This window comes from Sipha flava, unplaced genomic scaffold (genome assembly GCF_003268045.1).
Source record: "Sipha flava isolate LNK unplaced genomic scaffold, YSA_version1 38_pilon_pilon, whole genome shotgun sequence".
Classification (NCBI taxonomy): domain Eukaryota; kingdom Metazoa; phylum Arthropoda; class Insecta; order Hemiptera; family Aphididae; genus Sipha; species Sipha flava.
In genome coordinates, this window is record NW_020273099.1 from 4,897 (window position 1) to 65,855 (window position 60,959).

The window sequence follows — 60,959 nt, forward strand, 5'->3', positions numbered from 1 at the left end:
CCGGATCCACTTAAAATAGACTTTTGTGTAGTTCTTTTTTAATTAACACCTGTCTATGTTTTGAAAGTTACGCTTGTGTTTTATTAGATTTTTTACTAAGTATGGACCCGAAAAAAAACGCAATTCAGTATTCACAGCCAAGCGTCATTTGATTTCGTTATAAAATGATCCATATTAAAACAATTTGTAATGTGTATCTCACATATAATCGATTCCTTAAATATACGGTTGCACTACGTCCCGGAAAACCGTGATTGTCACCGGTTTTGAACTTCGTGTCCCGGTCTCCCAAAAAATGTTTTCTGAACGTCCATATGTCCCGGCTTAGACATTTAGAGGAAATGTAGTATTATTTAATTTTTAATTTCGACCATTTTATCTCAAAGTACACTTTTAATCGTAATCGATTAACAATATATAAAAAAATTAAATTTGTAATTTACAAATATAAATATATATTTTATTTCACAAAAATATTTTTAAATATTAGATTGCGGGCCATTAATGGTCCTCTTCAGTGTCGTATACATAACTTCTTTATGGACAAGGGATCATTTACAAATAAATCATTAGTTATTTTTTCGTTTCTAACGCACTCACATTAAGAACATTATTTTGTAAAATTTAAAAAAAGCCTAGGGGGATCTGAATCCCACACCCCCCTTTATACGCCATTGGTCCTCTCAATATATTAAAAGTTATATAAAAAGTATATTACTTAATAATATGTTTGTTTTGTCCCGGCTTCGCCTTATAAATTTATGGCAACCTTACTCAAATACTGACTCAGGGGGGGGATGATCGCCCTCTTCGCTCCCTAAAATACGTCCCTGATTCAGCGTTGAAAAATACATAAAATAAAAAAAAAAATTCCAATATTTAGGGTACCCTTTAAGTAGAAATATACTCTTATTATTTTCAATAGTTTTTGAATGATAAACAAATATTGAAGAGGTAATTTTTTTAATTAAGCACGAAACTTATTACTTCTATGTTTAAAAACTATTAGTAAGTATATTTTACTGTTTAAATTTTAATAAATAATAATTGGCAATTTTTTTTGATATTAAAATAAAATTAGAATCTAGTGATAGTATGGGGGCCATTGGTGTGTGTATAGGGGTATGTCGAAAATCGAGACGAGTGGTGGTTTAGGGGCTGCATACTATTTGCGTCACCCCAAAAGGTATATTTTTCAGGTAGTAAATTCAACAGGTAACTTGCGTCCCGTATTGGGGACGCAACTCGACCATATTATTCTTTTTGCCTGCTATAATAGTCATGACCGAGATGCGTCCATAAATATTATGTGCTACAATAATCATGTATGTGTAAATTGTGTATATGGTATTTAATATATGTGACTATCGATAAATTATTATCAGCTATTATAGAGTTTAAGTGAGATAAAATTAATTATGTACCATGACAATGTCCGTTTGTCACCAAACACTTTCCGAGTCATATTTATAAAACCGAATGCTTTAAGAAATCAAGAGATCAGAGAGCTCATTTGATAATTTGGTATATCGTATATTATAACCGATCAGAATAACACAAAGTATTTTGCACTGTACATTACTCAGTACATGTTCACGCTTTCCGTTCTTCAGTGTTCGTGGTGTCGAATTAAAATTATTATTAGATTTTAATTTAATCGATTTAAAATGGAGAAAATGTTTAGCTCCAAATTGTGCATGAAAAAAGAATTCTATATAAATGAAGAATATAGGTTGAGTTACTAGAAAATGCTTGAAAATTAAGTACAAAAAAAAATACACAATATTGGACTGGCAAATGAATATAAAAATAAATCAGAATTAGGTTTATTTCTTAGAATTTGTTTTGGTCTGCCATTTTCACCTCCAGAAATGTTGTGACGTATTCGTCTATAAAATCATTCCAATCGTTCCAGAAAAATGTTGAAAATTTACTGACTACATATTAGACAATTATATATCTGAAAATGCTCAATTTCCTCCAAGTATGTGGGCATAATATTCGTTTTGTGTACAATGAACAACAAACGCATGTGAAGCATTTCATTCCAAATTAAATTCATCTTTTTATTTAAGCCATCCAAACATACATAAATTTATGTTTTAAAATCATTTCAAATTAATACTTATGTGTTAATGAACAGCGTAAATACACCCAAAAAAGATTATAGGGGAAAAAAATACCAAAAAATTTACTATTTATATAATGAAATAAAAAAATTCAAAGAAAAAACAAATTCTGCTTTTATATATTTTAAAAACGTCTTACTCAAATTTCAGCCAACATTATTTTAAATAAGTAATTAATAGTTTTATAATTTATCTTATTTTCTATTTTTTGATAGTTGACAATTTGATCTGTTTTAATAATATATATGTTTATACACAATCTGTAAATAGTTTGTATAATTTTATTTATTTAAATGTGATTAATCAAGGCCGTATCTGGTGGAAGGTTCAGGGTGTCTGGACCTCCCCCCCCGAAATTTCTTCAATATTTTACGAATGTTTAAAATAATTCATTTTTAACATCGATATAAATATTTTCAGTCAAAAATGACTTAAGCGCCAATTAATCATTGACTGCTTTTCATTTTATATCATAATATCATATGAAAATATGATATTAATTTTAATAAAAGAAGATTAAATCTTTGTCTGTCTTATTTTGATCAAATATCAAAAGTTAAAATCTAAATTCAATAAAATTATAATATACATGTTTTGGACCTCTCCCGAAAAAAATTTCTAGATACGGCCTTGCTTGTAATAGGAACTTATTTTATGCTATGTTACCTATTCGTGCTGGGACTCAACTTGGCTGTCTCAAAAGGTACTTTTGGGCGCAAATTGGTTATGACCTTTTTTTTGGGGGGATACAAATTACTTACTGATAATAATCTCGGATGAATATAGTATACACCGTTTTTAAGACAAGGGTGGCCGACCCCAAATATTTTGAGGAAGAAGAATATTAGAATCTAGTTCAGACAGGCGCATATACAAGGTGGTGTATGGGTGCAAAAGCCCACTCCCCCCTTAGACATTAGGTAGAAACCTTTCGAATGTAGATACTTAGAATATTTAAAAAATTAGACGTAAGAAAGACGTCGTATAAATCGACATGCGCAACGAATCATGGCAATAACCCACTATACTAGCCCCCCTTTATTAATTTCTAGTTCCGCACCTATGATAAATATTCCTTTCAAACTCTATCATCTGGAAGAATTTGTTCATACTGATTATATCAATTCTATGATCTAGATCAACCTTGGTAAATAAATGCTAAAAGATAAATTAATTAATTTAATGATTTGAAAATTTATTTTAATAATAAATATTTGGACTGAGTCATTGGAGATCTAGAACCATAGCTCATAGGTGTTATCAATACTAAGATTAACTCTATGTCAAGTGGTCACTATAGTTATCATTATTCAATTTGAAAAATAAACACTTTTCTTATCCATGATTGTACCATAGAGTGATATGATCACAGAATATTTTATGATATTCTATGGATAGTACTCACGTTTAAAGATATATATATATATATCATTAATCGTGATTGTATCACAGAACAGATTAAATCTATTCCGTGATTGTACTGTGTTACTTATCTTATCTTTTATTTATATTTACATTTATTGTGATAAGTATTATAACATTAATTGATTAATAATCTTGTAATTATGGTTTTTAAATTTTATACTATTTTTATCTGTCGGTCCGAGTGTTAACTTATTGAAATCTTATACTAAGTGGATCAGCTTTAATTAAAAAAAATAAAAATGCATAAGGTATACGAGAATTTCATATAATTCCAAGAATAATATGAGTACTTTACATAAAAATTGTCTCGCACAACCTGGGCGAAAAAAAGTTCAAGTAATTATTGTTTTACTTATTAAGTATTTTTGGTCTTCCAATGTTTTAAATATATTATCAAGCAGTGTAATGTTTCTATTAAATTTTTTTACCTAATATTAGATATCATTTGTAATTCGTGATGAAGTAGAACGTAGACATCGGGCTGGTGTTAACTCATTACAGTTAGATTCCAAACAAGGAATATTATATTCTGCTGGACGTGATGGCATTATACGACAGTGGGATGTTCGAGATAATATTGAAGCAACATATTTGCGTTCATTAGAACATCATACTGATTGGGTTAATGATATTGTATTATGTTGTGGTGGAAATTATTGTAAGTAAATAAATTTATAATCATGTATTTATTCATTAAATTATAAATTTATATCAATAGAATATTTCTTTTGTATCAAATTTTTTTAATATTTTCTCTTATTACTACATTTTTTTTTGTTTGCATTATACAATTTTTACATTGTTATTTATAGTAATTTCTGCTAGTTCTGATACTACTGTAAAATTATGGGGATTACGGAAAGAAAATACTTGCCTATCAACATTACGAACTCATAAAGATTATGTTAGAGCTCTGGCATACGCTCGTGATAAAGAAGTGGTTGCTTCTGCTGGATTAGACAAAACAATATTCATGTGGGATGTTAATATGTTAACTACTTTAACTACCACTAATAATACTGTAACAAGTATGTCCTTAAGTATTAATTAAGAAAAATATTGTATGTGTGCTTTTTATGTTTAGCGGCTTCCTTACCAGGTAGCAAAAATTCTATTTATAGCTTAGCATTGAACAATAGTGGAACAGTTTTAATCAGTGGAAGTACAGAAAAAGTTTTAAGGGTATGGGATACAAGAACAAGTGATTGTATGATGAAACTAATTGGACATACAGATAATGTTAAAGCTTTAGTTGTGAATCGAGATGGTACACAGTGTTTGTCTGGCAGCTCAGATGGTACTATTAAGTTATGGTCACTAGGACAGCAACAATGCATACAAACATTACGAATACATAAAGAAGGAGTTTGGGCTTTAACTGTAATTATTAAATATTTTAAATAAAAATTATATTCATTGATTTTATTATTTTTATTTTTGTGACCAGGCAACAGACAACTTTTCTCATGTTGTGTCTGGCGGTCGTGATAAAAAAATTTATATGACTGATTTAAAAAATCCTAATAAAGTTCAACTTGTATGTAATGAATCAGCTCCAGTTGTCAAAATGGTTACAACTCCAGATATGAGTGCTATTTGGGTTGCAACATCCGAGTCCTCGATTAATTGTTGGGTAAGTAAGTTAATATTTAAAATTTAATTTTATTTATATATAATAAATTTAAATCTCCCTTAAACAGTCAATTAATAGTGCTATTAAATTTTAGAAGCTTTGTTACTAGTTTAAAAATGCATAGGTATCTTAAAAATAAGTGTTTAATTAATTTGTATTTATATTAATTAATATTTTATATATTTATTTACAAATAAAAATTTCGAACTTCCAGAAATTACGAAAAAGTGATGAATCAGCTGATTTTGAAGATCTATCAACTACACCATATAATCAGGAACCATATCGGACTCTTAAAGGAGCTGCTGCTATTAGAAAATATCATGTACTTAATGATAAACGAACTATACTTACTCAAGATACTGAAAAAAATGTTGCCGTTTATGATGTTCTTAAGGTAAATAATGAGTCAGTAAAATTACTTTCATTTACAAGTTTATTTTTAATAATATTTTTTTTCTATTTTATTTTTTCGTATTAAACAAGTTCAACTATATGAATATTAAACAATTTATTTAATTTATTTTTTTAGGCTTCCAAACTTCAAGATTTAGGTCAAGTTGATTTTGATGAAGAAATAAAAAAACGACATCGTATAATATTTATACCAAATTGGTTTAGTGTTGATTTAAAAACAGGAGTATGTTTTTTTATAATTTCATCAGTATTTTATATTAAATTACATTTTAAGTATTTAATTAAATGATAAAATTTCCAAAATGTGTATTGATTTCCATTAGATGTTAACAATTCACTTGGGTCAAGATGAAAACGATTGTTTTGCAGCTTGGGTTTCTGCTAAGGAAGCTGGAATAAATGTTACAGACGATAACTTAAGAGGTTATTATTAATTATTATATTTCATTAAATGTTATGTTTAGTATAGAAATATAATATTTGTTTTTATTAGTGAATTATGGTAATCGGATGTTGCGTTCACTGTTAGAGAATTGGCTTAATCGCATTCAAACAGATCATGGGTCTACTGAAACCGTCCAATCCACTGAACTCAATGCTCAGACAAAACTCGATTCTCAGTGTTGCAAAATTCCACGACATACACCACTTATGATTAGTGAAGTTGGTGGTCGGTGTCTATATAGAATGTTGGTCAGCCAGGCAGGAGATGAAAATGATGTTTCAATTTTAAATGAAATTATTCCTGCTTGGGTGATGAATGTTATTGTTGAAAAAAGTATACCTAAAGCACTTAAGATATCATTTTATCTTGTACCATTATCAAATACTTGCATTCGACCTGTGAAAAAGTATGTCAACATTAATTATACATAATTTTTTTCTTACTTAATACTTTTTTTTTCATTTTTTCACAGTGGCACTCTTCGTCCAAGTCGAGATCGCTTAGTGGCTAATGATTTTATTCAAGTGCAAAAGATTGCCGAATATATCCATGAAAAATTATCTGAAAACGATGGAAGTGGTCCATATAATAAGACTTCAGACTGTATTAGCAATCACTTACAAGGAAATACACCAGAGAAAAATTTTGAACTAAGTTGCAATGATCAAGTGCTTTCTCCTACAATGGACTTAAGAACTGTGAAACATTTCATTTGGAAATCATCAGCTGATTTAACAATATACTTCAAAGCCAAACATTAAGTTAAAAATTAAGTTTTTATTATATGATTTATTTATTTAAATTATCTTCTTTTCCTTTAATTATTTATTTAATTTTTTTTTTTAATATTATAAAAATTATTAAGATTTGTTTAAGATTAAATTTGTTAATTCATTTGATGCCATTGTCAACAAATAAAAAATTATAATTATAACATATAAGTACTGAAATGTTTTCTCATAAAAAGTATGAATATTAAATATTGTATTTACATGATTGGGAATATTAGTATAGCTTTTTTCTTTTAACTAAAATAATGGCATATTGTACATGTATATAAATCTAAATCATTTAAGTTATAATGTTTAATATCATGATAACATTTAGCAATGAATCAAACATAATTTTGTTATAACTGATTATTAATTCTTAAATTATAAATGAGCTAATTTTAATGTTTTCTAATTAAATTCAGATGCAAGTATTTTTAAACATTACTATAAATTGTCAAGAATAATAGACAAATTGACAAATTTAATAGAAATTGTAATAAAAACCCTCTCTTACACACTTTAATACTTAAACAACAGTGACATATATAATGGTATTTTTAATACTCTTAATACATGTCATAGTTAACATCAGTTAAGATAATTAGATTTTATTAGTTTCTATTGAATATCAAATTATATCCTAACATTTACAAAATTGCTATACTTATTGAGTTATTTAGAAAGATGCCAAATATTAATTGTTAAATTTATTTTAATTATTCACCTGTGAATGGAAAATCCTATGTACATTAATAATATAATAAATATAAATTAAATAATTAATGTTAATTTTAATATAATTATAATGGCATGAATTATTATTTATTTTATTTTATTTTTTTTAATTAAGTATTATTTTCTTTCAATAAATTTTGATTTGTGATATGATTGTTAATTCTTTGTTTCAAAATTATTATATATTTTTATTTGAAAATAATACCTTGTATTCAAATATTAAAAAGAAATATAGTAATTTCCTTAAATTAGTGGTCTCGTATTAATAAAGACATCACAACAGTGAATTCATAAAATGTGGATGTGTTCAAATATTATATTTATTAAAAGATGTAATTTTAGGTACTGGAGAAATAAGAATAGTATTTGTTTTCAATATGTATACACATTTTTAATTATTTATGTATTATAATTATTTTTAAGACGTTTTATGTTTTGGGAATTATGAATGATTTATTTATTTTGTTTCATAATTTTCATATTTTATTTTTATTTTCATATAAATAAATATATTTGAAAATAATTATATTTTTTTTTTTTTTTTTTGTTATAGTAGTGCTTCACAACTTATAATTTGCATTGTTCAGATTATTAATTTATAATATTTAAATTGCTATTAAATGATGTGTACTTAATTACATTTAAAGCATTCTTGATCTTATATAATTTATTTTTCAGTTAAATTTGTTTCACTGTCAAAATCTCAATTACATCTATGGATTTAAGATGTACTTTCATAAATATCTGTAATACAGGTCTAAGAAAAGTTGTAAAATTGCTTATTTGAGTGTCAATAGTTTTATTTTTGAAAACTAAAATGATCTTTTAAAAGTTTTATATAATAGTTGAAGTTTATAAATCTATATAAATAATAAGTAATTACATACTTAATTTATATTATAATTTACTTAATTTATATAAGGCATTCTACATACATGAATATTATTTAGTTATTATGAAAATTAAAAATCCTCATTTAGTATACCTACATTAAATGTTTAAGATGAAAATCTAATTTTAATAAATTCATATTAATAATAAATGTATATGGAATAATTTATGCTTCAATAGGTCACACTAATATACTGTATAACAAAATAATGAATCAGTATATTTTTTTAAGCATTGTTATTTATGAGTACATTTATTCTGTCTTCTAAGATGATTAAAAGTTTAATTATTATAGCTTATCCAAAAATATTGAGATACCCTCCTCCTTTTTGATTTTAAATTGAACATTCAATGTTTTACAGTTAACACATTAAAAAAAAAACGAAGAGAAACGAAGACAGTCTTAATTGAATCAGATCATGTTAGACTTAAGTAAAGAATCCTATAAAGAATTTAAAAAAATTGCTAGGGTTATAGAAGAATAAATTAACATTTCATTAATAAACCAATGTAAAGATTGCGCTAAATTAAATGTAGATACCTACTTGAGAAATTGCTATAAGTATTGATAATTTATTTCAATTCTCTCATTTCAATTCAAATATTTTGTTGACATCCTGTATCTAACAATTTTTATATTTTGAAAGTAATTTAAAACTTACTTTTTTAATATAATCAGTGACGCCCACGTACCAAATGGTTGAATTTGCATTGATTTCTCGTGGGTCCCGGGTCTATATACATTTGAGTGCCCCACTCTGGCCTTTTAAGAAAACACTATAAATACATAACGATTCATCTGGATCTTTAGATCATTGAATAAAATTTAAAGAACACGCAAACAAATAATAATATATAATTACTAATACAGATAACTATAATTAATGGCGTCATGGTGGCTCTACGGAGTGTGCCGGGTGTGCCTTGGCAAAACCTAATGTGAATAAGGTGAATAAAAAAATTGAATAATTACAATTGAGAATATATGTGCATACACATTAATTAAATTTTAGTTTTTTTTAAGTTATGTTGAAAGTGTTCAGAATAAGTCTGCAATAATAATTACGTGTATTTTTTACCAATCGTTATTTTACATCATTAACGAAGCCTTTATTTTTAGAATTTAAATCATAACACGGTCTACACGTACGTTTTTATAGCCTCCCCTTTATATTTTGAAAAAATAACCAAAAAATGACAAGGCACACTCAAATGTAAAACTCTGGGTTCGCCTATGATTGGCGTGACGAACTCAAAAATTTTCAGAGGCAAGTATGTTTTGTCGATACCCACCCACCCCCCAAAAAACCGAGTGGTGAACGCCTTTCGATTACCCATATCGCCACGCCACTTACTTTAATATTAATTGTGTTAGAAGTTTGTGTCAGGGCTCAGGAAGCCGCCCCAAGATTTATATGCTATTATGTTAATATGCTATATAACTACTATATAGAAATAAATTATGATGAAGTAATTGATATATTTTGTTAAACAAGTCAACACATATTCAATGTCTTAAATTAAATCACTGATCAAAATGATTATGTATGTTGTAGAATTATCTTTAAAATCATTTTGAAATAAATAATAAGTTGGTATTGTATTTAAGAAACTACGCTGAGTAATACCAACCAATGAAGATTTTTTTTTTTGTAAAATTTTAAATTCAATCTCCCATTAAAAAAATGTTAGACAGGAATTCGCATTATTTTTAAATTTATTTAAGGTAAATATGCATATGAAAATTCATTTGGAAAAAAATGATTTCAATAAAATAAATATGGTCGTATGAATGTGGACCAAAATACATTTGGAGTCTTATAACTACCAGTGCCGCAAAACCGGGTATGCAGAGTGTGCCGCGCACACGAGCCCCAAGGCTTACATACATTTGGAGGGCCCCCTAGTCCCAGCCTAAAATCAACTACACTTTAAGCAAATCTTTTCAGAGTTCAAATTAGATCGTTCATTAATAATTCTTAATTATTCCAATCAATTTTGGAGGGTTGTAACACGTTTGGCTACAGTAGACCTTAAATGCAATACGTTTAGTTACAAATTAATACACCTTTTGGTTACACTATACACCTAGAAAATTAACACATTAGGGTACATATTAATAACAATTTGGACGCAATTTATTGACAGTTATTGATTTGTGCAATATAAAAATTAAGGTGTATCTTTGTTTTTTCTAAATTAACTAAATTTATTGCTAATCACGATGCACTTTTTCCCACGTCTGGTTTCAAAAACATTGGAAACATTCATTACTATGAATAAAATAATCATATTGTTGATTAGAAATTCAAATTGGAACTGAACTTAATGAATGTCTAAACACTAAAACTTAAAACATTATTAAGTCCGATTCACACTCGCACGACACGACATAACAGACGAAAATCACCACTGTATACTAATTGAGTCCCTATACCTGAACGGGGAAAAAATAATATACTAATTGAGTCCCGGGTACAAACGAGACATATACTAATTGAGTCCGTGGTTAGGAAACTAATTGTATACGAATTGAGTCCGAGGATTATTTTGAGTAAAATATGAAATAACCATCCAGAGTCCAGGCACAGCGAAAATTATGAATAATAATAAAAATTATATATTTATTTTATAAAATATTAAAAAAAAAAACATTTTTAACCATACCTGTAGAATTTTTTGTTACAGACAGTCCTAAGTCTGTAAAAATGGGAAGGAAAATGTTTTTTTTTAATTTTACGGGACTCAGTTAGTATTAAAACATGGACTCAATTAGTATTATACCTATAATGTCACTGGACTCAATTGGTTTATACCCTAAAACAACCCGGGACTCAATTCGTCATAAAAGGTTATACTGGGACTCAGTTCGTAAGCAGCCAAAATCACGTCCAATTCACATACAAAAAGAAACGACAGAAATACATTCAATTGACTCCAATTTTCGTTTCCAACATTCAGAAATTGTTTCCAGAAAACATCCAGAAATATGTTTAAAAATTTTAAGTTTGAAGATTTAACTGTAATGGCATTTTTGCTCGATAATAATATATATACATAATACATTTTATCGTCAAATATAATATAAAGACTGTATCTATGTATTATCTCTAAAATAACAAGGCTTGTTGTAATCAATGAAAACATTTTTGTTTACAAATGTAATTTATAAATTAATTTAAGTACTTGAGTACATAATAATATGTACATTAAAAAAAAAAAAAAAAAAGATTCCGACAGGCACTGACAGACCAACAAAACATTCTTTGCTTGAATGTTTTGTCGTGTCGTGTTGTTACGGAGCTTGCCGGATCGGTATGAATTACCGTATTCAATTATATTGATAGAATATTTTCTCGTATCGTGTCAGTGTGATCGGGCTTAATATATAACTATAGTTTCACGAACCATATCTTATAAAGGTTAATCGTTTCTATATTATGGAAATAGTTGATTAGTAGGGCTCAGAAGTTGATAAATTTTGCCTTTTTTTCGGAACTTTTTAGACGATACTCTCCTGGCAACAAATGTGTTGCATTAGCATATGAATCCGAATAACTAATTATTATTTTGCATTTTTTGGTGTTTATTATTTTTTAAGTAATTTTTTGACATTTTTAGATAATTTTCCCACATTTTTAGCCATTACATTTTTTTATTAATTTCACAATTCATTTCTTATCGTTTATTGAATAATTATAAATAAACTTATTATTTATCTCGATGGTTGTAGTGAATATTATTATACCTACATTTTAAGGATATCTGTTGTCATTTTTTGTCATATTTTAAGTAATTTTTAAGTTGTGATAAATTTATATAGAATGTTACAGTAAAATAGAGTAAAGATTTGTAAAAAATGTATTTTTATTAATTTAAAACAAATATTTTTAATTTTTTATCATTCTTATGTCATATTTGCATATTTTTTTTTAATGTTTTTAAGGTCATAAACTTCCGAGTCCTAGTGATTAGTATATCAAACGTATTCAATCGTGTTCTAAATTTTCAGGTAAAAATAATGGTATGTACCCAAACGTGTGGCGCTCTTTTAGAGTAGGGAACTGTTCTTTGGGACCTTTATTAATAATAAAGGTCCGGATATAATTGCGTTAAAATATCTTAAAACTGCACTAAAAAGAGATGCTTCAATTGCAATATAAATATGTTAAAATCGCAATTAAAATTACATAGTAAAATCATATAAAAAATATAATCATTAATTACTTACTTAAATAATGGACATCAATATAATATTAACAAAATATATTATTTTTCTGAATTAAAATGTATTATTATACACCTACATTAATAAATTGTGTTCTTGAAAATTGTGTGAGTTGCGTTTTGTACACCGAACAAGCAACTCGTATGTTTCGCTTTCGTAGTTTGCGAAATAATGCTGACTAAGTTAATACATTTTTTTTTTTAATGTTTACAATGTAAACCAACAGTGGCGTAATTAGGAGTTTGGTTTTGGGGGGGGGGGATTATAGATTTTAGCAAAATCTGTACATCTCATACAGTAACCCCCCACTCCATCTGAACAAAATTTTTAATAATTTTAATTTTAATAATAATAATAATAATAGTAATCGTAATAATAATAATAATAATAATGATAATAATTATACTATCACAATATAATAAATAAAAAAAAAATACATAAAAAAAGTTTTGGGGGGGTCCATATCCCTAATCCTCCCCCTAATTACGCCCCTGCAAACCAAGGCCTGTCAGACGAACGGTAAGTTTTTATAAACAAATATATTTTAAATGGGTCACACACAAACTGACCGAATTGCACAATGCATGTAAATATGGACGTCGGTTCAAATCCGTCACATAATATAACAGTTTATGCTAGTATTTGGACACAAATACAAAACGACAACGCGATCTTGAAACTAATAGTAATGGAATTGTGATTAAACAATGAGAAATTATAACTTCAGATTTCTGAAATGAACGCTGAGAGCTCCAAAGAAATTTTGAGCTCGCCAAAAAAATTTATCAAAGTGACGAAAGAAGTAGCGAAAACTTCTGTAAAAATCCATAAGCCACCTCCAATAACAGTATATTGTGTAAATTATTTTAAACAATTAATGATTAATTTAAAACTCGAAGAAGCTGAAGGACATGAGCAACAAATGAAAACTTTGGCTAATGGTGAAATTGAGATACTAACAGGCGACGAACACCAATTTCGACGATCTATAAAAGTATAAGAAGAGCAAAAAGTTGAGTATCACAGATACCAACTTAAAACAGAAAAAAATTTTCGGGTGGTAATTCGTGGATTACACCCTAAAACTGACCCCTATTTCATTAAAAGTGAATTAGGTATCCGAGTTAGGACATTTTGTACATAATGTTACGAACATTCAAATTAAAAAAAAAGTATCGTAAGGCTTTCATTATTCTTCGTGGATCTGGAGCCACAAGCAAACAACAAAGACATTTATGATATTAAAAACTTGTGCTATCATATAATAAGAGTGGAACCTCCAAGGAAAAATCAAGAAGTTCCACAATACAAAAATTGTCAAATATTTGGTCACACTTAAAACTACTGTTTCAAAACACCAAAGTGTGTAAAATGTAGTGTAAGACACATTTCATTAAATTGCCCTAAGTCTAAGAAATCAAAGGCGAAATGCACAAACTGTAGTGAAGGACATACTGAAAATTGGAAAGGATGTATCACTTATAAAAATGCAATAGAAAAAACTCACACTAACTACAGCAAAAAATGAATAACTAAGAATGCAACAAAAGCCTGTGAAACCAGTCACTCAAGAAGTTTCTTTTGCACATATGGCTAGTTTTTCAAACGAAAATTAAAAGGGTCTACTGACTCAAACCCATGCACAATAAAAAAAAAAAAATGTACCGTTGCTATCTGACGTTATGGCAGCATTAACAAAATTAAATCAGAGGTTGGACATGCTTGAAAATAGCCAACCGAAAACCAAAACGCAAAAGAAAAAGAAATGAGTAGAACGCTTTGAATCATAAAATGGAACGCTAACGGGCTTGTACAACGAAAACAAGAACTTGAACATCTTACGAATAACGAAAAAATTGACATAGCTTTAATTTCTGAAACCCATTTCACAGCGTGGACCACTCTAAAATTATGTGGTTATCGAATATATACAACAGAACATCCAAGCAATTGCTCTCATGGAGGAACTGCAGTAATAATAAAAGAAACAATTAAACATTATGAACTTGATAAACATCCTCAAGAACATTTACAGGCAACTAGTGTTCATATTAATGACGGGCATAACGATTTATCTCTGCTATTTATTGTCCACCAAGCCATAAAGTAGACGACAAAAAGTTTATTAATTTCTTCCAGACACTCAGTAGCAGATTCATTGCTGAAGGAGATTATAATGCTAAACACACATTTTGGAGATCGAGATTAATTATCACCAAAGGGCGAGAATAGGCTAAATCAGCAAATAAAATTAAAGCACAATTAATTTCAACTAGAAAACCAACATATTGGCCGACTGACCCAAATAAATTACCTAATCTTATTGACTTCTACGTAATGAAAGAAATTTCATCAAATTATACGGAAATTGAAGGACTATTAGAACTTACTTCCGATCACAATCCTGTGTTTCTCTCACTAAGTTTTGATGTGATAATGAAACTGTCTATAACAAACAAAAAATCAAAGTGGGACCTATTCAAAAATACCCTCGGAGAAAACATAATACTTTCAACTCGATTAAGAACAATAGCAGATATTAAAATTGCAGTAAAAAAAATAACCAACGACATTGTTAGTGCGGTGGAAATACCTATCCGATAGCTCCGATAGCTATCAATAGTAATTACGAGTTAACTTACCCACTAGAAATAAGAAAATTAGTCCAACATAAGCGTCGAGTGAGACGAATATGGCATAGTACACGGAACTCAACGGATAAAACGGAATGGAACCGAGTTAACAACATTTTTCATGGCAAAATCAAAGAAATTAAAAATGAAACGTTCAAATTATACTTGAGTGGACTCACTGCGACGGATAATACCGATTATTCGTTATGGAAAGCCACAAGACTTATCGTGTTCAGATACCATCCCTCCGTAAGGAAGACGGCACCTGGGCACGCAGCGAACAAGAAAAAGTCGAAATATACGCTAGGCATCTTGAACATGTATTTATGCCAAACACTATTAACTCTGAGCTCGAAATTTTGCAATGCTAACCACTTAATGTAGCACGTGAAAAAATCAAACATTTTTCGTCGTTAGAAATTGCTAAAAAATAGATAACAAGCCAAAAAAAATCACCAGGCTATGCTAGAATTAGTCTAAAAATACCGAAAAAACTTCCAAAGAAGGCTATCATTCATCTTACACACATATACAACGCTATTTTGTGTACGGAATACATTCCAGAACAACGGAAACGGGCATAAGTTATCATGTTGCTCAAACCAGGAAAACCACCCAAAAATGTCGGATCATTCCGACCGATATCACTCCTTCCAAGTTTATCTAAACTTTTAGAGAAACTTCTGCTTAAGCGCCTAAAACCGATTATAGAAGAAAAAAATCTTATACCAGAACATCAGTTTGGATTTCGCAACAAACATTCAACAATCGATCAAGTACATCGAGTTACTAATGTGATTAATTAAGCTCTTGAAAAAAAAAAGTACTGCTGTGGAGTATTCCTTGACATAGTCCAGTCTTTTGACAAAGTCTGGCACAAAGGATTCCTCATTAAACTACGTGATCAGCTGCCACATTCCTGATGTGCACTTCTTGAATCATACTTGACCGACCGTCAATTTCGAGTCATACATGAAGAAGCGATAAACGAATGGAAAGATATATCAGATGGAGTACCACAAGGTAGTGTTTTAGGACCTATCCTACACTTACTCAATACGGCTGATATACCAAACGATGATAACATAACATTAGCTATGTTTGCCGATAATACGGCAATTTTTTCAACACGTAATAGTCAGCTCACTGCAACTGATAACTTACAGAGGTCAATTAACAATATCTTTCCCTGGACAAGATGTTGGAAAATTAAGATCAATGGCGATAAATCGGTGCACGTTAACTATACGTTCCGTAAAACCGAAAACATCCAAGTAGTACTGAATCAATCACCAATCCCACAAAAACATTCAGCAAAATATCTTGGAATGCACCTTGACTCTCGTCTAAACTGGAAACACCACGTCTGTCAGAAAAAAATTCAGATTAAAGAAAAAATGCGAAAACATTATTGGTTAGTCGGACCTCACTCCGAGTTAACCATCGAAAACAAACGTCTACTGTATATAGCAATTATAAAATCGATTTGGATATATGGCATTCAATTGTGGAGTTGTGTCAGTAAGTCTAACATCGATGTAATACAACGCTGTCAAAACATTGCTCTTCGGATCATCACTACAGCCTACCGGTTCGAAAGAAACAACGCAATTCACCGTGATATGATGCTGCCTGCAATAGCAGACGAAATTCAAAGGTTTGCTCGCAAACATGAGACGAGACTAGATCACCATGTTAATCCATTAGCCATCCAATTATTAGATAACTCCAAGAATATCAGACGCAGGGTCTATTCTAAGAATTTTTGTCAACAACGCATTAAATTCCCTCTACCCCTCAAAAGTCACATTTATAACTCTACTCTTAACTAAGTATACTAAATATGATTCTTTATATGAATAAACACTACGCTACATATTAGGTGCACTCTCAAACTAATACTGTACTTCAAATATGAATACATTTTACCAATACAATAAATAGAAAGCCGACGATTTGTAAAATAATTATTGGTGGAATTATTGGAACTGAATCCAAACAAACCAAGGCTCGCATACCTATTATAATGTTATATTCATAACGCATATAAATAGTGTATTATATACAATATACATAATACTAAATCAAACAAGTATAATTAAGGAAACAATTAAGAAACTACGTTTATGTTCGGCGTAGGCAAGTACTAATAAGGTAATCGACTTCCGAAAAATAATGTACAGTAAAACCTCGATAAGACGAAATCGATCGGGACCATGATATTTTTCCGTGTTAACGGGGTTTTCGTCTTGACGGGGTTAATTAATTGTATGTCATTTGGAACGGGACCAAAATAATGTTCCGTTATACCGTCTTATCGAGGTTTTACTGTATTATTTTAAAGATTATTTTTCGGAAGTCGATTACCTTACAAGTACTTGCCTACGCCAAACATAAACGTAGTTTATTAATTGTTTCCTTAATTATACTTGTTTGATTTAGTATTATTATTATTATTTTTATTATTTTTTTACCAGTTATATCTTTAAAATAATACATATGACTGGTAAAATAATTTAACAGGTAATATTAAAAATTTGAAAATCACTTCACTAAAATACGCGTAATTTCCACAAAATTATGATATCGGTGGTTTTTCAAAAATATAATTTTCAAACCATTTTACCCAGGCTCGTAGCCATGGGTTACAGGTGTAGTAACACCCCCCCTTGACCACGTTAACGTTATACTGAAGTCTAATAAAGGTAAAAATTGATAATAAACCTTAATGAAAACATATTTATCGTAACGAAATATATACATAACAATAATGTAAAGCCGGGGTCCGGCTTCTCATTACATCGTTTTGCCTAATAAATCAAAGCCGTGGTTTTACATCGTATCATGCGCGATTTAAAATAGATCCATGTGCATTTTAATATGATAAAATATTTAAATATTTTCTTATACAATAGTACATTATACATGAATAGATATTCATGTGTAATGTACTAATGTATTTATATTCTTGTACAATAAAGTATACGTCAAGTATTTATTTTGTTGTGTGTAATTTTAAACAACACCCCCCTTTTGAAATAGCTACACGACTGAGTTCACCAACCTTCTCACCCGTAATATTATCATTATAACATTACCAACAACATAAAAATGTACTTCCAAAATAGCAAAAAATGTTCTCGATATCGCAATCAATGCTCAACAGCACCTTACAATATACCCTGATCAGACGTCTTAAATCATACGACTTAGTTTAAGATCTTAGATTAAGGCAGGAGACACTTCATTGGAAGTAACTCCATCAACGTGTAATATATATATAATTTATATCTAGTACGTAAAATATGTATAATTGTCAAACATATGTATAAAGACTTTTGGGTCGTTTCAATAACAAAGCCTCAGGGCATGTAATAAAAAAAAAAAATATAATGAAAAAGTACGTTCAATGTCTACACCAGACGCGGATTCAGAGTAATTATGGTATTTTATATTGTGGACATAATATATATATAAAATTCAATAATTCTAAAATATTATAAGTATTACCGTTTACCATAAATATTTCTTAACATTGTAAAGGAATAAATTTTCAATTAAAAAATTTTAAAAAAAATAAGTAGGTACATCGAAGAAAACTTTTTATTTAAGAACATAAAAAAAAAAAAAAATATTAAATACGAAATTAAATTATAGAGAGAAATCTAATTTTCTCTTGGTGTTTGAAAACATGTCAATATATAGGTAGTTGCTACCAGTGGCGTAGCGAATCATGTTTTTCAGAAGCAATTGCTTCTGGTTTTTTGGGGGGGTGGGGGTGGTGGTACCTGACCCGTGGATAAGTGGTTAATGTACATGTAAGATTTATATTTTTAGAAAAATATTATTTTGAATGTATTAAATTATTGAAATAGTCGACACTTTCACATCGACACTCGACGTCTCGATAGACGGCTTCTGCACTCTGTAGTTTAATATAACGGCCTACGCTTCTAACCTGCGCATTTTTATTATTGTCCGTTCCTGTGACTTTTTGACTTCTAAAATTTTTTTGATATATTTTTTTTTTGAGAGGGGATACAACTTTATTTTGGGTGCTACCCCACCCCCTATTTGAGCATATAACTATACGAGTATCGTATACATCAGTTGGAGAAGGGTGGGTGGGGTAGGTCATAAATAATTTGTTCGCTTCCATATGGTTTAATGTTCGCTACGCCACTGGTTGCTACAGCAAAAATATAATTTTTATCATTGCTTCACATACAGTGCTGGATTTAAGGGGGAACGGAGTACCCTAACTAATTTTCAGAAGTTTGCGTCCCCTTATTATTATTATGTTATAATTATAATGCTTAACAAGTTTTGGGGACGCTCTTTTTTTTTTTTAAGTAAATAAAGACCCCCTTCTTTAATTTTGCAAGTCGAGTACTGTAATTTATTACAATTTATTTTAGTTTGGTTTCGTGATATTTGGGGGGGGGCATCGATCCCATGAACCCCTCTTTTATATCCGCGCCTGGTCTACACTTGTTATCGGTGCATATTTAAAATAATTTGGTATTATATCTAATTACCAACTTTGATTTCTTGACATAACCTTAGAGTAAGTTTTATATTTTTCATTTTTTTCTAAGACATATTTTAATTTATCTATAACTAATTTCCCATTGGACCGAGAATATTTAACAAAATTAATAATGAATATGTTTAAACTTTTAAGTAATTGGCTATTTGATTTTTCTAAACTTGTGTTTTATGGATCTCAGATAAATATAATTTTAAAAATACTAACTAAATTTAAAAAATAACGTTGTTATATTTTTATAGCAAAATCGTTGAAAATTGAGAAATATTGTATTATTAAATTAAATAAGAAAACTGTAACTAATCTGATTTGTATATATTTGATCAACCTAGTATTAATAAAAAGTCGCAATATTTATTAAATCCGGTCTCATAATCTATAAAATTGGCTTAGCGTAGATTCTTGAAATTTTTTACTGAAGGTTCCTTGTCTTCCACATGATAATCAGCCCATCTAGAGAAATTTAAATTTAAATTCAACTAGCCTTACTGACCGAAAAAACATTAAATTAATCTTTCATTACTACATTTTTATTAAACCAAATTGATTGCCATTAATTCTTTCAACTAATAAAACTAAAAGTTCCACTACGTCCCACTTCTTAATTCTGTTTTCTTCGTCTAGTTATGTATCACGCTCTAATATACATATTACTAATGAACCCCACCTTTCATTATCTTTAAACAAATTAATCTGCGTCTTGTTCACTATAGACACTACACTAATACTACCTTCCACATACTCATTCCTTATTCCATCTTCTCTTTACACTCCACTCATTCATTTAAGTATTTTTATTTCTGCAACACTCATACTCTGTTCTATTCTCCTGCCAACTACCCAACAGTCTGAGCCATATAACATAGTCGGTCTCATTACAACCCTGTAAAATTTACCTTTCAGCCTCAATGGAATTCTCTAATCACATAAAACGTCCGACAGAACTTTCCTATATTTTACACCCATGCTAAAATTTCAGCTATAGAATATTATTAATGTTTAATTTCTATTATATCTTGTCAGAGAATAAACGTACAGTACTAACTCTATTAGACTATTATGTTAAACAGAAGTATATAAAATTATTTTTAAAACCTATCACTCCAAAGGACCAGGTTATTAGTCCATTAACAAGAATTATTTAATCAAATAATTAATATAACTAAATTAAATAAAATATTAGATATTTTAAGGACAAAATAAATTCTTTAAATACAGTAAAATACAAATATTGCCTAAATACATATTACATATATTCATTTTTAAGACCATAAATAATTAATCTTAAGTAGGCAATATTTTATAATTAATATATTCACAATACATAGGCTAAGATAGCTTTTGATGAATAAGATACATTAAAATATATTTGTTTTATGATATTAAATATAAATTATTTTGTTTTGTAATAATTGAAGCCAGACCCTTATGTTTTGTCTTCTTACAAACATACAACATAGCAAATCTGCATTCAGTGGAACTAATTTTGTACTATTAGTTTTCATATTAAAGTATACGGACTTATTACAAAATTGTGAGATAAACATTTTCTTTATGAAGATAGTATTTTTCTTACGATATATTTATTTTTAAGCAAATTATTAGTTTTTTTAAAATTGATATATTTTACATAATAGTAACTTGCTCAATAATTAAAATATAGTAAAAACTTATATAATTTCAATGACAATGTTTTTCTCTTTAAGTTGGATAATAGGTCAGTTTACTTTAATATTAAAGCTAATAACAAAAAACCAGTTCCATTGAATGTAAATTTGCTCGTGTGTAAAACGATGATAACAGATGCAGGTGTGCAGGTGTTCTCTCAACAATCATGCTCAAATAAATGAAATTTAATTTTTAAATTAAACAGCCTACATTGTTTATCAATTAAAAGTTTAAGTAAGGTAATTTAAATAAATAGTTTTTATCAATAACACTTACTTGCTATAATGTTAGTATTCTTTTATAAAACAATATTCATTTTACTCATTTCTGTTAATATTCAATTATCTGAAGAGATAAATGAATACATTTTATTGGAAACCAAATGTCTAATTATTATAATGATTTAATAAATAGCAAGAAAAAAAAATCTATAATTATATTGATAATGATTAAATTGAAAAGAACATTCATTAATAGGTATGGAAAAATTATCCTCAAATAGTATTTATCATTTTACAAAATAATAATTGCTTTATGGAATAGTAGAAGACAAAGATATTTCATTTTGAAAAGGAACTGAATAATGTTTATCTTATCCCATCATATAAACACACCTAGAGTTTTTCTTCAATACAAAAATTTATTTGTATGATATTTTTTTGCATGTTGATGTTCTATAATTTCATAAAAACATTAAATAATTGGAAAAATAATTAATAAGAATAAGGCCAATTGATTTTTATATAATTTTTTTTTTTTTTTTAAATCATCTGGCCGCAGCTGGAATTTGCATATATGATTTTCTAAACTCCTCCAATTTGTTTACTAATCTTTTTCTCTTAAACCTAAGCGCTTCAGCAATAATGTCATTAACATAAGTCAATTGGATAGATGCTGGACCTTTTAATGTACCCAAACAATGGAATAGTGCTGTATAATCTGAAAAAATATTTTTTAAAAAAAAAGCAAAAAAACATTGTTTTATTAGTAAAGAATTAAATACATATTTTATTTTTATACATTTTAGGTTACTCACAATTTTTCAGAAGGCGAATGACGCCCCAATGAAATATGAAGTATACTTACTTTGGCCTGGACGTTTAACTTCAATGAATAAAAGTTTCCTAACTTTTGCATTGTGTTGTTTAATGTCTAACAACTCTTGTTTTGACAGTTCATTCATGTCTTGGTCCACATTAGTAGTAATTGTTAATAGGTGTTGACGAACACCATTTCCTTCTTGAATCACTGGGATATGGTTACATATATCATTCGGCATAATTTCATCTTCATCAGTTTCATCATTAAAATGGTTTTCATATGGTTCAAGTATTGGTGGAGGAGGTGATGGGCACATAACCCTAGGGTAACAATCTCCATTTACCGGAAGTGGAGTTTCTTCATCTAATAATAATATAATTATATATAAACAAATTTAATAATAATATTTTTTCTGTATAATCTCATGAAAGAAAGCATTTTTACTGGTTTTTCTTTATAACAAGAAATAGTTCCTACAACAGTAAAATTATCAATAGGTAAAGGAGAGTCTGTGTATCAACACATAGGAGGATTTATAGAGGATGACATATTGATGGAAGATTTTACCAAACACATTCTTACATGAGATAAAAGTTAGTTATCTTATTTCTGGAATAATAATAGTCATTAATATTTGAGTCAAACCTGTTTCCCCTCCATTGGGTAAAAGTATAGGCGGAGTTTCTACTAAAGAATTAATAGGAATGATAGGTGCAGGTGATGGTGATCTAGGTCGAGGAGATGCACATACATGTCGTGGTAAAGGTCCAGGTTTTCTTCTTGTAGGACCACTATCTAAAGCTCTTTTAGATCCAGCTCTAGGACTAGAGGATCCACTTCCTGCTCCAACCAAGTCAACATCTGCTTCATCTACCATCATTCTCTATATAAAATACAAATAAAGGCAATACGTTAAATTATACAAAAATAAAAAACTGAATTACTAACTTTATCAATTTTGAAAGGATTTCCAAACATGTGTTGTCTCACGGGCATTGATTCTACTTCTCGAAGTGGTGATGTCATACGTTTTAAATATTCTTGATAATTACCCATCTGACTTACAGGCATACAATGCACTAAATCTAAAGATAAAATTATTAAATGAATATTAAAATGAACATGTTAATTTTATAAAGTCTTACCATCTTCAAAATATCTGGTTGGAGTAAGATGACAAAAACTAGTTTGCATGTTTTTAACTACTTCTAAAAGTTTACTACGTGATATATCAAAAGGATTATGAAAACCAGAACCGCCAGTTCTATTACATTCAACATTTTTTCTTTTAGCAGTACCTACTACAAAGTTATTGAAATCATTTAATTGTTCTCGTAAATGAATAAATTTATCTGAAATTAATACATATAAATATTTATTAACACATAATAAATAATACTAAATGAAATAAAAATATATTTTATTACTTTGCAACTGAGGATTAGTGGACATATCTTTTTTGAGCGATGATATATGATTGGTACGAATGTAATCAGCTAAATTTAAATTTGTTTTAGCTGTTTGTTTGTTAGTCACTTCAGTACATAACCTAAAACATTATTTTATATTTATAATTCAAGGAATCAAATTTATTTCTTAATTACTCAAATACCTATCATATTCTGTTTTTGCTTGTGTTTTAAGACGTTTTAAATAACTTAGAACAGAGTAGCTTAAAGAAGCATTGTCTGCAGTGTCAGGCACCAAAGAAGTCACTACAGTACTGGGCACACCCATTCTTGTTAAGGCTCTCCTTAGAGGCTAAAAATTGAATTTATTGTAAAAATTATAATAACAAAAAAATAAGCATAAATGTTTACAGCATTATAATATCCTGGTGTGCTTCGTAAATAAGCTTGAAATTGAGCCCGCCATTCAGGAGTTTGTTTTAATCTATGTACTTTTATCAATTCATCGAGAATAGGTAAAAGTAATGGGTAATTATAAGGTAATACAAATAGATTAACACAGGATAATGTTGTACTAGCTTTTAAGTAACCAAATGGATGCATCACTTCTGGAGTTTTAAAACTGTTAGCAACAAAAACCTAGAATATAAAAATATTAATTAATAAATTGAGAATAGTTTTATATTAAATAACTATTGATTACCTGCCAACAAAGAGTTGGCTGTTTTCTTGACAGTATAAATTGTGTAAGTGGACACGGTTCCAATTCATATTTATCAAAAGGTAAACTTTCAATTACCATAGGTTCTTGGTTTACACAAGAAAATTTAACTGTTGGGTGAGCACATCTTGGTGGCTATTTCATAAAAATAATTATATAAAAATAAATACAAAAAAAAAAAAAAAGAATTTTTTAAAAAATACCAAAGAGTTCATTGTATTTTCAGGCCAGTATGATTCAGGTATAGGCCAAAAACCCATAGGAAATCCTTTTTGGGCAGATTTTGGAACATGAATAAGTTTTCGACAATTATGCCAAGCATTAGAAAGTGGCTGAACAATATTTGGAACACCATTAATTTTATTCTAGATAAATATCTTTAGTTAATAAAACATTTTAAATAATAATTTATTGAATCTTACCCCATTTTGATGATTCAAATGATCTGTACCACTAAAACCAATTTTTCCAAATTCTTCATAACCTAAATCAATGTCCATACTATTTTCCTTGTCTGCAATTGGTAAAGGTTCTGGACCAATTTTTTCAAAGTTTATTACCACACCACTTTGAATTTTTTGCACTAAACTATCAATGCATTGCATTAATACTCTTTGTGAAGTTATACAATATGATCTACCTAACACAAAAATTCAATTTAACAAAATATGTATATATAAATTTATAATTAAATTATACTATATAAATGTTTGTAAATCAAAATTGATTATTTAATTATGATAAAAATTTGAATTTAATTTATCATTTAAGGAAAATAAGTACTCATAACAAATTAAAAATGTTAAAGAAAATACAAAAATATTATATCAATATGATAAGTTATAAGTTAATTAAAAATGAAGAATAATTAGTACCTCCAGTAACTTCACACATAGCATCAATAGGTGATGTATCATTGGCAACTAGTCCAGTATCACGATCTACAGTTGGCGTGCCAGACATACGTAATACTAGGGAAAACAACCTCTGGTCCCAACGAAATGGTTCTCTAGTCATCTCCCATCCAGGTATAGGATTTGTCATGGGGAGATTAAATTCATCAACTACTGTGGATGAATTTGATAACCGTCCTCCATCTGTTATTACTACTATGATACATGGTTCCAAAAAAAATGGTGAACGACCCTGGCCATAAGTGTCTATACCACTTTGCATTCGATTTATATTAAGTATATCAAATACATTTTTTAGTGCTAATCCTAAGGTAGTCATTTCAGCACAGCGTAAATTTTTCAATTGATTCATAAATGCACCAATGTTTTCTTTCCAACCAGCCTAAAAAGTAAATAAAGGATTCATTATTCAAAATTAAAAAATTAATTAAATAATAATTATTATTAATATCAATAAAATACAAATGAAGTATAAAATTTAAATGTTAAAAATAATTATACTATTTATATAATCATAATGTATTAAACATGGTACATTTAAAAAAGGATACTTTATTTGTATATTATTTATTATAGTTTAATAACAAATATATTGAATCCAGTAGTCATTAATAAAAAAAAAAATCCAAAATAATTTAATTTAAAAATCAACATTAATTAGAAATTAATTTTTTTACTGATCTTTAGCTACTATATTAATATTTACCTTAATATTGGCTGGTGGCTCTTCAAAAGTCAATAACATATATCTATCACCCCGGCTCTCTGAAGACCGCTGTCTTACCTATTGGGAAAACGCAAAAATAAGTGAACTAATGAAAATAGATGGAAAGCAACAGCAAACCTTGACAAAGGACTCAACAGCCCCTTTAGCAATGTCCAAAAGTGTCGGTCTTCCACCCATGTAAGTCCGTTGGCACATGGACGCCGAGGTATCAATAAGAAATACTATGATAGTCATGCCTTACAAATGTTCGAAAAATATTATGGTGCTAATATCAGTACAAGCATTTGAAATGTGGTGCGCGAGGACAAGATGGATTTTTCGTTGCAATGTGCACTATCGTTTATGCTAACTGCAATGCGACCAACATGTGAAAACGTCTCACAAGCTGATGCTCATACGTGGAAGGTGACGGCCATTTTTCGACGGTCGTCTGAGGGATTTGTGACTAGGCAATGTAAACGATAGAAGCTTGCACATAAATTGACGTCCAGCAGCCAACTTTTACCATTATGTGGTTATCGGAATTGAGCTCGTCGGAACGCACGTCAATTCCGTGAGAGTGCGTTGCACAACCCGTTCCTCCACCACTTTCGATTAACCAACAAATCCGTCACCCCGGACAAAATTGACAGCGATGCTCCAGGGCTTGGTAATTCTGTAATTCGTACGCACAGGTACGCGGTCGACTTTAGCGATTAAAGATGACACCAAATCATATCACGGCCGTTTGGAAATCCACAATATCCCTCGTTGGGCTTTCCTCTTATTTCGATATTATTGCGCGTGTGATCTTACTAATCGTTTTCGGTATTAGGTTGCCGGCACTGTACAAGTCAATGACATAATCGAGATTCTTTAAAAGGGAAAAAAAAAACAAAAAAATATCAAACCGCTGATGGTCGTGTGTGGTGGACGGCGGTGTCAAACTGTCGACGTCGTTGCGATGTGAATAGCGGTTGCGGCTGATCGTGCTGCGGTATAATTGTCGGGTGTCGGGTAGTAATTCAGCAAAGTTGCCATTACGCAGCCCGTGGTCGTGCGTTGTGGGCAGTCGGCGTCGGTTAGTGGTGCTTGCTACTAGTCCCCGGCTGATCTTGTTTCTTCGCTCCGGCCGGTATCCGCTGTCCCTTAACTTTTTTCTTCTGATTTTATTTCCCCAGAGAATTCAAATTGTACCAATTCCAATTAGTTATTTTTTTAATGAATTCACCCATTTCGTTTACTCGCACTGCAACACAACCGCAGTCATGTCCTATTGGTTATTCACTGTTGTAGAGAATAGAGGTGCATTTTCGGATTGAAATTAACATTTATTTCACACTTTTATACCTGGCCGGTTGCCACATTCCTAGGTAATAATTTTATCATAATTTATTATATCTTCGTAACTATTTAATAAACCATGTACTTAATAATTCTTCCTTTTCGTTCAAAAATACTTCAGCGTGTGTTAGTTTGTTACATTGTTTCATTATAACTATAAAACTTAGGTATTTATAGAATAATAGATATAATAGCTACATTGTGTTAATTTTCAAATTTACTATAATAATCGAGTTCAATAATAAGTAAATAATTTTAATTCATTAACATATTAATTATTTAAGCTTATGTTTTTAATAAAAAAAAAACATTTTTAATAAAAAAATAGTTTTATTATAGTTTTTTAACAGATGTCAAATATAAGGATTATTGTTTCATTAAGTATACATTATCAATGTTAAATGTTTATCTAGATATTTAAAATATCACTATGGGCATGTAATGGGATTAAATTAAACAAATTCTTGGACATTTATATAGATGTAGTTATCCTTTTCTAGTTTCTTAAGGAACCACTTGAATTAAAGCCACAGATGAAGAAAAGTTTTTATCATTTTTATAAAAAAAAAAAATAAATTAATGTTCAAAACTTATTTTGTTAAAGTTTATTATTATTAGAAAAATTTATTGAGTTAAAAACTAACTATTCACATATTGAAATTATTATTTATTATTTTTAAAATAATTTTAATTATACTTTTTAAATATTTATTATATTTGTCTGCTTTTAAAATATTAATTATTTGTAAGAAACTAAAGGAGTGGTTAGTAAATACTACTGTATGAATATTGAATAATATCATGATGCCTTGTATACTAATGTTATTTCTTATAAACATTAAAAACAATCAAACATTTTTGTAACTAGTTTTTGTTATACTGTTATAGGTATATAATATTACTATATAGATTTCAATTTTAAAACATGGTTTTCTTTACTTAATCATTAATGAAATTTTAAGTTATCATTTATTGTGTAAAGTATATATAAATATTTATTTCAAGTCAATAATTTAATGGTTTAAGATTACTATTAAAAGTTATTTTATGTATTAATTATTATTTTTTATCATAATTATTTTTAACATTGAATTGTTTGCTTTTATGTTTAATTTCTCCTAAAAATATAAGCAATATAATATTCCTATCATTTTAATTTTAAATATAGATATATTTTTGAGACAGTTAATAATTTTGTAATATTATTTATATTTCATTAATTTTAATACTAAGAAAAAAATTCTGTAATTAACGAGTGAGTCCCAGTATTATTGACTTTGTATGTACCTGGCGATGAATTTTTAATTCAAACTTAGTAATACTTTACAATTATAATAATACTTCAGGCTTAGCATTTATTTATTTTTGTATTTATTTAATTATTTTTTTTTTTATAAACTCTTTGTTTATTTATTTATATAATAATTTATAAGTATTAACTAATTTATAATTTTAATTACATTTTTATCATTTTATTAATGAATTCAAATAAATAAATGTTATGGCTAACACAATTATTTAAATTATGAACAGTTAGTTATAAAATATTTTAAAAATATAAACTAATTTTATATTAAGTATTTTAAAATCTAGACAACAATTAAACTGAAAGTATTTATTAATTTAAGTATTATAATTCTTAGTTTAAAAAGATAAAGATATTATAATTTTATTAATATAAACTAGAGCCATATTAGATTTATTATGAGCCATAATATAGGTACATTAGTTTAAGTAAGAATAATGAGTGTCATTAATAAAATAAATATTCAGAATAGCTTTAATAATTAATATATATTTTTTTAAATACATATATACTTAGAAATATTTATTTATATATATGTTTATATATATTATGGATTATAACTTAACTATTTTTATGATAAAATACTAAATAACATAAACAATTTAGTATGTTGATGCCTTGAACTTGTTTTATCTATTGAGGAATCCAATTTTATAGTTTTCAACCAACATCAATATTTTTCAATAGATGTCGGAGCGCATAATATAAACATTTTTAATCAGCAATCACAATTTATTACTTTCTTAATGTTAGCTTAATGTAATTAATGTAATTACCATGCTTCAACATTAAGTATGGTTTGAGGTCTTATTAATATCTATACATCTTACTTAGGTGTTATTTTAAATAAATGCAAATTTAGCACTAGAATTTAATTCAGATAAGACAAAATAGATTTTTAAAATATTGTGGATTTTATTATTCTTTGGGTATTTGAGTATTTGTTTTGGAGGGAACAAAATTAGCCAAATTCAAGAACCGTTATACCTTATTTATTGTTTATTTTTATATAAATTTGTATGTTTACATTTTGTATATGGTTAGTATTTAAGTACCTAGTTTTGTAGAGATCATATACGCCTGGGTTGGAAGGTAGTAAATACAGCACTATACTGGGCTAAAGAAAAAATATAACTAATATTTAATGTACATTACCAAACACGTTACCATTATATTAGTGTGTTATTATTATTCATATTTTACTTTGTTAGTCTTACTACTTACTTATTTGATATTTATTTAGTTCTGTTGTATAAATTACATGTTTATTATATTTTAAATATATGATGCTTGACGCGAGAAAAAAAAATTTAAATACCTAATTAAACATCAAATAATATGCTTATTTAAAATATTTTACGCTGTATATTAATATTCATTTTTCTTTTAAATCCATTAAAATAGATATCAATGGCTTTTCAAGACTCCAATTATTCAGGATATTGGGGTAAGCCTACTGCTACAATTGATTGGTGTGAAAAAAACTATGAAGTGAACTATTATGTTGCTGAAATGTGTAAGTATAATGCATTAAATCTGTGATAACTTATTTAAATTTTTTATAATTTTTCAATAGGGAATACTATTAGTAATTTAATGATGATATTACTTCCATTATGGGGAATTTGGGATATGAAAAAACAAAAATTTGCTCAGAGATTTTTTTTATGTTACTTATTCATTACAGGTATGTAAAAGATTAAAATAATTTTGAAATTTAGTTCAAATAATAATAACATCTAACTATTATATTAATTATTAATTAATTATCTTATGTAGTGGTTGGTTTTGGCAGTTGGGCATTTCACATGACACTTTTATATGAAATGCAGTTATTTGATGAATTACCAATGGTTTGGGGAACATGTTATTGTATTTACTGCTTGTAAGCTTATTAAAATATATTTTTAATTTAAAATTTATGATTTAATATATATATATTTTCAGATCAATAGTAAAACATGATATGAAATCAAAGTATATTCCAAATAAGTTATTGTTATTAGCATTAATAATAATAAGTATTGGTTTTGCAATTGTTTATCTTACCTGGCCACAACCGTTATTGCAACATTTTTGCTATGGTATACTAGTGGCTATATCTTTAGCACAGGAAATCAAATTAATATTAGAGTTCAAATGTGGTGTTTGTAAACACATGTTTATTGTTGCACTAGGATTATATCTATTTGGGTTTTTTTTGTGGAATATAGATAATATATTTTGCAAGAACCTTACGTGAGTATCTTTTAAGTTATGATATAATTAGGGTGACTATCGATGTTTTACCAAAACATAGTAGGACACCCTATTATACATATATATAAATCATGAACTTTTTGCTTGTAAGTTACTGAATCTTATTTTCTTTTTGATATTGTTTAATGATTTTATTAGATTTTATAATTTTATTACTTAAAATTATTATAGTTTTTATGTAAACATTTAAAATCTAATCTTTATTTTTTATTTGATTATAGAATCTTGAGAGAACAAATCCCAGTGTTCTTTCGACCATTTACTCAAATGCATAGTTGGTGGCATGTATTTGCAGGATATGGGGTATATATTCAAGTTCTATTTTGGTAATAGTTTTAAATTCTTATAAAATTAAACTATTTGTTTAATAAATTTTTATTCAATTTAGTATTCACAGCACATATGATTACCATAAAAAGTATCAACAATCAAATGTACTTTTACCTGAACATATGTATTTTAGTATTCGTTGGCAAAAAAGTAACAAAAAATATTGATTATTCTATGTAGATCAATATTATATGATATGTTAAGTATGATTTTTATTTTATTATTCTTATCTGAATTTTTTTTGGTAAAATTATTGGATTACCAATTCCAAATTTAATTCTTTAATTCTTTTGTACAAATTTTTTTAGGTTGTATTATTTTTGTTATAATTTAAAGTCTGTTTACTATAATTTTTATCTTAGTAATATTTTTTATTACCTTAGTTAAATGAGATTTGTGGGAGAAAATTCATAGAAGTATAGATTGTTTTTATGTACATTCTGTTTGATTTTTTAACAAGTTTAGGTCACGTGAAGATAGAATTGAAAAATTATTTAGAAATTATTTTATTTTTACAATAATTTATTCTTAAAGCAATTTTTGAACTTTTTGTTTTTTTAATATCATAGAAATTCTCGTCCAAATGAAAATTTAATGATTTTTGATAAAAAAAATTAGTCAAAACATTTAAATTATTATTGTAATAGAAATTATAAATATATTAAATCATTTTCCCAATTATTATTTTATATTTTAATACCATTAACAATATACTAAAGCAAAAGTTTGCTTTTAATTGAAAATTTTATAATTCTATTGATTCTTGGTTATAAACTGTAGGATAAAAACATTTTTGTTAAAATGTTATTAATTTCATTTTTGTCAAGATTTTTACAATTTTTGATTATAATATGTGTATTTTTTTTTTTTCATTATAGCTTATTTAACAATTTTGTAAAAGGTTTTTAGCTGTTAATAATACTGAATAAAAGTTTTATGTATACTGTATACTGTATACCTATCTATGTATAAATTCTAATACAAATTTGTTTCTATAGTAATAATTTATATCTTAAAGGTCTCTTAGCTTATAATTTTATCATTGTATTATAATTAATTTAAATATTAACACAATATTTTATTATTTAAAGTAATAGATTTTATGCATGATGTTGAATAATTTAGCAAAAGAAAGTTGGTTGGTATATGTTTTTCTTTTAATTTTCCTAATAGTCTATTTATATCTAGTCTCATTTATGAGTCAAAAATATTTTGATAAATAATTACTTATTTTCATCATAATCATTGTCATAGTTAAAATATTTAGATTAAAATGTAAGTACAAAGTTACTGCACAAAGTATTCAGAATTATTTTTTCATTGTTATCATTTAGCCCTTTTGATGAAAAAATGTTGTTATTTATTGAATTAGCTTATAAATAAATTTCATTTTAAAATCTAAGTTTTTGGAACATATTGACTGATTTGAAAAATAGTGCTGAATTAAATGTATACTTTAATATTAGATAGTTTTTAGTTGTAAATAATTTTTAAAAAATGTAATAAATATATAATTAACTTAATGTCTTGATGACTTATGATTCCATTGTACAGTAGTATATCATATATACTGAGTTGTATCAAAAGTGACTGGTTGCCTACACTTTGGGCGCAATTCATGGAAGGGAGCAAAAACGATAAATGATATTTTAAAAATATATTGATCAATGTTGTATATTTTATTTACAAAAACTTCAACATCGTTTTTATTAATTGTTGAAAATAATATCTAATAATTATAGTATTTTTAAATTAAAAATTCATATAGGTACATTTTGAAATTTCACCCTGGATGCAATATTTGGACATATATATATTTATATATAAATATATGATAAAAACTTATAATTAAATATTTGCATTTGCCATTCAATGTTTAGTAGTTTTATTTTCAAAGCCATTAAAGCATTCTGGTGATTTTACTAATAGGCTGTTATTTAAAATTCAATTTTATTAATTTATTTTTATTGAGCTTTAGTTTGTGAATTCTCTTCATTAAATATTTTTTCAATATTTATGTACATTATTTTGTTTTGTATTAGTAAAATAATAAATAAATATAGATATGAATACTTGTATTTTTACTAATGGACTTGTTTATTAATATGTATTAATTAATATTTATTAATATAATGGTTTAGGAAGTTTTTTAAGTAATAAATATTCTTTTTTATATTGAATTATAAATAAATTAGTAAATAAATAATGAAAGTTACAGTTAATGTATATGATATACAATCTAGTTATTCAATGCAAAAATTATTCTTGCTGATTTTCTAAATAATTAAAAACCGCCAGTTATTTGGGAATCTTTAATATTGGATTATATAACATATTGTTTTATTAATCTAGTGTTAAATTACTTGTTTGTCTATAAATAAATTATAAATATATTTAAAGTGGTCAATAATATTTTTAAAATTTAAGATAAAATTTTCTTTGATTTTATAGTTTAAATTTAAAAACTATAGAAATAGATCTTATATTTATTACCATATTAAATAATGATAGTATACATAGTTTGGACTGTAAATTATTTTGGAATTAGGGCAGAGTAATGTAAAATTAAATTTTAGTACTGTTTAAAATTTATTTACAAAATACAAACAGTTTTAGTTTTATAACAAGATATTTATATATCAAAAAACTTTAATATATAGGTATGTATATAAATTAATTCAGTAAAAATTATACCATAAATATTATATTACAAAATGTGAGGCTCAGAGTAAAAATGGATTAGATGCATCATAAAAATAATATTCTAAATATGGAATAAATTTAATTTAATTTGTGGTCTAAATAGAAATATTTTATAAAATTTAACAGTTTACAAGCCAAGTATATATAAAAATATATTTTTGGTTTAGAAGCGTACAAAATTTATATTTTTAATATATTTATTATAAGTTAATTTCTTTACTTGCATTGTGGTAAATAGATCTCGCTTGGCTCTCGGTTCAAACACGAAAAAAAAAAGTTAATTTAATTTCTTTTTATATCTTTTACTTATTTTTTTAAAAGTGAATCGTTTAAATTATACTAAATTACTGATTATTGATAAATTATGTGACTTAATTTATTTTTAGTCTAATTGTTAAAGAAATTAATAACATTTAAGTTATTACAAGTACAAGTTTAAAAAGTAAATAAAATATTCCATTTTCATTCTGTTCACCCCTCAAATTGTTGAGCAAAATATTTTTGTGTTACACAAAATAAACATAAACAATAAAATATTTACAAAAATTTAACTACTAAGTAAAAATGCCAACGGATATTATAAATCGGATAAAAACAGTTTATATTCTCATAAAATTAGTTATTTGGTTACACGAATGTACATGTTTTGCCTATACAAAACGCCGCGCGAAAGAATATAATTTGAATAAACAGAATTTCATTTTTACGTTGCAAACAATTTTGGTTTAACTAGATTATAAAATTTGCTAAATTTCTAAAAAATAAAACTTCAACCATTACAATGAAGAACTGGCCTATTTCATGACTACATAATAATGATAATTATGATAAAAATTAAATAATAACAAAATTATCTAGTTTTGATTGTTATCATTCAGTATTTAGATATATACACGTAAACTAAAATTGATAAATAAATTAAAATAAAAAATTGTATAATATTTTTTTTTTACAAAATTATAAATAAAGGTAATCTAAATAATTTAACTTTTATAATTCACCAATAAATATATAAATAACGTATAACAAATATGAATACATTTATGAAGTGGAATTGTATTTTTAACTAAACCATAGACGACTTCCATAAAAGTACCCTGTTAATTATTGAGCACCAAGTAAATTATTGTTTATTTAATTTGAACTTAACATAAATACTATATATATAACGATTAAACTTAAAATATGATAATAATACGTATATGTTTTAATATAAAAAAAAACCTACTCTGAATCTCCTGGTTTATTTTAAATGTTTTTATATATATTTTTTTCAATATGTTGTCAATTAAAAAACAGTGACCAAATACAATAGGTTAATTATATAAGTATACTTCGTGTACCTACGAAAAGGTTTAGCGTTTAAGACTTTAAACCGCAATGATGATGATAGCAATAATATATTATAGTAATAACGTTTTATGTGCACCAACGAGAGTAATAATAATAATAATCATAATCGTAATAATACTGTATTAATCACGTAAGTAGGTATGTAGTATATATTATAATACACGTACACGCGAAATCGGCGTGTTGTTGATTAGCTATTTCGTCTGGTCTGAGGAGTGGTTGTTTTGGACGCAAGTAGTTTGTTCAGTGCCATGATGCCGGCCAGTGAGTTATGAATATAACCGCCGTTGGCGGCCGCGTTGTGCTGTTGCATGTGCTGATGCGCCTGGACGGCCATGATCTTCTGCGTCTCCCGCCTTATTTGGTACTTGTGCAATTGGAACCCTGCCACGATGACAGACACGATAGCCGAGCCGGCAAACATGACGAACAGTGCGCCAAACCCGTGGACAGGCATGCATATGCCGTAAACTACGTCCTCGCGGATCCGTCCCTGGAATATGGTCACCGCGTCGCCGTCTGTCTGAGTGTCCGGAGTGAACGCCAAATCTGACTGCGAGATGACGTCGTACAGACCACTCACGCCCACGTCAGCATTGCCAGCGTCCGATACATTCACGGATCGTCGGCGCCGCCGTCTCTGAGAAAATCCGGTCGTCTCGCCCATGGTGCCGTTGAGTTGTGTGGTTGACGTTTTTAGCTTCTCGTCATCGCTATCGTTGTCCGCACCGGTTGTCGCGGTTTCTGTCACCTGTGCAGGTTCGTCCAGGTTACGTGGCCCGTGCGGGAAACCGTCACGGTTCAACGGCGTTTCCTGCAACGTGGAAAATTGATTATATACATAGGCGTGTTTACGGGAGGAGCCGGGTGAATACAGCCCCCCCCCCCCTCGTTGGTCTGCGACTTCAACAAAATCATGTTCAAATAAAAAAAAAAAATGCGTGTGGTCCGTACTCGGTATCGACAGTACCAATAGAATACTGTAAGTAGTAAGTATATGTTTTTATTTTAGTCTTAAATATATTTTTATTGTTTTGAAATGCTAATGGTTGTACATTTTGGTCTTAATTATAAAATATTCCTATCAGTGCGAGTTTTTGAACATAAGAGACGAATAAAAAATAATTCTCATGATGTAAAAATTTGTTGTGCCTCCTTGGTCACCTAAGTTTGAACATAATTATACATATACATATATATATGATTACATAAATTTACTGAATTTTTAAAATACATACTCTTAAAATGGCTTTTTTTAAATACTCAAGAGAGTGTTGTTTTGAATTCATTACAATTTATTTTTAAGCCATCACTAATACGAATAAGAAAACATATCAATAAGAATGTCTTTTTTTGTCGCATCTAATCAATACTATACATTAGATCCAAAATATAAATACCTAAGAGACACTATTTCGTTTTGAATTTCTTCAAAATCACAAAAAATTAAGAAAAAACTAGAAAATATTAATTGCTGCTAAAAAACTATTATAATTATTATTAATCTTTAATAAATTTGTGTTTAATGCATGTTTCATAAAAATTCTACATACAACCTTCTTAATCATTAGAGCTCAGATTTCAATGCATTTGCATATTTTTTTTGGAATGTCTTACACGATTCTTTCCAAGCTACACATGTGTTTCAAGTACTCCATGTAACTACGACATTTTTTTGGGTAATTTTTGCATTTTTGACGTTTTTAATGCACTTTTTTTATTTACGAGTATTAAGATATTTTTGACTTATTTTTTTGTAATACGATAAAAAAAATCTACTTATTGATTGGAATAAACATTGTACTATGTAATATAAATAATTTTCATTTTGAACTAAATAGATAAAAATAGATAAACTAACTCTTCCAGTTTTTGAAAGGGCATTTTTTTTTATATTTTTAGGGCATTTAAATCCGAGCTCTGTTAATCATTATCAAAAAAATTAATTTTTAATATTTGTGTGGTTTTTTAAAAATATTTTTGGTTCTTGCTGCTATTTCAATACAAGCATGATTTGCAATTATTGTTTTTTTAATACTACATAAGAAATTTAAGTTATAATTATATAAAATAAGAGAAATATCACCCCGTCATTTTATACAATTTTACATACATACTTTTATGTATAATCGGTCAAGTCCCGAATCCAATTAAATAAAGTAAATATGAATCTTATCGGCTGAAAATATTAATTTTAGTTAATTTTACCTTTTGGGGGGATTGCGGCTTGCTGTGACTTGTGGTTGCGAATGGAGAATGTAACGCCATCTGCGCTTGAGCGCTCGGTTGGTCCGTGTTGATGACCACGGATTGTATATAGTCCAATTGTTCATTCTGCTGATCCTTTCTATCCACTGGTCCATAATGGAGTTGCTGCTGATGCTGTTGCGGTTGCTGTTGGAGCAAGTGTCCGGTGGATGACCGTTCGTCCGTCTGACAATGATCTAGACACCCGTGACGACATATCTCCACCTTACACCGGATGTGCACACTAAGTGCGTCCGGAAACTTGAAAGCGTGAAAAAATGCATATGTGATGACAGACGCTCTTTCATCCGAAGTCCGAGCTTTTAAGAACCCACTAATCATTTTCGGCCGCAACACGCACCCTTGGTCGTCAGTTAACTGAATAACGTGACCACCTCCGTCGGATGCTGCGCAAGATTTTACTCTCATATCGAATTCACCTGTACAGGTAAAATGGCCATAATTTAATTATTATTATTATTATTATTTCGTATGGCTTAGATATAACATTCACGGTTTGACATAATAAAATTCACATAGTATAAAATAGGTACAAGTATTAAAAAAAAAAAAAAAGATAGCTGATTGATAACAAATTATATAGGTAATACATATATAGGTCTTTATTTAAATCTTTATGTCCAGGGAGTTCAGCCATTGCACTGCATCTGTTGTGGCTTTGTGTAATTCTTTCATTCCTCCTTGGAATCGGCGAATAGTACATTCATCAGTAATGTGTGTAGCAGTTTGCTTTCTGTGTCCGCAATTACATCCTGGCGAGTCCCTTAGTCCCCATTTGTGGAGCATGTGTCCTGTTCTTCCGTGTCCCGTTCGAAGTCTATTTAATGCTACCCAATCTCTTCTCGGGAGGTCAGAGCCCGGAACTCCTTCTGTTGGGTTATTGATTAGGTTGAGTTTGTCAGGATTATTGCTTTTCCATTCATTATTCCATTCTGTGTTTATATTGAATTTTCCTGATATTAATTTTTGGGCAAGCCTCCAAGTAGGTTTTCTTGATTTTAGCCTTATATTAGGTCCAGTGTTTATGTCGTTTTGAATTGGGAGCATTGTATTCGAGAAGCATTTATTCCATTCTCGTATTAGTGAATTGTATCGATGTAGGTGTGGTGGACATAAGTTACTGAGTACAGGCAGCCAATCTATGGGGGTAGATTTAACCGCTCCAGTGATAATTCTCATAGCAGAGTTGAGTTGGGTATCTACTTTATTTGTGTGGGCACTTTGTAACCATACTGGTGAGCAATAATCAGCTACCGATCGTGTAAGTGCTATTGTTGATATTCTGAGGGTATTGCTATCTGCTCCCCATTCTGAGTTTGCTAGTTTTTGGATGATATTGTTCCTTGTTTTCAGTTTTGCAGCAGTCTTTGTCAGGTGTTCATTGTAGGTGAGGGTTCTATCCAAGGTTACCCCAAGATATTTGGGGAAACGGCTATTTTTAATCACCTGTCCATCAAAAATTACGTCGATTTGGTGATTGGCCATTTTATTGCAAAGGTGGAACAAGGTTACCTCTGTTTTCATTGGATTTGGTTTTAATCTCCAGCGTTTGAAATAATGGTTTAAGGATTCTAGGTCTTTATTTAGGGTTGTCTCACACAGGTCAAATGTTTTTGCTTGTGCTACCAATGCTATGTCATCAGCGTATATATATTTACCAGAGTCTGTAGGTGGTATATCATAAGTGTAGAGGTTGAATAACAGCGGTGCTAGCACTGAGCCTTGAGGAAGTCCATTGTTCAAAGTTTTTTGTTTGCTTTCAGCATCATCAATGATCACTTTGAATAGTCTGTTGCTTAGCATGTTGTTTAGTAATTTACCTAGAGTTTGACATGGTATAATTCGTAGAAATTTAGTAATCAGTCCTTCTCGCCATACAGTGTCATAGGCTGCCGTCAGATCGATGAATGCTGTTGCGGTTTTGAGCTGTTTTTCAAATCCATTATCAATTCGGGTGGTTAATGCAAGAACCTGGTCGCAACAATTTCTTCCTGATCTAAAACCCGCCTGTTCTATAGGGATGACCTGATTTATTGTGTCAGAGATACGATTGAAGACAAGACGTTCAAGCAGCTTATAACTGACGCTAAGCAGGGCAATTGGTCGGTAGCTTTGTACTTCATTGCTTGGCTTGCCTGGCTTAAGTATAGCTAAAATTTTAGTTTTCTTGAAATACCTTGAGAGTTTGTTGCTACCTATGATGTCTGAGTAAAATTTTGAGAGCCATATTCTAACTTTAGGACCACTATGTTTTATGAATTCTGGGTATATGTCATCAAAGCCAGCTGCTTTTCCAGATTTCATGCATTTGATTGCAGTTGTAATTTCGGTGTCAGTAAAGTCTCTCGCAAAAGTAGATTTTGGTTAGTTATATTATTTAATTATGTTCTACATATATCAATAAATATATACAGGGTGTTTCTGAAATGGTTGAGAAAACTAGTATAGGCGTATTCTCTGGAGTGGCCAAATGAAGAATGTTTCGAAATTGTTTTTTCTCTATTGATTTATTGTAAAATAATCATAATTTAACAAAATGTAGTTGAAATTCAACGAAAACCGTTTTAATGAATCAGATATGCAAAGTAACAACAAATAATGTCATCTCTGTTTATCTTGCAGTGTTCTCATACAAATCGATAAGTCACACTACATCTTTTGATCCTGGCGACTCAAGCGTGAAAAACGCTAGACAATCCCAAAATCGATATTACATATCGATTCACATGAGAAATTTGTAAGAAATCTCTTGGAAGTATAATTTTTAGATTCGAAATAATGTTCTAAAGATAATTGGATACAACTCATGTTTTGAAAATATAAAAAAAATTTCAAAACATTCTTCATTTGGCCAGTCCAAAAAGCAAGCGTATACTAGTTTTCTCTACCATTTCAGAAAAACTCTGTATATTGTGTGCATTTAAACTGTTATAACGAGATATTTCTATTTCTATATAGCTTATAAATCAGACCTTCATAAATTTATAATTTGAAAACACTAAATACCAGTCACTATTTTAGATTGAAGTATAATATGTTGATCGAAAGCAATCATACATTTTGAGTAGAGAATTCAGTATGGGACCTTAAATAGTAACACAAGACGTACATTTTATTATATGCAAATGATTCTCTTAGTTTCTAGCTTTCCATAAATCTAGTATTTACAAATATCATATTTGAATTAAAGTTTTATTTGTTTTTTTTTAAGTTCAAATTTTGTTTCTAAATATTCGATTAGTAACAAAATAAAATGTTAAAATATAATGCAATTTTTAACCCTCAGTAATAATGTATGGATATAATAGACATTAAAAATAATTATGCAAAGATATGTTAATTTCTTCAATCTTTTTTGAACACTTGGTTTATTTTTTGTATCATACATAATTTGTATGAATTTTTTTTAATATTATTATAAATATTTATTTTCGTGTATGTTATGTTTTTACCTCTATAATCATTGATGGCTACAACTAACGTTAATGTAGATCCCAAAGGCACTATACCGCTGACGGGTGGAGCCCAAGGGCCTTTTCCGTGTTGTATTTCCATCCAACAATCGACATTGTCACCTAGATTTTTAAATACAAAAATATTTGATTAATTTACAATCAGTTACTATACGCAGTATATGTACTATTAATTAATATATAACAATGTAAGGTATCATGACCGTAATTTGAAATTTTATTAGGGGGAAAATACATAATTACAAGTCAACTAGTCTAAATAGTTAATCTTACATTTCTTACTTGTAAATATATATTAACATTACATTTTGTTATAAATTAGTTTAAGGTGATCAATATTACTAAGTAGGGATGGGAAATATGAATCAGCTGAGTGAATTGATTCTCTTGATTCAATTTACTTAAATGAATCGATTCAGTGATTCATCTCGATTCAGTGATTTATCTCGATTCAATGAATTACTCCACTACAAGTATTCAGATAAAACTGAATTAAGACATGAATGATGATAATATAGGAATCATGTAACCATAGATATATAACCCGGTTACTGATCCCATTTATTTGATAACCCACACCATAGGCTATGACTTGGAAATTTATTATGGGGGGGGGGGCAAAAATATAATTATATATCTAACGAAAAGGTTGTTCGAGGCTAAACGCCAATTTACTACCTACTTATTATTATATAAAATTATTCATTTTCTAACATTATGTTGGATAAGCGAAAATTTAAAATTAAGATTTAAAAAAAAATGTGTTATATAGCTATATATTATAGCTATAACCAGCTGTTTTATACTTATTATAAAACAAGGTATGTTAATTATTAGAGGGGGTTACTCTCCCTACTTATTTATTCTAGGGATTTAAACTATGCATTTAAACAAAAGCATATCATGTGATATGAGATTGCAATTTTAAATCAAAATTTAATTTAAAATGTTCTCTGAAAAAAAAAGTATAATTATAGGGGGTTTGAGATTATTTATTTTAATTTGGTTGTCGATTATTTTTTAATATCGTAGGACCGAAATTAATATTTTCAAATCTTTGTGACTAACAATAACAGTGATATACATACTAACCTCTAAAGTCTAACTGTATAACGTCCAGGTCGGCGATGACCATAGGTGGTTTGGATGCGGTCTTTTCGTAGTCGTTGTACCACTCACACCGCAACCGCTTGGCCTCGTCCCACACTTCCAGCAGATCCTTGTCGTACTGGACAACGACCGTGTTCTCGTAGAACTGGCCGTTGAGGTCGGGTTTGGTGCCACACCGCGCGTACGCTATGCGGAACGTGAAGAACGTCTTTCCAGTAGACGGCGGCACGTATACACAACGTGGGTCCGCGTACTGGCCCTTTGACGATACGATGCCCTCGAACGGTTGCGTGAATTGTAGATGCACGTCCATGTGATCCTTTCCGCACATCACTTCCAGCGACTGGATCACCGGCATGCCGTCGGGCCGTTCTAGCGGCCAAATATCGCTGGGACTGCCGCCTACGCTGACCGTGCTCTGCACCAGCTGCGAAACGAAACGATATTATTGAAAATGGCGTACGTTATTATTGTACTCCATAGCAGGACCAAAAATCGTACACGACGACAAACTATTAAAAGTAAAATTAGTACTATGAAATTTGATTGAATTGAATTATTCATTAGGGTAACAAAATTAGTTACTTATATAAACAAATACTGTAGAATCGGTTCGTACCAAAAACGAAAAAATGTATATGATTTCTATGGTGTATTTAAATGGATTTTCAGAATATAATAGGCCCATATTTTGTACCGTAGAAAACGACCCATGTTACAGAAATTTATTTAATATATAATTCGAACAAAAATATTCTAGACCCTACTGTGCTAGGCACATCAGACGGAATCGCATTGTCTCACGTCAGTTGCGTGCAGGTGATAATGTAAGAAATCATTCGAGTAGGGATAACATAAGTAGATTCCCAGTATTATTTATACATAGTAGTATAGCCAACGACGATTGAAAACTATTGAGAGTTCTAAGATAATAAGCTATGATAACAATGTTATGTGAATCAATGATCGCAACAATAAATATTTTTTAAGAAGAACTCCAAATATTGTATTTTATGACCATGTTGGACATACTATAGAACTTTCATTTATCAAATACTTATATTAATTGGTAATTTTTTTTGTAAAATATAGAACTAAAAAAAAATTAATATGTAAGTCAGTGGAAAATTGTTTAGAATAAAATTTGTCACTTGATCTGCTCCAATACGCCACTGTAACTGCACTAATATTAACAACTACGCTACGAGTACGTTCATGAGTAAGTATCATTCGATATTCCTTTGTTTTAATATTAATTATTAATTATCATTTCTTTCCGTAATCTAAATAATTTATAGGTTACAAACTTAATACTTTTTTATTCTTTTTGTATGTAATAAGTCAATTTCGTTTTCATATAACATTATAGCGTTATAAAGCGTAAGAGAGATATATAATATTATTTTGATGGGAAATTTGATACGACGTATAATATCTCCGAATGCTTTTATTATATAATTATTACGTGTAGGAGGTGTGTATATAGTGACAGATTGATTTTCACTTGATATGCAATATGTATGTATATATATATATATATATATATATATATAATTGTATATTATTTTCGTTATTAAAGAAACGTCAGTTTTATAATAGCTTTTCTTAAGTTACGATCATTGTCGGTAATACAGTTACAGTTAACATGCAGTAATACATCCATGATTAGTTTATAATATTTTACCTGACTTTAACGTAAATTATGATTAATATTTTAAATTATATTCTGAATTATTTCAATTTTTTCCGTAATTAAAGTGAACTATTAAATTAAACGTATTTAATTAATGTTCTTGTATATAGTGCGTTTTGAAATTAATCATTAAGATAAGTTGATATTTTTTATTCAATTTGATTTAAAAAATGCTATTTTAGATACTGATAAAAATAAGTGTATTTAATATTGTTGCAAGCATATAAATTATTAGTTATTTAGAAAAACAAATATAATATACCTTATTCATTAATATTTAATACTAATTGGAAATCTCATCTAATTGACAATTTATCTCAAAAATCTCTCTGGTACTGAAAACATTTTTTTTGAAAAAACAAAAGAACATTACGGAATTATAGCACATAATATATATATATATATATATAATATACATAATATATATAATTTCATTATAATATATATTTATATATTATAATGAAATTTATTTTGGTTAATTTAGACACTGGCATTTAACAGGAAATAACAGCAATAAATAACAAGAATTTCATGACCAAAAATATTATTTGTTTCAATAGTAATTTATTTAAATTATTAATCTAATCGGATCTATATTTTAAAGAAGCTTGGAGGAAAATGAAAATTGCTTATAAACATATGCTTGTTAATTTAACGTATTATCATAATAGCATCATATATATTTATTTATTATAGAATATTTAATGATATAATTCAATTTAATTTTTAACATTTAAAATCTTCCTAAACCACAGTTAAAATAATATTATTATTAAAATCTAAATAATATTAAAATTATTGAAATATATTTGTATAATATTTTCTGTAATCTTTTATACGTTCTATAAATTATGCTCTACTATATTATCAAAATCAATATATTTAATTAATTGAACCTATCAACTTTTATGATTATTCCACCTTTCATCAACATTTTATATTATATGTATATTTTGTATTCACTTAATTTATCATGACACTAAATCGTATCATAACTATTGTAATATATTACTTGTTACTGTCGAAGTTTAATATATATAATATATTAGTTTATTATTATTTCGTAAAATATATTAGAGCTAACAATGAGAAAATTATATGTATAATAGGTATAAGACGAATACAAAATTACTTATACATAATATTAGACAAAACAAATTATATTTTTGTTGGTTTTTGTTTATATTTTATTATTTCAGATCATTAAATTTGAACTAAAAATCTAGATTGAGAAAACTAAAAAAAAAAAAAAAAATTGAACGTTTTAAAAATTAAAAAAATACTGACTTTGCTACATAGATGTTAATGAAAAAAATAAGTTGTTATAATTAAATATGCGGCATATGATGATACGCTCTGTTTAATATTTAATTATAATCGTTGAAATCAGTGCGTATAAATTAATCGTGAGTGACAATTACAAAAAATTATTATAAGCAGTTTTATAAGTTAAATAATTTGTCTAAAACTAATAATATAAGGCAATTGTCTAACATGCTTCAATTATTCTATTATTTCACTGTCATAATTGATGAATAAAAATACCATAGCTTTTAAAATTTTAAAATCTTTACAAAATCATTAATAAAGCATAATATAATCATTAATCTTGTATAATACGTTAAAATATATGAAATTGTTTTCAACAGTTTTATAAGTTATGGAAATATTTAATGAAGTCTATTAGGTACGTAACCAGGATTTGGGGGAGGGGTCGAAATAAATTTTAGTACAATTTTTACATATGATTGATATTCAATACATTTTTTTTTTTTTTTTATAAACTGAGAAATTAAAACTTTTGTAATACAAAACAATCTATAGTTATTAAATAATTTCAACTAATATTTACTATATACATTTCCTATTTTTTTTTGTTTTGAACCATTATATCTTTTATTTCATTTGTTGATAGACACTTCCCAATGTACTGATGGGTAATAATACTGATGGAATAAATCTCGATAAACACTAATTTCCAGTTTTATTATGTAGTCATTTTTTTAAACAATTTAGTGTTGAAAATGAACGTTTAACTGCTGTTGTAGAACCTGGTAGTGTTGCCAAAAATGATACACAATAAAAAAGTATGTTCGGGTAAAACTTCTTATTAAAAGAATTTCAGTTGGTGCTTTTTCTACATTTACCCATTTTTCATACCATAATAAAAATTCAGACCCCATCACGTTTTCAAATATAAGATATTCGTAAAATATGTCTAGATTTTTTAATTTTGAAACATTTTCGTTTATAGCAAATTTTGGCAATAGTATTCCAATTGACGACAAAACAACAATATTTTGTTTAAAGTGGTTTTCTAAATTTATAATGAGACTGTCTATCGAAGGTACAAATATCGATGCTTCTTAGCAGGAGTAGCAAACATGAATAAGTTCACAAGCCACACGGATAAATATAATAATTCCAAGAGTCAAATACAAAATACATACAGATAAATTTTAAGTGATTTGATAATATTTTATAAATTTAAACATATAAAATTAAAATCCAAAATAATAATAACATGATAAGTAAATTTTAGTTTTGTAAATAAAATGTGAGCCGCATCTAAAAATAACAAGAGCCACATGTTGCTCGCCAGCTGCAAAATGGTCACCCCTGATCTATAGTATTCTTTAAGTGAGTCACAATCATAATTATCTCGGCTTTATACCAATTGCGCCGAAAATCACAGGTAAAGAAAGAAAAATTATAGGGTGGAAAAAAGGTATACATATTTCGTCGGTATAAAAAGGGTATAATTTATAGTTATACACAGTGGCGTATCCAGGATTCATTTAACGGGGATGTTTTAAAATTTAATAGACTTATAGTAAGTGGGGGTTCTGTCCCCTCCCATACTCCTTACATTTATAAATATCATGTATTTATATAAATTATTATATTAATGAAAATGATTATATTTACATATACCTATATTTAGTTAAATTATACTGTTATTAAGTTTGCAATTTGGTAGAAATACCATAAAATACGGTCGATGGGGGGTGTCCCAACACTCATATCACCTCCCCCCCCTAAATACGCCCCTGGTTATACATATATTGTGCCGATCGATATTTGCGTTAATACATTTTGCGATTACCTCATTGATACATATATTGATGAAAATGCAACTTTTCCCCCGTATCTTTATTCATTGCGTAACATATCAGGCGAAAGAACAACAAATGCCTGTGAGGCATTTCACTCAGCGTTTCGGAAATATTTTTATTCACCCCATCCAAATATTCTAGTTTTTTATGAAGTTTTAAAAATAATTTAATGCAATAATATTAATATGTGTTCTCTTAGATATCAAAAATAGACCAAACTCTAAATTTATGACAAAAAAATAAATAGTAAGATAGACAAAACTAATTTTAATATTAGACCTAAGAACTTTTAAAAATGTGTAGAATTAATGTAAATATATATATATATATATATATATATTATAATATTAGTGTAAATACCAAGTATGTAAAATGATAAGTTTGATTTTAACTTTAATTCTTATTTTTAGCCATTATGATTTTTACTTGTACTGTATAGTTGTTATACTGACGCAATAGATGTACACCTTTTAAATATACCCTTTTTATACCGGTGCAATAGATGTATACCATTTTAATATACCCTTTTTATACCGGCGCACTAGACGTATACCATTTTAATATACCCTTTTTATACCGGCGCAATAGATGTATACTATACAGGTAGTATCTCAAATTCGGCGCAATTGAGGAATACCGATTTTCTCTATGTTTTTGGTTTTTTATAATGGGTGGACATCTTTTGCTGTCGCGCACTCAATACTCATGTGTCATTAAAATTTCATGAAACTATGAAAGGCATTGCTGTCTACTGATATATAATATATACAAATATAATATAATATAATATATAATAATAAAGTAATATATAATATGTACAAAAAATATTTTATTATTTTCGAAAAACAACGAAATCCAATACGAGAAACTCCAATAAGATGTAAAAATGCCATATGGCCGCATAATATTGTTAGATAATAATTTATTGACGTTATACGACGTTGTTTACTTGTGCAGGCCTTCCGCGATTAAATAGTATTTGAAATTCAACTGTTCTACAGTAGTTTATTTTAATAACATAATACAATAAAATATTTTTGAATTGGTAATATATATTTAATAACAAAGTATTTTATTTTTATTTAAATTTTAAAGATAGTAATTTTATATGGAAATACGGAAAAATTTTGGGTGAGGGGTCCAGACCCCATGGACCTCCCCTGGATACGTGCTTTTAGGCTATAGTACATTAAAAAGATACTTTTAATATTTAAAAATAACAATTGGTAAGTATAATATATAATGTATGTATATAAACTATGTGTATATTATCATATTTTTAATTGGTGGTTTAATTATAATAATAATAATAATAATAATTTAAAAATGTCTCTAAGTATTAATTAATTCAAACAAAATTAAATTAATTAATAAGATAAGAATTTATGTATACAACTGTTGTAAAAATAAAAAGATATATATATATCTTTTTAAATGTATATATTTATCACCATTGTTTTAATTAAAGTATATTTAATTTGGTTCTCATGAAGTTTGAAAAAAATATTTAAACAGCTACAGTGAGAATTAGTAATTAATATGTATTTTAATTTATGTTCATACTATACAATACTATGGTCATACATATAAATGTATTTATACGTATCACGTACATATAATAGAAAATAATGAAAATATTTGATTATACGTAAAGTGGAACAGGATTGTTTCGTTAAAGGAAAATTAACTATGCAATCGAACGAATATGTGTGTTTTGAATTTTGAAAAGTATGGTTTTAATAAAATTCTATATTTTTTATATATGTGTGTCTGATAGAAATAGAATTGTGTAAAATAAATGAAAATAAATTATTGATCAAATTAAAAATTAAGTGATAAAATAAAATAAAATAAGAATATAAAGAAAAATATTATAATAAATACAAAAAATTATAGTTTAATTTAAATTTATATCTGGTATTGGTTGTCTTAAAATTAAAGGATTTTATTTGAAAGACGTGTGCACCAGAAAGTTTAAATTAGGTATTACCTTTTATATTTATATCGCTCGGTCTGAACTGATCTTAAGATAGTAAAATTATACAATTTTATATGTGATAAAATATCTTCATTATATTTACTTACATAGTACCTACTAGGTAGAAAAATAAAAATGTTGAAACGTTTTTAAATCTCTATTACTATGATTCTTGTAAAAAAATAAGTCGTTGAATTACCCGTTACACTTGATCGTTAATTAGTCTTCAACTTCATGATCTACGGTATTAAATAATTAGTAGTAAATCTGAATGAATGTAGTTTATAATAAAATGTATATTTTATGATATTTAAGTATAAAATGTGAGAGTAATTTTAATTAATTTTAATGTGTTGTTAATTAGTAATTATATGTATCGAGTATGTATAAAAAGGTTATGATGAATTGATAATTTTACGTATCAGAACGAGTTCATTTTTACTAATGAATGTGAAATTTGAGTTAATTATATAAGATAATATTTAATGTAAAATAAAAATAAAAAGTAGTAAAATTTGTAATTTAGAAGTATATTCATAAGTAAATAGTGTACAGTTATTTTCATTAAACTAGAAAATGACTAAGTAATTATCATTTTTTTATATATAAATGGACTTATTTTCTATAGATTAGTTATATATTAGTCTTATTTATTATGCATTTTAAATTTTTTCTATATATTGAAATTGTTTATTGATATACTAATTAAATGTACTACCTTATAACTACTTTAAAAATTTGATGTGATATTTAACTTAAAGGGCTTTATGAGTTCTTAATTTATATCAATATTTATAAGTAAAGTATTATTATTATTTAGTTTTATCACCTATGATTAAAATAATTATAAAATTAAAATTTATAGAAATAAGATAAAGAAACAAACGAGTAAGTATAGTATAGTAACATGAAAATAGAAGGAGAGGGTAATTCTAAATAAAAGTAGAAAATCAAAAATTCATTAAGTGCAAAATAATATTTGTTATAGTGAAGTATAAGTGTACTGGGAAATAAAAGAAAACAGTTCAAAATCTGGGAATCTTAGAGTCTTAGAATCTTAAAGTAACAAATAAATTATGTTTATAAAAATGATATCAAGTATAAAACTTTTTAAAATTATATATATGTGATAAATGTTTAAGTATTTTTAATGATACAATATATATAATTTAAACAAATTAGATATTTCAGTTTAATTACATAAAAATCTATTTAAGTTGTAATTATTTAATTATAAGACAATTATGAATTAATGAGAATGGAAGTTTAGGGTGAATCAAAATATTTATTAAGCTTAATAATAAAATTATACTTTTTACAATGTACAGGTTGTACGCATCATTGTGTATGCTCAAACATTATATAAACGATTTAAGTATATCGTTATTGGACAATAAGCCCATATAAATCTATTTACTAGTCGGGTGTTTTAGTTTTAACCGTATTAAATAGTTCTTTCGATACAATTGAATGTTTCGTGCAAGATACGTCTAGCATGTGTTGATAAATAGCAAGTATATATAATTGGCAAAAGTTAATTATCAATAAGTGGAAAAGAAAGCTGACAAATATTCTTATTCACTTTGAATACGCGTTGTATGCGTTATAGTGTACTTAAGTATTTAATATACGATTATTTTCTGTTGGATCAACGGAGAAATTGAAAAAAGAGAAGTTAGATAGATGATGGTTATTAAAATATGAACCATCATCGCACCGTTTGTTGAAGCACTTGTGGGAGTATTTGTGCGTAATTATATTAATACAGTTCATATATGATATTAGTTTATAATTTTCCGTCTAAACCGTAAGACACTTAACATTTTTGTCTGTTGTGCGAACGTATAGCGGAAAAAAAATCCACACAGAATACAGTCATTGCTCAATATAGGGAGCACACGAAAACAGGTTGTGTGTGTTTCATTCAAAACCAACGGTACACCAGTTTAGGTAACCAGTAAAGCACGTGACTTGTACCGCCTGCTAACCTGCTTATGACCTCACAAGAAGGAGAACAACCCCATTGATGAGAACCAAAGACAATGGTTATGAATAATTATCGCGAAGAAGGGCAACACATAATATTATATAGATATATACATAAATTATGTTTTATTTCTTGATTATATTGGAAGAGACAATCATGCGCGATGTGGAGTGGAGGGGCAAATTGAATTATTGTCGTCAGTTGCTCATCATTTGCAACGGAACGCTTATTGTCGACTTTCCAAACAAAAACACAGTCATATAGTATTGTAAAACAACATCGTTTGCGAATACTGCGAATAGTTATTTTTAGCTCTCGTTTAAGGAAAGGAGGAAGGAGGAATAATAATAATAATAATAATAATTTAAAAAAATGAGAAGTGACTGGTGGTGATTGGTGGTGGGAGTGTAAAAAGCGTATGGTGCGTAATCGGCCGTTTAAAATAAATATTGTCGAAAAGCGGCTACGGAAGTCCCGAGGGAACAATAACGCCCGAGACCGAATGATAGTAATTATATTAAAATTCGCCGTGTCCTAGAACTTGGAAAAGAAAAAAAAAACCTGCAACATAAAAATGTTTATGTAAATGTAGATATTATGTATTTATGTAAAACGATGTCCAGTTTTTACGCACTGCTATTTTAAAACAATATTATTACGCTATTTTAATAGGACGCTGCTGCTATGTGTGTAGGTATACAGCGCGTGTTTCACGGGCATACCACTTTCAAAATGTATAATATTAAGTGTATCATGTTCAGACAAACTCGCATATAATATTTCGTACGGTTCCTCCTGTAACACGCGGGTAGTACAGGTAATAATAATATGTGTCTTTGACCCGACGTGACATTTAGAAGTCGGCGCTATGACGGAAAATATCACCGGGTCGCAGATGAGACGTGTAACCACGTACATGTAAGATGTTCTCACGTGCACCACGCGTAGACATTTAGCGGTTCGATGGGAACACGTTCCACGCGATATCAGTGTACGAATATTTAAAACCAATACCCACAACGACTTTATACTATCATAACACTATCGCCGATTATTATTTTTAATAATAAATACCGTAACGATACCCCACATTCATAACAAGTATTAAGTACCTTTAAACACTGACATTACACTGACTACTTCACGTGTGCGTACGGCATGTGGTCGTGTTGCTGTGTGGCTTTTATATTTAATAATAATTTATTGGTTACGTGTCGAAAAACGCTCGGTTATACTTTTATACGAACGACCAGTGGCTTACGCGAAATTTCTCAAAGGTATAGGGACACAATATGCCGTTCAAAAAAATCATAAAAATCTAAAAACGTTTAACATTTAAAAGCATATACTATATTTTAGATTCTAAACGAAGCGCAGAACATAAAACTAAAAATAATTAAAGATTATTATTTCCTATTTCCCCCGTTGGATCCTTCTTTGAATCTTGGTTCAGTCTTATGAATACACAATAGCGATTATCATTTACAGACGTAGGTTAAAAAAATGAACAAATAATGGAGAATGTAAATGCCATAGTAGATAAAAGAATAAAATGTTTTTCCATAGTTATTTCCATTTATTTTTGCTAATGCAATGAATTGTGTAGATTTTTAACCACTTGCTCGTTTATATAACACAATCAGTTGTGTTCCGTTGAAAGTTTTATCTAGGTATACGGTGTTATTTAAATTGTACACTGGTATGTATAGTACTCACGGAAAACGTGAGAATCCACCAAGCGGTCCATGCAGCTGTGATTTCCTTGGTCTTGTGGTCCATCGTCTGAGACATCGCTCTGAAAAAAAAAAAACCGGGGAAAAAAAATTTAAAAAAATTATAACAATAATTAAACAAGTAAAATGAATCAATGTTCATTCGGACGGGTCTCGCACAAGCGGTCTTAACGTTATTATTTTTTTTTAAATGGCACAACCGTTTAACGGACAGCTGAGCGGGCGCGCGCGCGTTGAGACGGTGACGGCGGCGGCGGCTGTGCACGTGCGCGCATTGCTTGTACATTATATATATATATATATCTGTAGTTAAACGCGCGCGTATGTAATAATTATTGTTATTGTTGTTTTGCGTTCATCTCCTGTGCGTCGCATTGTACCGTACGGGCGGATTTGTTGCACTCGTTAAAAACAGATAATCGTAAAATCGTGCGCGCGTGCGCTCGGTCATTCGGACGACGCGATTGTTTCTTCTCGTCCGCGGCGCGCGCAAACGCACACGTCGCGGTCAGAGTCTACCGTAGACCGAGGAATATAGGAATATAGGTACAGGTACAGGTTAGACGGTGGCGTACGTATATCGTACGAGGGTACAGAGCGCGCGAGACGTTTTTAACTGTAAAAAAAAAAAAAAAAAAAAAAATGAAATAAAATAAAAATAAAAAAAAATATCGCGTAGTCGGTATAGGTCGTGGTCGGCGACGGCGAGTATTCGCACGACACTGACACCTGCGTGGACGGAGGACGGGTGGCCGGGGGATGGCGACAGCCGTAAATACGTGCCATCAGTACGTAATTAAGTCTGCGCGTCCGGATCGTCTGTGCTGCAAGTGTGTTCCTGGAATCGTTTGCGCGATGATAACCACGCTCACGTTTTTTTTCCACTCATTTTCTTCTCTCCGTCATCGTATTTATTTATTTTATCTTATTTTATTTTTTATTTTTCTAATGATGCTATGGTCTGACAAACCCTCTTAGAGAGCTTATTTTTCCTTTTTTATTCCTCTCCCTCCCCTCATAAAGACTGCAAGAGAGTGAGTGAGAGAGAGAGAGAGAGGAGGAACATTAATAACACGTGCGGAAAATCGCGGTCACTGACGTAATGTAATTATTATTGTTTTATGCTACTCTCTCCAAACGCGACTCATTGACGACGATCGCGATAACTGCACACACAAACTGCAATTGCGTATAGGTAATTAATATAAATTAACTAAATCATTGTTAAAAACCCTGATATTTATGATGTCTAAGAGCTAAATATGTATATATAATGCAACCGACACACTTCGCATATTTTTTCCTTCGAGCGTAGGCAAACGAACAGTGCCAATTTTTTTTCTGTTCTTATTCTGCATATTATACTTCATGATCGTCGATATATTTTATGGTATTAATTTAGAAATATTCATGAAAACTTCATTTTATAGAAGCTTCTAGAATTTGTTACGATTGGTTTTACATCAATTTGGTCTTATTTTTATATTACGAAGCCATTAATCCGTAAAGCGTACACAGCTTATACTTATCTTATTATATTTTTTTTCTTTAATTAAAATATAGAATTATTATCATTTGAAAAAAAAATTAAAATGAAATACATTCGAATTTTAAACATGCTAACTTCAACCCAGACAATAAGGTAAAAGTTTTAATTTCTAAGCGCATCAACATTCCGGTTTCTCAGTGATTCAATAAATTACAATTTTATAGTAAGACAAGTAAGATCAATTTTTATAATTGAAATGTACATATTTCAGAGAGAATAATTTTTATAAGAAATATTTCTTTCCAATGCCTCATGAATACTGAAAAAGTTCATAATGAAATTAATTAACATTTTATCGTCTAAAAATTGTTATTATTGGATTTTATTTTATTTTTTTTGTCTAACAAAACTTATGATTTGTTTGAATACTGTAGATGAGTTCATTTTTTAACAATATAGAATTTAAACGAAGTATTAATAAGTGTTAGTCCGTTTTGTTTTAAGTATTGAACAGTTTTTTCGCTATCATATAATAAGTAAACTATTTTATATACGCCCGTATTGAGATTTCTTTGAATTTATAAATTAAGTTAATTAAAAAAAAAACGTTTTCAACGCTCACTTATGAGATTTTCAGAGCATAAATTTACTTCCTATTCACCAAAATATTCTAGGCCAACAATTCCATTAACGCTCATCTCAGCGTGTATTTTTTTTATATGGATACCATAACACCCATTATATCAGAATCACTTCATTCAATTTTTTTTATTGAAATTAAATTCATAGTGTTTACAAAGTTTGTGTATTTTTAAAATTGCCATCTAATTCATTTTATTCAAACAATACAATTATTGATGATTTGATTGTTACTATACTTGAGACAATTTTGTTGGTATAACAAGTACATTTTTAGCCAACAAATATTTTATAATGCAACAATATAATAACCATACGTTTTTGATTTGGCTGCCATTAGAAGTTAATAATAGCTTTGCAATGGTTGCTGATATTTGGCTAGTAGCGAATTTTTCGCTTTGGTGTACATGTTAGAATATTGCATATGTAAACAGTGTAAACTCGAAAAATAAAAAATAAATAAATTTATTAGTCATAAAACCACATTTATCAATTACCGGAATAGGTCGTAACGTTTTTACAACCGTTTTCAGACCTCAGTAATACCTTGCCAGACCCTCTTCACGGAATACCTCAATACAGTCTACACTCTACGACGCAGTCAATGGATGGTATATATCCGGCATGCATGGTGGCATTGGACATGGGCGTCTTTTTTATGTCTATCATATATTTCTGTTATGTGATTTACTTTCGTTGACTGATGTTTGTAAAAAACAAATGAATGGACAAACGAAATAAAAAAAATAAATAAAAAAAGAAGAAAAATGACCAATGTCTATAACTACGTTTGTCTGTCGAGGAAATGAAGGATGTAAAAACGAGGAAGAAAGAAACGGGTTTCCGTACAGTCTCCGTTTTAAGCGCGCCGGATAAATTATTAAATCTACTAAAGATTCTCAGAAAAACGATGTGCCTGGAAACGAGTTGCTCTTCACAAGGCGTGTCGCGATAATGCAGTGCGGCATCAATGAGAAGTATTTATCTGACAAAAAAGAAAATACATATGTATAGAGGATATTTTTTTTCATCGACAAATGGTTTTCTTTTGATACAAGATTTCCATTCCGTTATTAATCGGATTAGTAATGTATCAATGATGTTTATTCCATCTCATTTTTCTTTTCCACGGCGTATCGACCTACTTTACGGGTATGTACAGTCTGTATCCCATCGGTCGGTCGCACAAATCGCAGATGACGGCGACTCCCTATTGTTTGCCCGTGGGCTCATTGTCAGTTCCGTCCTGGATTTAACGAATATTAACATTGCTGTCACGTTGCGACAATGCGTGTATAATAAGTGTGTTTACTAGTGAAATCGTGCGAGACCGTATGACGCGAGGTTTGGCCCTTGAAATGTGTAAGATGCACAAAAAAAGTAAATGCACACATACATCCAGTGCATTTGTATATAAATATAAACATAAATATGCACGTGTTTGTGTATGTGATTAGTAAAATAATGACCTCGAGACCGGACAAATTTTCGATTGAATTGCCGCAATGTTGCACCATGAATGTATAATATGCAGTGACGTCATAGCACCTGCGCGTGATTATTGCACGAGACACATATTATTTGGAAAGTGTGCCCATCAGTCGGTCAAATTCCTGACATTCTCAATCAGTATCGGACCTGTTCTGAATTTAAAATTAACCGACGTCCGCAGCTGCAGACCGTCCAAAGTTCTTGCGCGTGCGTACCACACGTGGCTGGTCCAGTACTATTCTTGGACCGGGTGTGCATATATATAGCGTGTGAAGGGCACTATATAGGAAGGGGGCCCCGGGGCTGACATTATCAAACCTGTCTGATGTCCTAACCGGATTATGGGAGACAACATTTTTTTGGACCGAATCTAAAAATTCCTAAACTCCCCACCGGACCTCTAATTAATAGACGGATAACTTATTTTCTTCTCTCATAATGTAGTAGAAGCCATCGTCTTATAGTGCATATATATATATCAATTCAATCGGATAGATTATTTATTGTTGAGGTACAAGCCTCTTATAATATAATACATAATATTTTTTTTAAACTTTTATCGCATTCCAGTGATACGCATATTTTTTTTTCATTCAGTCAATACGAATACATAACACTTAAACACCAATATTAAATATTAAAGAAACTATATAAGAGAGTTTTATTTCTCATGCCGAGGCTATGGTTTGTATGGTGTGTGCACTTATTCGTTATAATTGTTCGTTAGGATTCACACACGGAAACAATAATTACGATTCTTTGACGACTGGAACGATGTGCTTTATGCTCTAAAAACAGCACAAGACGTGTTCTATGTACGTGTACGTGCGTGTGTGAGAGAGAGATAGAAAGAGAGTGTATGACTAATAAGTGTATTCAGAAATGATTAAATCCCGCAGAAAGTCTTGCGCGCGCGGGTTCTGCTGGTTAGGTACACACAAGTATTACGCATCGGCTATAGTTGATTTTTCCTCCGTAGTTTTTTAGTCAGCGCGCACCTATGCGCCTCGGGCAGATCAGGTAAGTTGATTTAGGTCAGGTGGGCACACACGGTGGCGATTGAGAGGGTGAGGAGTGGCGGCGGCGACGGCAGTGGCAACGATGACGGTGGGAGAATTATTGGCCTACGAAAGCATCGCGGGGCGCGCGAGTCTGTATGGCGATCACCGCAGCGGGAGCATCTATAGCCTTGACCCAACGGCATTCTACAACCCGTGAGCCGGCCCGAGCCGGAAGAGAGGTGACCACAGACAGGGCATCGACTCTCAGCACGCACACATACACACATATACATATACACATACGTACACGCATACTTACACACATTCACAAATATATGTTCATACATACTTACACTTACACAATGCCGCCGACAATACTATAGAGTTTTCCCACGGCGCGGCGCACCCTTCAAGACGACGTGAAGCATGATACTTGGTGGTGGGAGATGTTATGAGTTTGGCAAACTATTAAAAACTCGTTTTTTTTTTTTTTTCACTAATTCTGCCGTTATATAGTAAAGCGATAAAATATTATGTATTGTTATTGTTCATTTCATAGGTGACAAAAACGATGAGTAATTGAATTTTACGGGTTCCAATCGGGTTGTTATGGTATACAGACACATATGTAAGAGAACATTTTATGTATCGGAATAAATCGGTCATATAGATGTGTAATATAACGAGTAGAGATATCAATGTCATTATACTACTAACAAGGTTCACGCAATACGAACTTGTAATTTGTAAATACGATATTAACTGTAATAGTCACATGCGCGTCTATAATCTTATGTATGAACCGAGTTGGACCGCGTGTGTGGCGGCTAACCGCAGTAATCAATTTAACTTGAATATAATTCAATGGCTTGCGTTCGCGGACATTTGTTTGAAACTTTACATATTATTTTCTGTTAATTCGTTAATTTCTGTTACGGTTTCATACCAATTTATAATATTATTACAAGTTTCAGAATTCGATATGAATTAAATGGTTGCAAGGAAAAACACCATTGTTGACTATTTGTCTTGGGGATTTGAGAAATTTATATGGGCGGTTTATTTACTATTTGAGATTTACAGGTGTTGTTATGTTCGAAAAAGTACCCAATACACCGTGAGAAGTTTAAACAGATGCATTTATCTTTATATACATATACATATATACATGTACACACACACACACACACACAAATATATATATGTAATGTTGGTAGTAGTAGTTTTACAATACAGTTGTAATCAACATTTATGATCATTGAAACCGCAGTCAATTAACCAGTTACTGCAGTTAGCGTAAATCACATAAATTATAAAATTCGTGCTATAACTTACTAACCGCGGTGTAATAATAAAACATTCGTTTTATTCGGACTGCAAAACCAGGTATCAGGCAACACGTTATATTATACAGATTACAGACGTGTAACGGAATGCGTACACAATAAAAGTAACACGCCAATTAGTCGTGTGTCTATTAGTGCAGTATCCAATATACTACGGAGAAGAGTAGAGGTACTTTTACTATATACATACATATATACGAAGCAGTATGAAACGTACCTATAAATTAATAACAATCCATAATAATATTATAGTGAATGAAACGAAGAAAGAAAATTGATAGTTTGAAATAGGTGTCTCGAAAATGCACGTAACAAATATACATTGTCGGAACATTTTTAACCCATACGAACATAATGATTTGCGTGCGTTTATTAGTAGCAGTACCCATATACGGATGTAGGTATAATATACATATATATATATATATATATATATATATATATTATATATAAATGGTGTAGCGTATAGTTATAATATTATAAAGTGTAGTTAAAACGGTCAAATACAAGTATAATAACACACGATCGAGACCGTCGTATATACGTGTGTATATGACGTGTTGTTAATAACTATCGTCGAATTTCTTTATAGAAAAAAAAATGAAATGATCCCTCCATAGAACGGATGTATACGATGGTTTAATTATACAATATATTCCGTTATAAAGTATTCGCTATTAGTCTTGCGAGCCACGGCCCACCAGAACGCGGAGGACCGTCACTATAATGTATCGGCCGCGTGCAAACATTGTTAGGTAGGAAGGCCGACGGAATTAAAACAAACGAGATAACATCAGCGGGTGTGTTTACCCGTTGGATCAACGAAGGATTGTTTTCGGTGCGCACTGCGTAGATAAACGAATAAATCGGCTGCGAACGTATCCGAATATCTTCGTGCTGCCCCGTTGCTATGGTCGTCGAAGTGCGTGATCGCGTAAATCCGCTGTCGCGTTTCATATTAAAATTATGTTTTTATTCCGTTTTCCATCACCGAGCCCCCCCCCCCAATTTTACCCCCTTACGCAATACGAGCAGTACAACTCTAATTAATCAACTTACCGTTTTGAACAGGTAAACTATTAGTGGTGGACGGTCGAGATCTCGTGTCCGCGTCCGATGATGTTGCGGCGACAAACGACTGCTGTGCCCCGTAACGATCAGAAGTTTTTCCGGCACGCGAAAACGATCATATTCTACTGTCGTCCTCAGTGGTTTCCTGTAGGCCGCCCGTCGCACATTACTTCGCACTCCGGTGTACTCGTCAAACGTTGACGATTATCAACAACAGAAGATTAGTAGTTGTACACGTATAATTATTTTCAAACGGAACCGAATCACCGGACCACCGGGATACGCGTACCGGCGACAAGACACGATCGTATACTATTAACGGTCGTATGCTTCTTTGTGTACGTTATATGCGGCGCACGATTTCCGACCACGTGAAGCGAAGTAACATTTGCGCGGGATCGAGACGGACGACAAAAGAAATACGGAAAACGGAAAACACGGGAAAAACGTAGTTGCGGTACACGTACGACGGATATTAGTAGCGCGCGCGCGCGGACACCTGTGCAACGCGTATTCGTGGACCCGTGGAGACACACTACTACCACCGGCGAGACGGCGGCCGGTTCTTTAGCGTAACCGACCGACAACGCTGCCGGGAGACCACGACCACGACCACGGGCGGCGTGTACGTCCGCCGCCATCGTCAGGAAGAGAACGGGGGAACCGGTCCTCGCGGGAAACTGGAACCGCTACCAACCGCAATTCACGGGAATATAGCGGCACCTTTGATAATAGCATGTCTGCACACGCGGCCCGAACGACTGCATTTTTTCCCCTTCGTTCTTTATTTATTTTTTTAACTCATCCGTTTCGAGCAGTATTTATCTCGCAAATACACACACACACACACTTATATATGTGGAAAAATGTCAGCCGTATTGTCTTCTCCGGCAACTTTGATGGCCATTTGATCTATTATTTATCGGATTCTAATAACTTAATTTAATATTGT

General features: G+C 29.4%; 4 protein-coding genes across 4 annotated transcripts; 2 read left to right on the forward strand and 2 right to left on the reverse strand.

The window, feature by feature from the left end:
- Positions 1–3,638: 3,638 nt before the first annotated feature.
- On the forward strand, positions 3,639–6,831 carry LOC112688317 (WD repeat-containing protein 48). Its single transcript, XM_025561462.1, has 10 exons — positions 3,639–3,890; positions 3,993–4,212; positions 4,367–4,582; positions 4,639–4,934; positions 5,002–5,187; positions 5,402–5,584; positions 5,720–5,827; positions 5,928–6,027; positions 6,098–6,455; positions 6,522–6,831. Exons 1-10 carry the CDS (start codon positions 3,837–3,839, stop codon positions 6,808–6,810), a joined length of 2,010 nt encoding a protein of 669 aa, XP_025417247.1. The 5' UTR covers positions 3,639–3,836; the 3' UTR covers positions 6,811–6,831.
- Positions 6,832–22,220: 15,389 nt separating this feature from the next.
- Positions 22,221–26,572, reverse strand: LOC112688330 (integrator complex subunit 6). Its single transcript, XM_025561484.1, has 14 exons — positions 26,456–26,572; positions 26,318–26,395; positions 25,573–25,993; positions 25,120–25,337; positions 24,901–25,062; positions 24,680–24,832; positions 24,388–24,615; positions 24,180–24,328; positions 23,995–24,116; positions 23,713–23,919; positions 23,516–23,652; positions 23,213–23,450; positions 22,613–22,930; positions 22,221–22,465 (listed from the first exon to the last, which is right to left on the reverse strand). The coding sequence occupies exons 1-14, from the start codon at positions 26,570–26,572 to the stop codon at positions 22,293–22,295; spliced, it is 2,721 nt and encodes a 906-aa protein (XP_025417269.1). The 3' UTR covers positions 22,221–22,292.
- On the forward strand, positions 26,571–31,755 carry LOC112688331 (alkaline ceramidase 3). The gene is made up of 7 exons (XM_025561486.1): positions 26,571–27,690; positions 30,372–30,483; positions 30,544–30,654; positions 30,747–30,852; positions 30,915–31,205; positions 31,448–31,552; positions 31,615–31,755. Exons 2-7 carry the CDS (start codon positions 30,378–30,380, stop codon positions 31,721–31,723), a joined length of 828 nt encoding a protein of 275 aa, XP_025417271.1. The 5' UTR covers positions 26,571–27,690; positions 30,372–30,377; the 3' UTR covers positions 31,724–31,755.
- A 3,708-nt stretch (positions 31,756–35,463) lies between these two features.
- LOC112688292 lies at positions 35,464–60,605 on the reverse strand. Its single transcript, XM_025561415.1, has 6 exons — positions 59,996–60,605; positions 52,954–53,032; positions 42,446–42,890; positions 41,333–41,455; positions 37,821–38,299; positions 35,464–36,426 (listed from the first exon to the last, which is right to left on the reverse strand). The coding sequence occupies exons 2-6, from the start codon at positions 53,026–53,028 to the stop codon at positions 35,803–35,805; spliced, it is 1,746 nt and encodes a 581-aa protein (XP_025417200.1). The 5' UTR covers positions 53,029–53,032; positions 59,996–60,605; the 3' UTR covers positions 35,464–35,802.
- Positions 60,606–60,959: the final 354 nt, after the last annotated feature.

What these genes read in the sequence shown, in the direction of transcription:
- LOC112688317 (XM_025561462.1), top strand. Translation starts at nt 3,837, where the DNA reads ATGAGTACTTTACATAAAAATTGTCTCGCACAACCTGGGCGAAAAAAA. An exon ending in CCGTTTATGATGTTCTTAAG is followed by an intron (nt 5,585 to 5,719) that starts GTAAATAATGAG and finishes TTATTTTTTTAG; the next exon opens with GCTTCCAAACTTCAAGATTT. An exon ending in TACAGACGATAACTTAAGAG is followed by an intron (nt 6,028 to 6,097) that starts GTTATTATTAAT and finishes TGTTTTTATTAG; the next exon opens with TGAATTATGGTAATCGGATG.
- LOC112688330 (XM_025561484.1), bottom strand. Translation starts at nt 26,572, where the DNA reads ATGACTATCATAGTATTTCTTATTGATACCTCGGCGTCCATGTGCCAA. An exon ending in AAAATACAATGAACTCTTTG is followed by an intron (nt 24,833 to 24,900) that starts GTATTTTTTAAA and finishes TTTATGAAATAG; the next exon opens with CCACCAAGATGTGCTCACCC. An exon ending in CACTAATCCTCAGTTGCAAA is followed by an intron (nt 23,920 to 23,994) that starts GTAATAAAATAT and finishes TATTAATTTCAG; the next exon opens with ATAAATTTATTCATTTACGA.
- LOC112688331 (XM_025561486.1), top strand. Translation starts at nt 30,378, where the DNA reads ATGGCTTTTCAAGACTCCAATTATTCAGGATATTGGGGTAAGCCTACT. An exon ending in CTATTATGTTGCTGAAATGT is followed by an intron (nt 30,484 to 30,543) that starts GTAAGTATAATG and finishes ATTTTTCAATAG; the next exon opens with GGAATACTATTAGTAATTTA. An exon ending in ATGTTACTTATTCATTACAG is followed by an intron (nt 30,655 to 30,746) that starts GTATGTAAAAGA and finishes TATCTTATGTAG; the next exon opens with TGGTTGGTTTTGGCAGTTGG.
- LOC112688292 (XM_025561415.1), bottom strand. Translation starts at nt 53,028, where the DNA reads ATGTCTCAGACGATGGACCACAAGACCAAGGAAATCACAGCTGCATGG. An exon ending in TATACAGTTAGACTTTAGAG is followed by an intron (nt 41,456 to 42,445) that starts GTTAGTATGTAT and finishes TTAAAAATCTAG; the next exon opens with GTGACAATGTCGATTGTTGG. An exon ending in AGCCGCAATCCCCCCAAAAG is followed by an intron (nt 36,427 to 37,820) that starts GTAAAATTAACT and finishes TCCACGTTGCAG; the next exon opens with GAAACGCCGTTGAACCGTGA.